General features: G+C 36.4%; 1 protein-coding gene and 1 long non-coding RNA gene across 2 annotated transcripts; both read left to right on the top strand.

Moving 5' to 3' along the window:
• Positions 1–21,982: 21,982 nt before the first annotated feature.
• On the top strand, positions 21,983–42,586 carry LOC129742432 (cytochrome b5-related protein-like). The gene is made up of 6 exons (XM_055734331.1): positions 21,983–22,174; positions 22,241–22,632; positions 30,103–30,297; positions 30,356–30,583; positions 30,655–30,913; positions 42,494–42,586. The coding sequence occupies exons 1-6, from the start codon at positions 21,983–21,985 to the stop codon at positions 42,584–42,586; spliced, it is 1,359 nt and encodes a 452-aa protein (XP_055590306.1).
• A 16,614-nt stretch (positions 42,587–59,200) lies between these two features.
• LOC129750033 (uncharacterized) lies at positions 59,201–59,835 on the top strand. Its single transcript, XR_008738261.1, has 2 exons — positions 59,201–59,495; positions 59,574–59,835. It is a non-coding gene; the product is annotated as an uncharacterized LOC129750033 (long non-coding RNA).
• The last annotated feature ends 9,149 nt before the right edge of the window (positions 59,836–68,984 follow it).

Below are 68,984 nucleotides of genomic sequence, written 5' to 3'. Positions count from 1 at the left end.
AAAAATGCCCGGAATTGCTAGGCCCGGATGGGAGTGGAAAAAATTCTGGCAACCTTAATCTATATATATAAAAATGAATTTCTGTCTGTCTGTCTGTCTGTCTGTCTGTCTGTCTGTTCCCTATAGACTCGGAAACTACGGAACCGATTTGCGTGAAACTTGGCAGATGGGTGTATTGGAGGCAGGGGAAGGTTCCTATTGTGGTTTGAGACCCCTCCCTCTCTCATGAAGGGGGGGGAGGGGCCTCCCAAACAAAATACAATTTTTTGCATAACTCGAGAACCTATCAAGCAAATGGTATCATATTTGGCATGGGGTGGTATTTGGGAACGAGGGAAAGTTCATCAAAAATTTATCTGCTGTCACCGAGCCTCTAAGAAAATTATTGATTAAGGATACTGAATGGTTATGGGAATCGGAACAGGAACAAGCTTTTAGGAATATAAAACGAATGATGGTATCCACTCCTGTTTTAGCTTTTTATGACGTGAATTCAAAAGTGGTCTTGTCAGTCGATGCTAGCTCCAAAGCATTCGGCGCTGTATTGCTACAAAATGGAAAACCCGTAGCCTACGCTTCAAAATCGTTAACAAAGGCACAAGAAAATTATCCACAAATAGAGAAGGAAGCAGCTGCAATAAGGTTTGCTTGTAATAGGTTTCACGACTACGTTTATGGTCAAGAGCTAGAAATTGAAACGGATCATAAACCATTAGAGGCAATTTTTAAGAAAAGTCTTGACCGTGCACCTCCACGTCTAAAAAGAATTATGCTAGACGTATTACAGTATAATCCAAAAATTAAATACGTGAAAGGAGTTGATATCCCTATACCGGATATCCTCAGCAGAGATGTGGACAATACAGAACCAATAAAAACTTCCGAGGAACTCGAAGTGCATATTGTCCTGCAAATGTCCAAAACTGCTAGAGAAGAACTAGAACAAGAAACAACCAATGACCCAGAACTGCAAGAATTATCGAATGTCATTATGAAAGGCTGGCCTGAACGGAAACAACTGACAAGAAATTGTCTTCATAAATATTGGCCTTTTAGAGATGAACTGGCAGTCTATGAGGGTTTGATTTTTCGATCACAGCAGATAGTTGTTCCTCTTAAACTTAGAAAGAAAATGCTTTCATACATACACCTTGGTCACACTGGAATTCAGGGATGTATACAGCGCGCAAAGCAGATGTTATTTTGGGTTGGTATGAGTTCAGATATAACCAACATGGTATCAAATTGTTCGACTTGTGAAAAATACCAAAGGTCCAATCAGACACATAAACTGGTTACCAATGAGATACCAACTCTGCCCTTTGAAATAGTAGGCTCTGATCTTTTCCAATTTCAAGGTGACGACTATTTGTTGATAGCAGATAGTTACTCAGGATTCTTTGACATAGCGAAATTACCCGAAATTACCTCCTATTCAGTCATCAACCAGCTCAAACGTTGGTTTTCATGCTTCGGAATACCAAGGATAGTGTACACTGATAATGGATCTCAGTATTCTTCGTTTGAATTTTCCAAATTTTGCCGAGAATGGTCGTTTGATCATGTAACATCCAGCCCACTTTTCCCTAGAAGTAATGGCCTTGCGGAAAGATTCGTGCAAACTGCTAAAAAAATTCTGAAACGTTGCTCTAATGATGGTACTGATGTTCAATTGGCATTGCTTCATCAAAGAAACACACCTCGAGACGTGTCACTGCTATCAGCAAACCAGAGATTAATGGGAAGATTACTCCGAACTCCTCTCCCGACTACCGATAAAGTCCTACAGCCGAAGATCATAGAAAATGTGTCTGCCAATTTAACGAAATGTAGAGAAAAACAAAAACTATATTTCGATAAAGGTTGTGTTGATGCGCCGGAGTTTGAAGAAGACCAAATGATCACCATGCAAAACCCGAAAACCAGAGCTTGGGAAAAAGGAAAGGTGGTAGAAATATGTGAACAACCAAGATCATACGTGGTACAATTGTCGAATGGCCCGAAGTACCGCAGAAACGCTCGTGACTTAAGACCATCTAAAACACCCGAAGATTCATCTTGTACTGGTATTCCAGATGAATCGAGCGAACTGTTCTACGAACCAACAACGACACTCCTCAACGCAACCCACACCGATATCCCCCGCCGAGAAATCGACACCCGTAATGCTGACGTTCCAATCAACGTCGAAGATGCGAGAACGACCGGACAACGGACCAGAAGCGGGCGAGAGGTTCGAGCCAGAAGAGATAGCGACTACGAGTACTATTAGCAACGTATTTGAAGGGGAGATGTGACGAGAGTAACTCGTCTGTACTTCAAATTATCTGTGTCATACTTCTACCTGTACCACTACAATCATAACATATCCATCCTTTGTACTTATCGTTGAATAAACCTCAGTTCTAACTCAACCTTTGACTCGTCATCATTTCCAATGTCACATCTTGGATTTAACTTTATTTTAAAGTGCCGGCAAATGTTAATGAATACTCCAATAAGTCCACACGTCCCTCAAACACTTTTTTTTCCTACGGAATCATCATTAATGTGGTACCAATCGGGGGTCTACCGGAAAACCTACACGACAATCCGGATTCCCTTCGTCTGATCTCAGCGCGGCAGAAACGCACAACCTGTCTGGTGCACGACAGACGACAGACGAACTGGTCGGGCCTGTGTCTGAGCCCGTTGGAGGGAAAGAGAGGATTGGTGTGAGAAAGACATCATTCGTGACATATCTAACAATGCTGGCAAATAGTGATGCCAGTTGCATTGTTTGACTTAATTCGATATTTGACACGATTCCTTTTCTCATATCCCACATCTTTCCTCTTCTCCATAAAAAAAAATAAACAAAATAATTATTTTGTTTTACGACAAAAATATTCCATTTATAGTTATGTTTCGAAAAACCAGAAAATCTAACATATCACAAAGAATTGCGATGCTAGAACTTCAAACACTAGAACAAAGAAAGAAGAAAAAGTAAATTCAAATTGAGTTTTTATTGCCTTATATGTCATCTATTCCTGTTATTATACCTTTTGATTCGGCTATCGTTGTCTTCGAAAGACTTTCGTGATATCTCTTTTTCATTATTCTTAATATTAACTTTTTATTCACTTCTTTAAGTTCGCCTTCTGTCAAAGCAGTGTTTTTTTTCTTCTTCAGACCAGTTTATGCTTTTTCAAACATCTCTGAATCGTTTAGGTAACAGAACACCCACGCTTTGAAAATTTCAAATTTGATTTTAATCCTTTCATCTTTCAGGTTTACAGGACAGATCTAGCTATCAAATTGTGAAAACTTTTTTGATAATTTTCAGAATGATTTGATTTTTTAATAAGAAGCTCAGATGTGCATTATTATATATTTGAACTTATACGACGCTTTTCATCCCCGCTGGTTGACAAGGTTGCAGTCCATCAGCGCGAAAACTTCCAATTTCAACAGTGTATCTACATATCAAATAAGCTTTAGAATTCAGACTTAATGATATGATTACAGATTTAAGACATTTCATGAGTAAATAATACTGAAATATCTTATTTGAATGTCTGGTTTCTATCTCAAACTAAATTTTACTCAGTCTCAGAGTTAATGCAATTCTAAATGCAGACCTCAGACATCAGGTGCAAATCTCAGGTTCAATTTCAAAATTCAGATTGTAGCTTGCAGACTTAAACTCCATTTTACGTCATACTTGTTATTTTTTTCAATGGTCTGCTGATGTTAACTCGCTTCATTTATCATTTGATAGAATTTTCCATTTCTCAATACATTTTACATTATTTCACAGCCTAAAAATCTATGTCTGACAAATGGTGTTTTGTTCGGATGAGGATTTTCTTCCATGATTCTTTAACATACAAATGTCCCGAGACAAATAAGAAGATTTTCAATTCATCAGTGTTTCACTTTGGAATCAATTCCATTGAAAAGGTTTTTCATCCAACAATTCATCATCATCTTTCAACCATTCCGATGTGAAATAATCCTCTCTTTTTACCCGCCTTGGTTTTAGCAACTTTCAGCAACTTTAATCGCTGTTTCGAAGCTCATCGATAAATAAAACAATACAGCTTTATGCAGTCTCATCTTACTGAAGATTTTACGCCCAAATTATTTGACCAGATTGGTTATACAAGTCAGAACATTATTCATCCAGTATCCGCCGGAATTCAAAATCTGTTGTTCTAGGTCGCCTTTTCAATAACCCGACGTACGTGAAATTTCCAAATCAATATCACAATCGTTGGGACGCAATGTTATCAAATATATCTATCTGCCATTTTGGATAAGACTGAATGTTTTTCAATTGATCCACCATCATTCAAAATAGTTTTTTTTCGTTCAATAATATCGAATCACAAGACTTGTCATTTGATTTCCATTTTTTTCACTTTTCCTAGAGTTTAAATAATCGTGAGCCGGAATCCACCGAATTATCAAAACTCAATATCTGGAGTTCACCGGATTTTTCAATCCTAAGTCGGTAGCAGCCAAACAATTGAAACAGACTTCAATGCCTCCGTCATTTCTTCTGTCTTCAATACGAAGTCGGTATCTGCCGAACTTTTAGAACTCATTCAACGGTATCCACCGATTTTTTTCTCGTTCAAAGTTGGTATCCACCGAACTATTGAGCCTCATTCACCGGTACCATTCGGTTTTTCTCACAATCTATAGTCGGTATCCGCCAACAACAGAAATTTGTATACCGGTATCCGCCGGATTTCCTTATTTATCCGGTATCCACACGGTTTTGCATCCACAGTCGGTATCCGCCGATCTGTGATAATTTATATACCGGTATCCGCCGGTTTTTCTAGCCAAAGTCGGTATCCGCCGAACTTTGACACAAAACTTCAAATATTTCAGCAATCTGGTATTGTCTCGATTGTCTCACCACTTGCACTGTTTTCGTTCACTTCACCGCCGCCATTTTTGAAAAACACAATTTGTTGGCGTAGAGAAGTATACTTCATTTACACTTTCCTTACTTCAAGGATAAGGGGAATATCAACATTGTGATATTCCGTCCTGTCACGGTCGCCAAAATGTGGGGCCAATCGGGGGTCTACCGGAAAACCTACACGACAATCCGGATTCCCTTCGTCTGATCTCAGCGCGGCAGAAACGCACAACCTGTCTGGTGCACGACAGACGAACCGACCGACGAACTAGTCGGGCCTGTGTCTGAGCCCGTTGGAGGGAAAGAGAGGATTGGTGTGAGAAAGACATCATTCGTGACATATCTAACAATGCTGGCAAATAGTGATGCCAGTTGCATTGTTTGACTTAATTCGACATTTGACACGATTCCTTTTCTCATATCCCACAATTAATATCAAAAGTAATTAACTGATTTCCGAAAACTAAGCAGATTCATTCAGTTTATTTCTTTTTTTCAATATTCTCTTAACTCTTTTTCAACAGCTTGTTGTGAGATGATCGAAAGGCAAACAAACCAAAACTTGGCAAACGCTATAGAGCAAGTTATGGAGCTTTACGGCATCCATCGGGAACAATAGAGTTGTTTTTGACATTTCTTACGCACACTAGCTGAGCGTGTACAGATGAGACGGGACAATTAACCTCAAAAACTCTCGGTACAAAAAAACGGGCAGCCAGTCGACGCACATGGTCGTTTTTGAGGTTAATTGTCCCAAAACTGAAAAGTGTTGGTGAAACAACCAGCATAATTTTACGAACACTACCAGCGGCAAATAGGTCTATTGTCTACAATTACAAGTGACAACGGAGCCAATATGTTGGCCTCCGTTAAATGGTTGAACCGTATTATGAGTGTGCCGGATGCACCGGTTTCGCTAGACACATTGTTTATAGAACAAGCACAGGTGGAAAACGAAGGAGACGACGAAGTAGACGAGGAGGAAGAAGAAGAAGATGGAGACGAGTCAAGCAATAGTAGCAATTTTTTAGTATCGGACGATTATGTAAACAATAATCCAGTAGGGAATGTAGAAGATCCTGATCTGAACTATATAGAACATGAAGACGAAATTCAGTTCTTTTCCGTTGACAGCATAAGATGTGCCGCACATACTGCTCAACTTTGCGTATGGGATGTTTTGAAGTATTACCGCGGTCGACTACACAGCATCAATAACATCTGTAAAAAAATGCGTAGTAAGATCTTCAGAAAACTCTTTGAGTTTCGCAAAGTTCCCCTGCCTCCTAAAGTAACAGAAACTAGGTGGAATATCTGGTTTCTGTTGCTTAAATATTTAAAAGATCTAAAAGAGCGAACTTTTCTCGATATCCTGAAGAGTCAAGACAGATCATTTGGTAAAATTTTAATTACTTTCTTTACTTTGAATTAAATATTTAAAACTGTGCTTAACGAATATGACAATTACAGATCTTTCTCGCCACTGGAAGTTTGTATTGAACTTTATCGAAGCCTTCGAACCCATCTATTTATTGACATTGAACCTTCAAAAAGAACTCGTCCCATTATCGGATTTTTACGCGTATTGGCTGACGTGCCAAGCGGAGCTATACAAAGTTAAAAACCAGAACCAATTGGCCAGGCACCTTTATATGGCATTGGGAAATCGATTAAAAAATCTGACCAAAAATGCAATTTTTAAAGCGTGCTTGTTCTTGGACCCAAGGTTCAATTTTGCTGGGTCCGGAAGACTGAGCGTCGAGGAAAAAATTGAAGCAAAAGTAAAAAATTATCATTTTACTATTTTCATTGTTCACAATTTTAAACTCTATTTCAGAACTATTTCAAGGATCTTAGCCAACGGCTGGACGACCTTTCTAGGTCTGAAACCGCAGAAGAAACCGAAAGAAGACCGTATGCATCAATTGTTGATGTAGACAGTTTTCTTTCGGTTTTCTTCTGTGAAGAAGGAGCCAATTTGACTCCAAGAGAAGATAGTTTGATTACGGAGCTCTCGAAGTTAGAAAGTAGAAGAAAAATTCAAATAGGACCCTCGCAATCAGAGCAAATTAAAAGCAGATCACTCACGTTCGATATAATTAAGTATTGGAACGAGCAACGTTACAGTTACCCAAAATTATATCGTTTGGCCAAGGTTGTGCTCTCTGCTCCAGCGACACAGATATCAGTAGAGAGGCTGTTTAGCCGTTTGAAAGACGCACTTTCGGATAAAAGAATGCGGCTGGATAAAAATACCATAAAATGGACATAATGGTTGTTAAAATGAATAAGGATCTTCTCGATGAAATTATCAAGGCCCTGGACATAGATCTTAATTTAAATTAATTTGAATAAAACATTTATCATTACCATGAAATTCAGAGAGTAAATAAATTATAAATGAGAAAACATATCCGAATGAAGAAGCACGAAACTATAGAGAAATGATTTTCATCAAATTTTTCAATGTTTTGCTAAATAATCTATATCAGGGACGAGCAACCTTTAAAAGCCACGGGCAATTTGAAATTATTTTAGTGGGCCGCATTAAAAATAATATTTAGGTAATAAAAGTTTTCAGAGTTTCACGTTATTTTTTTAATCGACAAATTTTTAACAGAAACAAAACTGAAAAAGGATAGACTAACACTAAACGTACCGGAGGCGGTCAAATGACGGTTTTTGAACTTTAAACGATGATTACGCCTAATATAATTGTTTTTTCGCAAATTTAACGACAGAACTATTTTTATTTTTAAAATGCAAGTATTTTTGCGTTTTTTCAATTTTTTTTAAGTGTTGCGGTTTTCAATACGTATACCTATTCATACCACGAGCGGTTAAATGACGGCAAACACCGTTTTCGCTAAAACTCCCTTGTTTCTCAACCGATTTCTACAAAAGTTATAGTTCAGAAAAGCTTATAAGGCCGGAACAAATTTCAAATCCTTCTTTTGTCACTCGGAGTATGAACACCGAAAGGGGGGGGGGAGAATAAAAAATAATGCAAAAAACAAATAAATTGGAATAAATTGCACGAAATCTTGTATGCAATCAAATTGCATACAATACCATTGCACAAAATCTATAGATCAAGCAATTTTTTATCGAAAAATTCAATGAAATCATGAATAGAAAAGCTAAAATACCTCCCATCTTCCAAAATTTGTTTTTTGGTCTTTTAATCTTTCGGATATTTGAATTTTGTTTTCGAAATTTACATAAAAAACTTCAAAATTTATTTTTTTCCCCCTTCGGGTTTTTGAAAATTTCGAAGGGGGGGGGGGGGGGGTGACAAAAGAAGAAATTGAAATTTGTTCCAGCCTAATTCGACTCAAATATGTTTCTCAGACAACTTCTAGCTTAAGGTTGCCAGATTTTTTTCCACTCCCACCCGGGCCTAGCAATTCCGGGCATTTTTTCAAAAAAACCTGGCAATATCCGGGCATGGATTTCAATTTTTCAAATCCAAAAACCGGGCAAATACCGGACAAAATTTTGGTGTTATTATATATAAAAGCAAAGAAAAAAGGCAAAAAAAAAATGAAATTAATATTTAATTAATGTAATTGCAGACTTCCAAAAACTTTTTAGAACACTTTAATATTTAAAGGTTTACAAAAGTAAATCAGCGAAATTATTTGAAACAACCGTTGAAAATTTCCATACCGATCATCGGTTTTGCTGAAACTGAATCAAAAACTTTGATTTTTTTTTTTTGGTTTCTTTGTAAAAATTGTGAAAAAATCCGGGCAATATCCGGACATTTTTCACGATATCCGGGCAACCGGGCCGGACCGGACTTTCTCGAAATTTTGCATCAAATATCCGGGCAAACCCGGATAAAACCGGGCAATCTGGCAAGCTTATTCTAGCTACAATCAATAACTTTAAAGTTATGTAAAGTCCAAAAATTTTGTATATGAAAAAACATGCTTCGGGAAAAAGGCTGTAAATCAGTTATTAAGTGCTCGAAAAAAAATTCACTTAGAGCCTGAAAAAGTTGAAGTTAGAAGCTATCTGTTGCACATATTAAACAATTTTTTTTAAATTTTTCTAAGATCATGGCCACAAAAAATGTAAAAAAGTTGTGTAAAACCCGTACTTTTCAATCAATCAACCGCCAAACCTGTTCCTGTTACAGTAGAAAATTTTGATAAAGTGAATTGAAAAGTGGACGTAATTTGACACATTTTGGCATTTTTAGATTTTTGAAATACGAAATACATAATTTATGATGGCTTCTCAAATGTAGCTGTTTTTTGAAACTTTTTATCAATTTGGATTTTCTGAGTCAATCCCTACACCTAAATTCAGCTTTGCACTGGATTTTGAGTGTGTTAACGTAAGGTATAGGCAATAAAACTAAATGCAAAAAAAAGCAAGTTTCATGCGGATTCTAGTGATGTTACTGCATTGGCGGTACAATGCTTAACAAAAATATGAATCTGAATCTTAAATCTGAAATCTGAATCTAAAATCTGAATCTGAAATCTGAGTCTGAAATCTGAATCTGAAATCTGAATCTGAAATCTGAATCTGAAATCTGAAATCTGAATCTGAAATCTGAATCTGAATCTGAATCTGAAATCTGAAATCTGAATCTGAAATCTGAATCTGAAATCTGAATCTAAAATTTGAATCTGAAATCTGAATCTGAAATCTGAATCTGAAATCTGAATCTGAAATCTGAATCTGAAATCTGAATCTGAAATCTGAATCTGAAATCTGAATCTGAAATCTGAATCTGAAATCTGAATCTGAAATCTGAATCTGAAATCTGAATCTGAAATCTGAATCTGAAATCTGAATCTGAAATCTGAATCTGAAATCTGAATCTGAAATCTGAATCTGAAATCTGAATCTGAAATCTGAATCTGAAATCTGAATCTGAAATCTGAATCTGAAATCTGAATCTGAAATCTGAATCTGAAATCTGAATCTGAAATCTGAATCTGAAATCTGAATCTGAAATCTGAATCTGAAATCTGAATCTGAAATCTGAATCTGAAATCTGAATCTGAAATCTGAATCTGAAATCTGAATCTGAAATCTGAATCTGAAATCTGAATCTGAAATCTGGATCTGAAATCTGAATCTGAATCTGAAATCTGAATCTGAAATCTGAATCTGAATCTGAAATCTAAATCTGAAATCTGAATCTGAATCTGAAATCTGAAATCTGAAATCTGCAATCTGAAATCTGCAATCCGAATCTTAAATCATGGACGTAAACTTTGGAAATGTTGCCCATCCATTAAAATATTTATAATAAAATATATCAAAAATAATAACAAAAAGAATAATAAAGTTAACGAAAAAAAAAACTAAAATTTGAATTTAGAGAATCGGTTATCTGTTAAACGAGATACAGCAATGTAAAGCCAATATTGTGTGACTTTTTTTAAGTAAGATTTTTTTCTACCGGAAGTTCCGAGACAGCGGCCAAAACTTCCCTCGGACCACCAAAAACTTATACATCCATGGATATATTTATTCTTGACAATTCCAAATATTATAAAATCAGCGCAATATTTGTATCCTGTCACAAGTTATAAGCATTCTAAAAAGAGCTCTTTTTCGGGACTTTTTTCATTCGGAATCAGCTACTGGTGATCTCGTAGAATATTTCAACTATTTTTTCGATATTGAGAAACAAGAATAAATTACCTATACAATGAATTAAAATTCATCGAAATCGGTCGATATTTGCGGCCATAAGAACGTACGTAAATTACAGGTCAAATTTATCTAAAATAGATTTGTACAGAAATTTTGCGAACAGCTTTGGAAGGTTATACTAGTCCAATTTCATTTATGGTAAGTTCAGATTTGTTTTACTTCCATTTTTAAAACGTCGTCGGAAGTTTTAAGGCGGCCTCACAATAGCCTGTCGTGCGTCGCGTCGTGTCAGCGTCGCGTTGACATTTGATTTTGAGGATGCCATTATCCATTTGAGCCAACACAATAGTGCGTCGCGTCAGTAAAAACATTGTACTAAAACGCAAAACTTGTTCTAAACAGCAGCGTTCTTCAGCGTCGACGTTTTGGTTTTGAAAAAAACCAAAATTCTTGCGCGTCAGCAGGATTTTAACAGTTCCTTTTTAACTTTTTTTTTGTCAAAGTTTGACACAAATAGACTAAATAATGAAATATTCGTCAATTTTTTTTTTCAAATTATTTTCAAACCATTTAAATTCACATTCATATGATTAATCATAATGATATGAATCCGTCACATGAAAATATTAGTGTTGTACAAATGGATTTTCGGATTTGTAGTTTATCTTTCAACAATCATTTAAAGCCAATACATTTATAACTATATTTACATTTAAAATTACATTAATCTAACATTTATGCCAATATGACCGCTACTTCCTTTTTTAGTTAACACCGTGCAGTAGTTGAACTGATCTGGGCCACAGCTTCACCTGTCGACCGATTCAGATCGTTTCCGCAATCAATTGGCTTCTGAAGGCAAATTAACTGGAGGTCAATTCCTACGATGTAGCATACCCTGAAACAGAAATGAAATCATTATTAATATTTCTGTTTAAATATTTCTGTATTATTTTAAATCTCCTACCTGTTGTATCGTTTGATGTTGTTTAAATTTTGCACAGCGAATTTTGCTTCTGTGAGGCCGCAACCGTCCTCCAAGCAGCGTATATTCCGTGGAAAATTGAACTGGGATTTCTTTCGTGACAACAAGTGAAATACACAAAACAACGGAACGAAATAAACAAACCAAAACATACTTTTGGTTGCTATGATTCTCGACGCAGCTGTAGGGATTCGATGTCAAGAAATAATACAAAATCAATTTCACAATTATAATCCGTTTATTCACCGTCTTCTGTGTCACTCCACGTGTGTACGCCTCAACTCTCTTTTTTTTTCTCTCCGTTTTTCCACGGCCGCCTTAGTTTTTCCGAATCTTCACATCGGTTCAAATATTTCACATTTCTCGCCGAGGGGCGACCCTACAACCCCCCCTTACTTTTTTTTTTAACTATTTAATAAGTAACAAAATCTTCGAAATGTCGTGGTTCCTTCCTTAACCGTTTAATTCCGGGTTGAACGGCTTCTGATGTCGAAGGTTCCTGATGATCTACCCTGATCTCCGTTGTGGGTGTTGAGTTTTCCACAGCATGATCTTCGGTCTCACCTTGATCTTCTTCGTCTACCAATTTCTTCAAATGCGCTACATTGCGCCTGCATTCTTTTCCAGTGCTTATGGATTTCAATGTTACATCCGCTCCAGATCTCCGTATTATTTCGAACACTTCTGGTGCGTAGTCAGTACTGAGCTTGTTTTCTTTGCGAAATCTCCTGACTATCACACGATCTCCAACGTCCAGTGAAATTATTCGAGCTTTACGTTGAGCATCAACATACTCTTTCCCCTTTTGTTTTTGAACGCGATCTCTATCTCTGACTTCTTCATCAACGTGTACTAATTGTGGCACCTGAGGTAGTCTGTTCCTTATGCGTCTTTCGAACATGAGCTCTGATGGTGAACGACCGGTAGTTGTATGCGGAGTAGAGTGGTAAGTAAGCAGATACTGGTAGAGAACCTTTCTCCAATCTTGACCCAATTCCTGAGCTATTCTCATTCTCTTCAACAATGATCTGTTTTGTCTTTCCACTTCACCGTTTTGTTGAGGCCAATACGGAATAGTATTGACCAACCGAACTCCAAACTCAGCACAAAATTGTCTGAACTCTTCACAGTCAGATTTTAACTGAGGACCGTTGTCTGCTCTCATGCTATTTGGTACACCAAATATTGCAAACACTTTCGAAAGCTCGTGAATAGTATCCGTTGCAGTAGTACGTTTCATTTCTCGTACTTCAACGTAACAGCTAAAATAGTCTACGACGACCAATAAAGTTTCACCATTTGGTAATGAACCTAAAAAATCTATGGCGATATCTTCCCATGGTGCGTTTGGAAGATCTTTTCGGATCATCGGTTCAGGAGGATCTGGTTTTGATACAAGAATGCATCCTCGACACTTTTTCACAAATGATTCTACATTTGCATCCATTTTAGGCCACCATACGGAAGTGCGAAGATGTTGCTTCATCATGCGAATACCTATATGACCTTCATGGGCAATTCTCAGCACTCGTTCTCGAAGGGCAGCTGGTATAACAATTTTATCTGACCGTAACAACAGTTTATTTAATCTGCATAGTTCATTAGCAATAACTTTGAATGAAATAGGTAACAATTCGTAACGTCCTTGATCAAGATATTCCAATATTTCAAGGATTTCGGGATCTTCTTGAGAAACTTTTTCGATTTCGTCCCATTTTAAAGCTACCGATGTTGCTGCAGAAAGTGCGATTTGATTCATGAATAGTTCTTCTGCAGGGTCAAATGGTATTGGCTTCATTGTAGCTAAACGTGATAAAACATCTGCTACGTTTTTCTCACCGGGAATATGAATTACTTGGTAATCAAAAGCTTGCAAACGGAGAACCCAACGTTCTATCCTGGCACAAGGTCGTGACCTAACAGTAAATATGTACTTTAAAGCTTTGCAATCTGTTAGTATATCAAAGCTTATGCCTAGCAGATAAATTTGAAATTTTTCGACAGCCCATACAATAGCTAATGCTTCCTTCTCAGTTTGACAATAACGTTTTTCGGTGTCCGTGAGGGATTTACTTGCACAGGTAACAATTCGACTTTGACCATCTTTGTCAATCTGTATCAATATTGCCCCTAACCCAATTGGGCTAGCATCTGCCATAACAGCGGTACGATCCGATTTGTTGAAAAATCCAAGCTTTTGAGTCTTTGCCATAGCTGCCTTAATTTGATCAAACGATTGTTGATGTGAAGTAGACCAGCTGAACTTTATGTTTTTCTTGATCAATTCACGAAGAGGTTCACCCATGGTTGCCAAATTAGGGATAAATTTATTGAGATAATTGGCTAAGCCAAGAAAACTGCGAACTTCACTTTCGTTTTGTGGCTGCCTAAACGATAAAATACTTTCAACTTTAGAAAGAGACGGAGAAATCCCTTGAGGAGTAATGTGATGTCCAAGGAAATCAATTTCAGATACGCCAAAAATACATTTATCCCAATTTAATTCGACATTCCGCTGTTTGAAACGACCTAGAACCTAATGATGAGAAGGGAACCCGTTGCAAGAAAACGAAATTTTATTATTTATTTATAAACTCACCTTATTTATTCGTTCATCATGTTGTTTTTGATTTTCACCTTCAACGATGACGTCGTCAAGATACCAGAAAGCTCCTTCGCACCCTGCCAAAATTTGATCCATACATTTCTGAAAAATTTCTGGAGCCAACACAAGGCCAAACGAAAGCCGTTTGAACCGAAATAACCCTTTATTTGTTATGAATGTAGTTACATCGCGGGATTTCGGTGCTAACTCCACCTGAAGAAAAGCTTCTTTCACATCCAATTTGGACCACAACTTCCCTTCTCCTAATCTTGCCAAGTATTCTTCTACAACTGGCATAGGGTGTCTCTCGCGTAAAACGGCTTCGTTGACTCGACGTAGATCTAGACATATTCTCGGTTCTCCATTAGCCTTTCCAACTACCACCAAAGGAGAAACCCATGTAGCTGGACCATGTTTTTCTTCGATTATATCTCTAGCCAAAAGTTGCTCAAGCTTATTATTCACAGCCGTTTCTAAAGGAATAGGAACACGTCTCAATGGCTGATAAACAGGTTTGAATTCTGGGTCCAAATGAATTTGAGCCTGAATATCCTTGATTTTGGAAAACGGTTTGCTTGCATCATCAGTATTAAAGACATCTACGCCTACTTTAAGAACACCGAGTTCTTTGGATGTTCTATCTCCAAGAATGCAGCGTTGACCATCTTTGACAACGAAAAATTCTGCAGATATAGATCGCTTTCCAACTTCTACAGTCGATGTGAATGTTCCGAGAATCACAAGTGGATTATTATTTGCATATCCTTTCAAGATCTTTGAACTGCCTTTTGTACATGCCGAAATTTGTATTTTGCGCTTCTTCAAATCCTCCCAAACATTATCAGGAATCAAATTAACGTCGGAGCCAGAATCTATCAACATATCTATTTCGATTTTCCCAACAATACAATGTATGACATTAGTTTCATTTCCGGAAAAGAAAGCATAATAACTTTTTGCCATATCCTTGTCACTTAGTTTTTCAGATATTTAATTATCCTTAGGTTCTTTAGGTTGTTCCTCTTCAATATTCTTCACCTTTCTATAAGGATTGAGCCTATTGGATTTTCTATTCGGGCAGCAGAATTCAAAATGACCTCTTCCTTTGCATAAACGACAGATTTTTCCAATGGCTGGACAAAAAGAAGCTGAAGCATAATGATCGGAATATCCACAGTTGAAACATTTTTTAATTCGTTGTTGAAAGTTAGTGTATGGCTTAAAACCACGAGATGATTTATTATCCATTATCTTTGAATGCTGATTATTCCAAGACTTTGAAGTGATCTTGTTTACTTCACGATCAACGGCAGGAAATTTTGTGAACGACCCTCTTGTCCTATTCTCAAAACCTTCCAGAGTAGATCCAAGGTTTTCAATTTCACTTAAACTCAAATCTTTCTGGGAACATAATTTTCGTAGTTCATCCGAGGAACAACCTTCTACGATAGCATCAGTTAAGAAAATATTGATCAGGACTTCTCGAGTTTCATATGAAAATTTGTCAAAACCGCATTCTGATACTTATTGCCTCAAACGCAATACAAATTCCGCGAAGCGTTCTCCATCATTCTGTCTAAAATGTCGAATTTTCCTTCTTTCAACTCCATCTAAGCGACAAGGCTCGAAATAACTATCCAAAACATCTATTGCAACATCGTACCATTTCCGTTCCAGAGCTACTAAAGGGAAATTCTCTCGATCAGGGAGATTTTGGAATACACGTTGGAGCTGAGCTCCGCCAAAATGCAAAAGCTTCGCCCGCCTATCTTTTAGATCGGTAATGTTGTACGCATCAAAATAACACTCGAGCATGCCTTTCCAAGAGCGCCATTCCCGATACAATTTCGGCTTTTCAATTTGCTCGCATCGAAACTGAGGAACCGGTCGACTATCTTCCATCTGTAAAACCATACCATACACATTAGTCACGAAATTTAAACAATTTCATTGAATATAACAAACAAATCTTTTTTTTTTAAACAGTGCGAGAATCCCATTGTACAATTCAAATAATTGGAAAATGATTGAAAAATTGTTTTTTTTTTAAATTCTTAACAGAGAAAAAAACAGATTGACCAACTTTGTGTTATACTCTTTTGAATAAGATAACTTAAAATAAATAAAACTTCAGATTTTACATTTTATAATTGTTTTTTTTTTTATTATTATTATTATCATTTTATGTGCTCACACATATCTCATTTGCGCTCACGCAAATCTCATGCTTAAAAGAACTATCTGCGCTCACGCAGTATTCTTAAACAGGATTTCACTTACGGTCAGGTGGATACATTTTATAACGGAACTTCGTATGCGCTCACGCAAACGTTTTCAGACATCGTAGTCTGTCTGCGCTCACGCAAACATCTCACAACATAACAGACCTTGTTCGCGCTCACGCAAACGTCTCACGTGATTTTCGCACTGTACACACTTTCCCTTTTTGCCAACCAGCAGTAAGCTGCGGCAAAGGTGAAAGAAAAAAAAACATTTTTTCCTGCATTGCTGATGCAGTTCCCACGTGGGGAGAGAAAATAAAAATCTAGAATACCACCATTTCTGGCACATTTTCACCAATTAGGGGAAAACTGTACAAGACGCACCAGCGGGGTAAGATGGCCCATGCCATTATTTCTCAAATATACACTAACCTACGGCTTCGAATGATATTTTTCTTCATTTTTATTGTAGCAAACAAGCTTTTTCATCATTCAATAGATGAAAAGTTCACTAAATCTACTTTAGTTCTTAGAAACAGAGGAATTAATGAAATCAGCGTGAAACTTGTAATTTATCATAAGTAACATATAAGGTTTTATGGTAAAACAGCCTGCGCAATCTGATCAAACTACAGCTTATCGTTTAACCACTCATGTGCACTTTCGAAAGACTATAAACATTTTGTTGCATTATATTAACTTTCTACAAATTTTTATCAAAAATCAATCATATGAAAATTGGGGCAGAATGCCAACAAGACCACGTGTTTTACGCTGAAATTTTGAATGCTGTTAACTTTTGAGAAAACTCGAATATCAAAACAAAATGCCATTCTATTTATTTGCTGACTCCCAAATTACGACAACAATGCTTAGTTATAACATATTTTGTCCTTGTTCGAGTTAAAACGGTGCACCAATATTCGACTCGAAAAAATTATCGGCCGCCATGTTTGCCGCGATATCACTATATCAGTCAAAAAAATTGAATTTCGTTGCCTACTTGAAGGCGTTTTATCTATAAGGATTTAAAAAAGTATATTTTGAAAAGCAAAATTTTCGATGAGTTTAGCAATACTAAATGATTTTTAGCCAAAAAATGGTAGTATACAAAAATACGATGACCATGTAATTAAACATTTGATGTTTCAATAATTACATTCCGTATAATCATTGTTCTATTTCTTACCACCCTTCCTGGTTGGTGCGTTCTGTCCACTAGTTTTGGCGTTCTACCCCGTGGTTTGTTTTCTGGCTGTTTTAGTTTTTTACAAAAATATAGTCAAAAACGTGTTTTTATCATATTTTTTCTTTTTGATAATACGTAAATTTCATCCTTGAATCGTCGTCAACTTTCAATTTGGTTCTTAAATGATTGGTATCGCTGTAAATAGCAATAATGCTTAGCTGGTGCGTCTTGTACAGTTTTACCCTATGTATTACTTTTATGCTTTACAAACCTTATTTCAATCCTCGTCGCCAAGTTTGTAGGGATTCGATGTCAAGAAATAATACAAAATCAATTTCACAATTATAATCCGTTTATTCACCGTCTTCTGTGTCACTCCACGTGTGTACGCCTCAACTCTCTTTCTTTTTCTCTCCGTTTTTCCACGGCCGCCTTAGTTTTTCCGAATCTTCACATCGGTTCAAATATTTCACATTTCTCGCCGAGGGGCGACCCTACAGCAGCATTGTGATGTAAAAATCGTCAGCGTCAGCGTTTTAGTACACAACGACGGCGTTGACAGCTGACGCGACGCGACGTCTGACGCGGTATTGTGTGGTTGCCTTTACTTACCAACCAAAAACAAAAAAGTATTTCCAACATGGTTGAAAATTCTCAGTTTCTTTTAAACTCTAAAAAGATTTTGACAAGAATTTTAACGGATGTAGAATTGCTTTTAATACCTTTAAGATTCTTCCATAGTTCTGGCATTTGGAACCTGAAAAATTGTTCGAATGAACCTGCAAATCCGATAGAAACGCATTCAATTTTATCCGCACGGGTGTCCAGCAGAAAGAATTAATATTAGATTAAACGACTGGCAAAGTTGGCAAGCTAAAAAACAACTGAATGTAGTTGTCATGAATCGCTCAGCAAACAAACAAATCACTGGTGACTCTGGAATGTTGTGAAACATGGAAGGCGTCTCTGATTGTTGAGATATTTTAATGCTGAATGTATAAATCTGTTTCTGCCATGAAGCAACGGCGTTGTGTATTGGGTATCAACACGATGCTATCTTAGTGACGGACGGTTATATTGAACTAGCAACGAACGACGCAACATGACTGCTTTGCTTTCATCATTAAGTTCTATTTTGCAGGAATAATTGAAAATGAGCGATTTTCGGAACACTGGGCCTGAGGCCTGAGGAATTTTTTATTGCTACTCGCATGGAAATCAGTTTAGAAATTTTTCAACCGCAAGCTTAGTTTTCAGTTAGATTCAATTAACGTTTATATTTTGTAATTATTGTCTGTTTTCGAGGCAGTTGCATACCGAAAATTTAAACATCTAAATTTAAATCTAATGTAAATTTGATTTTGAATAGATTATTGCAGTAATGGGTATAAATTATCACAAATTTGTTTTGATTTTTGTTACTTTTGAAATTTTATTCCCAAATGGATTTGGGGCGGAATTGTGGTCCTATAACAAGTGTTTGTAGAAAATCTTAAATATTCACTCTTTTATTAACACCATTCTTCATCCTGAATCCTCCTATATAACTAACTTTGATTCACTTGTTTAGATCTTTAGAACGATCGACCAAACTTAATTCGATTTTTCGGTTTTAAATTCTTCTTGATCAAAACAAAGAACCTTCTAATTTCGAAGTTTTTAATTTAAAGCAATTATTCCTTGGCATTAAAAATATTTTTTCCTTGGTCGAAAGAAAATTTACTTTGTATCAAACAAAATATGCAATTGAACAAATTTCTTTTGAATCAAAGAATTTGTTATAAATTAAAGTCAAGAATTATTCAATTCAACAAAAATAATGCTTTCAAAAATTATTCATTTGAATCAAAACCATTATTCATTGATTTAAGAAAAACAGGAGTTTGATTCCATAAAATTAATATTTTAATCAAAGTCAGTTTTGTTTTGTTAAAAAATCCAATTTTTCTCTGCGTGTGGCAGTTGCCGGCCTATTTACTCGAATTCAAAAGCTGGAACACGTTCGAGTTCATTTGGGTGCAAAGCGTGTTTTTTTTTTCAACATTCTCATCCTGCAGATGCTGGTTAGCAATTACGATGTGACTAACAATTATAAAATCGATTGAAGTGAAGCTATTATTTATTTCACTTGCTACTTGATAGCATCATCAGAGGGAAATCATAGTTTCATTCAGCCAAAAAGTTCTTAAACCTTCTTTTAGAATATAAGTGTCTTAATTGCGTTTTTGCAGGGATACGGTTTCATTACGTTCGAAGCAGTAGACGTCGAAAACTGTTCCGAAATCCAGGAAACTGTTGAACCGTTTGTTGAAAACTGCCAAGAAACATCCATCGAGCAAGGTCAAAAAGAACATGAAACATGTATCCCACAACATCAAAGGAAGCAGGAAGCATTGACTGATAACGACGAGCCTTCATCTTCATTCAAAGTTTCGTTCAATTCGTTCTCGCATCGATCACCATTTACTCCGGAGGTTCTTCTGGACTTGCTAAAAAAAACGGAAGGTGGGCAATGCATCATTAAGCGCAGCACCTATGGTTTGCTCTCTGTAGAAAGCCGAAAAGCTCCTCTGCTTCATTGCCAAATTTCATCTCGATCATGGTTTCCGAACTGACGAGAGTATTCTTAAAGAATACATAGCTTCAATATTCACGGCATTTCCCTTCGAAAAATCTATTGCCAACAAATATTTCATTCCAAGAGGTGGTTCGAAAAAGAATCTGGGAGGCCAATTATATAATTTAATAGTAAATACGAAGCAAAAACGAGCTAAAAGAGCAAAGCTAGAAGAACTTCATCAAAAAAAATTTGCTCCTGTGAGCAACGATTCCGTAGAAGAGGTAGACGTTCTCGTCAATGATGCAGTTTTGTGGTTGAAACAATATTCCAAGCCGTGCACCCAAAATAATCTGCACGTACCGGCTACGTGAAAAACTACATAATTTTTATCCAATTGATTTTCACGTAGATGCTACGGAATAAATAAGTAAACGCTCTCCTATAGGAATTGGTGCCTCATTAAAGTCATTTACAATTTACGTGAATTTCTAGTGAATTCAACACGATGTGCTTATGAAAGGTACCGGAAATGTTTCTGGTATCGAAATGAATTTTAGATCGATTTTGTTATTTGTTTTCCTTTTTATTTTTGTTGATATTCATTAACAAAGATAAAAATGACCAAAATTAATTGTGAATAACCTTTATTTCCAAAATTTTCACAATCATAAATTGAACCGTTAGTCAAATTCGCAGCAAATTCAACATCATTAGCAGGGTACGTTAGGACCGAAAACTGAACGGGTTCCGAGAATTTACTTGCAGCTGAAGCATTTTTGAATTATTGTGCCGCTCTCCTAGAAAGAAAAAATACAAAGACTTAGATTCACCCTCTTTAATTTGAGACAATTATATTTACCGGGGTATGCGACGAAGACGCCATATCCGATTTTTTCCGTTGACTTGATAACTTTGAGAATCGGCGGAATTTCTAGGAGCTTTCTCCGAAACTGGAAACAACACAATTCACAGCTTAAGTGAAATGAAATTTTGAGGGGGAAATAGGTACACTTACCTCCATGCTCTCGACGTTCGGATTTGTGTTTCTTGCGCTTGGGTCCCGTGGACTTTTGCTCATCCTCCGACGCTGGATGTTATTGAACTGCAGCATCCATCACCGCATTTTCACAGCATAAAAAAAAAAACAAAGTAAGCTTATTGACATCAATTCCGTTTTCCAACAAGAATTTACTACTACACGCTTGAGAAAACGGGAAAAAAAGAATTCTAATCCATCCACTTGGACTTTACGTGAAATTCATGTGTCAGTTATGTAAAGTAAAGTAGCTTTTACCAGAGCATACTTGATACTCTGTGGTTACACAAAACTCACGTAGAATCGATATGATGCAACAAAATCTAAATTTATGGAAAAATCCCGTAGAAAAAATTTCAAAATTATTTTGGGTGTGGACAACCACACTGGACAAATGGAACATTTCTTTTCCAAAGAGACGAACCAAACTTTTGAAATCTATATAGCTGTACTTGATAGAAATGTTACGAAAATAGCAAAAGCATTAATAAGAAGCCAACATTAAAAATAGACAATAAAGAACTAGGAACCTCAGAATTTTACTTTTTTTATTCAGTTTATTCTACAGTTAAAGTTCAATTGCTTTTATTTACATTCAATGAATCACTCACTACGGCAATTATCGTGGAGCTCCAGCGCCAAAGCAAACGCAAGCATTTTATTGAAAGCGTTTTTTTTTGTTATTGTTCAAATCAACCCCAAACAGAACTCCAAAAAGTCGTTGATCATTCTGTAACCAGATTCAGTTGTACCGGTTTCAGCGAAAGAGTTTGGACGTTAGTTGTTTTGTTGGGGACCGTGAAATCAGTCAGTGGTGTCGTAAAGTTTATTGAATAACTATCGAAATGATAACTTCAATTGCCCGAAGGTATCCTTCGTTTCGGGATGAACCGATAAAAAGTGTCTACAGATGGCTGGAGGGCAAACGTCTGGACGATGGGGCCGACGGTTTCTGGAGAATCCACGACACGCTGTATGATTTGAGTGAATTTATTGATCGACATCCTGGAGGGCCAGATTGGCTCCGATTGACAAAGGTACAAAGTATTTAAATAAACACATGCATTGTAATTGATCTAAATCTAACCATTCTCATCCGTTAGGGAACAGATATCACGGAAGCTTTCGAAACTCACCACATTAGAATGCGAGCTGAAGATCTTCTTCCGAAATTCAAAGTTGGCCCAGCCAAAGGGCCACGGAATGTGCGGTTGACCTTCAGGGAGGACGGGTTTTATCTAACGCTGAAACGGCGAGTTCGAGAAGAGCTGCCCAAGCTTGATCTGAAACCCACAGAATTATCTCGGCTGATAATAGACTCACTTCTGGTGGTCGTCTTCGCGCTTGCCTTTGCGTCAGTCCACTTCAGCAGCTATCTGGTGGCCACGATTTGTGGACTCTTCATCAGCTGGGTTGTGATCAGTGCGCACAATTTCGTCCATCAACGCGATAATTGGCGAATGAAACTGCTCAATTTGACTTTTTTCTGCTATCGGTAAGTTTGTTGCACTCGAATTAGTAACCAAAGTCTTAAACAAAAAACTGGATCTTAGCTCGCACATTTGGGGGAACAGAAAATTAAGATTTTGCGACTTCGTGAATGCCATTCATGAAAGTTTGACCATTCACCATCAATCCTTGTCCATTTTTATGATATGATGGTATCGAAGACTTGATTTAAGGCTGGGTTATAGTTAAACTTGCCCAAAGTTTGCATAATAAATTTTTATTTTTTGTTGATATTGTTTAGAACTGATTTCAAAGTCTTAATCCTAATGTTATGAAAAAAAGTTTTGTATTTATGTACCCAACCCGATAAAAATAATGGCATCTTTTAAAATTTTTCAGAATGCCGTGGTTGACGTAGTCAGAAAAACGATTGTTTCACTGGCTATTTTTAAATTTAGAAAAGCAAGCCATTTTCTCTCCACTAAGAAAAATGTTTTTGATAAATAAAAACGTTTGAAAATTCATATTTTTAGATAAACGCAGAAAGCACCGATTTCAGTAATGTTTGGTTTTGTTCGAATGTTATTTTGGTTTTTTTTTTCTCAAAAATGTTTTAAAGAAAAAGCACAAGGATGTTGCATACATTTAGGGGTAAAAAAAACTACGAAAAATTCTACAAGCTGAAATCATAAATATAATGTTTGGATGGATTAAATTTTGAAATACATGCATGTGTGATGCAAACAATCATATTCTAGCACATGGAAACGAGGTTTAAAAGGTGAATCTTTGATTTGCATTTTTATGCATTTTAGCCCAAATTGGTAACTGAATTATAAAAATGTTTATTTAAAAAAATGGGGATTTTTCGAAAAATATTTTTTACACCAACCAGTCAGTGTTGGATAATAAAAGCAACATAGATTTTAAAGGTGATATAATTTTGCAAATCCGTCATACTGGGTAAAGTTCTTACGGCATCACAAAATGGAAAAATTTGTACATCTATTGCTCTATTGCCATTGAAAATTTTTGCATGATACCCCAGTTGACGGTACCTGTCTCAACATCTTCTAACTAATTGTTTTGATGCTTTTCAGCAAAAATCAATTACGGTAATTTTTGTGTTGAGAACAAACTGGTATTTTACGTTTTGTTTTGAATTTGAAACTAACCATTTTAACTCCTAAATTCATGCATCGAATACGTATTTTATACAAGGTTTTTTTTGCGAGGTGACTCTTAAAAGTCAAAAACTCTTAAAAGTCAATAAAAATAGCAAAACAATATCTAAAACCTAGTATCCATTATTTTACTATCTTTTGATTATAAAAAAAATCGTGGATGGCATTGCAAATTTTATGCTAGTATTTTCTTCAAGAAACAAATTTTTGCCTCAATTAATTTTTTTTGTTCTTCTCAATGTTCAATTTCACATTCAAAAGGGTTTTGATAAATTAAACAAGGCCACAACATTCACATTTTTCAATGTGCAAAGAATTTAGGAACTTATTATGATTAATTTGGGCGCCTTGAATAAAATATGCAATGATTTTTTTTTCTATCAGCTACTATTTTTAAATAAAGAAAGTCTTAAAATAAAGGAATTAAATCAATTATCAAGACCGCAAGTACATTCAACTTCTGCGAGAAAAGTTATAAAATATTTCTATTTGTTCCCTTTACCCCATTTTGTAAAATACAACATTTTAAATGATTTATTTATAAAGTTAAAAAAAATTCAAATAAAGATAGATTTTTCAAAGTAAACAGAAAATTGGTTGCAGGATTTAACAACAGTTTAATGAAATATAACTTTTTTTTTAAACTTTCTTCAGTAATGTCAGTAATACTGACAAGTTAAAAAAAACTGTAGAATTGAACTTTTATAGATCATTTTTATTAACTCATCTCAACTTCATTTTAAAACTCTTAATCATCACATCATCAAATCTAGAGGTGACAGACGAAACCTGGCAAAAAGTTAGAGTTCAGGACTCCAAAATCTTCCAATTTTTTGTTACATTGGCTCGAAAATGATGTTTCCTTGAAAAATGATTTAAAGTCATTAAATGAGTTTTTGAAATGGCAAAGTGTTTTATTGAAAACAATCCCTTTTTTATTTTTATTTTCAAATAAATTTACCGAATTATATAGAAACGTTTTTATTTAGTTTTACCGAATTTTAAGTCAAATATTTTAAATTCCTTGTTATATTTTTAGTTTGTGATGTTTTTAAAAAGGGATACCATACGTACTCTTTTAAGAGTACATGTTCTCTTTTTCGATCGGGAAAGGAATTAAATAAAATTTTCTCTTATCAATTAACTTATTTCTTCCGATACATGAAGATTGTATTCTTATAAATACAAGAGATCCAACTTTTTATGCATTCGATGCACTACATTTCACATTTGTTTTTTTTCGGTGAATATTTTAAAGGATGGAAACCTACGGAAGGGATCACGATTACATTAACGATTTCAATCGGGATTTTTCTTTCTAAATTTAGAGATGAATCATCCTTCAGGATGGAAATCCCGAGAATAAAAGTTCATAACTAGCGCCTTTGAGTATGCAATGAACTCCTGGACAGTAGGCAATATGCAAACAACAACTGGCTTAAAAGCATTGTGCACAAATCGAAAGCGCACGAATCAGCAATGATCTTTTTAAAGAATGAAAAAAAAATACGCCTCTAGAGAAAAAATCTTTTGAAAATGCAGTTTTTATCAACTTTGGTGTGCTTTCGCAGCATAAAATCGAAAACTTTGAATAATCCAACTTAAAATACTGAGTATTTGTCATGTAAGTCGCGTATCTTGCAACAATTTGGCGTTATTGAATTGACTTAAAATATCATGGTTTTTTAATAAATGGCGTTCGTCTTTGCAATTTTGAAATTATTTCTCAATGTACTCTTTTTGCCATTGCAGGATATGGTAACCCTATTTTGAAACCTATTTTATTGCAGATTCTTTATTGTCCTCATAAATTAAACGATAATTGAGATATTTTTGGAGAATCAGGTCAAGCGTTTTTGAAAAAAATAGCGGTGGACACGAAATCATTTCTCCTGTGTTCGGCAGGATTTCGTTCTGAAATTACAACAGCTGAAATTACAGGACGAATCTCGGGACAGAAATAAACTGTTGACTGTTGAAATAAACTTTACACAACAATCAGCATTTGAAAAAAGCCATTCGAGGAAACCTACAAATGTTCGATTAAAATATTTATAGGTTTGAATCACTGTTTTCCTGTAATTTGCAAGACTTTTGATTTTTCTTCTGTGAGTTCGATGCGCGTTTCTCCTGAGATTTGTAATAAATTTAAGTATCCTTTCTCTGGCTTCTAAACTAGGGATACCATACGTACTCTTTTAAGAGTAGGGGAGAATGAGGATACTTGATCCTTGGGGATACTTGATTCCTTAGTTATATCTCGAAACTGGAATGTTTTACAAAGATCATATGTTCTAGAAAAATGTGCCAAAATGAGCAAAATAACAATGCTTGTAGTTTAACAAATTTTAACAAAATAATTGTTTGAGTAATTGAACTTTGTTTGAAAAATTTCACAAAATGTAACTTGAAGATCTTTTTTCATCACTTTAAAATGTTCCTTACATGGGAAAATTATGAAAAAAAAAATTTGTTCCAATGTATCAATCGTTCGAGCGTAAAATGAACTTTATAATGCCATATTTTCAAAGCAATGGAAAATACTCAACTTTTTTTCAGAAATTTTTTTCTAAAATGTTGATTATGGGTACAATTGATCCCCTAGAGTTGGGTACAATTGATCCCCCCTTCCAAACGGCATATTCTTCTTCTGAATTGGTCGTTATGATTACTGATTACGAAATTACTAATATTTATACAAAAACTAATATTTATCAAACAATTGTCTGAAGAAAAGAGCAAAAATAATTAATTTTCTCTAAAATATAAAAAAATAGCGCCTTTAAGTATGCAATGTTTTTAGCGTTGAGACAAAGTTATAGAATTTTCTTCTTATGTCTGCTATAAATTGTGAAATGAGAACAAACATGACCAAAATAGTCAATTAACATCTATAATGCTTTTTGAAGAGTGAAAAACTACGCCTCTAAAAAACTTTTTTGAAAATTCAGTTTTTTTTATCAACTTCGGTGTGCTTTCTCAGTATAAAATCGAAACTTAGAATAATCCAACTTAAAATTTTGAGCATTTGTCAATTAAGTCACACATCTTGCAACAAATTGGCGCTATTTGAATGACTCAAAACATCATAGCTTAGAATAAATGATGTTTATTTTTACAATTTTGGAAATATTTCTCAATGTACTCTTTTTGACGTAGCAGGATATGGTAACCCTATTCTAAACTATTGTTATTATTAAAATGAATTCCAATGCTGCAAAAAACACATTTGTTCAACCAAACACTTTTATTTTCTCGGAAAATAAATTTTCCGGGTGAGTTTCCATCCCAACATTGCAACGTGCAATTTATGGGATTTCCTTGTGGTTTAAGAGCCATTATCCGGAGTAGAATTATTGCAATCTTAGTGTATACGGTCCCTCGAAAATCAGTAATAATCCTGAAAAATTAGGACACCTGCCAACTCTGTATGCGAGCCTCTGGGTTCATTCATAGCAGAGTTCAAAATCGAGACACCGTGATGAAAAGAAGTAGGATTTCTTAGGACACGACTAGATAGATGAAAGAAAATGCATTTTTTCTTAGCCGAAATACAGGTATTGAAGACTCCTATATTTATGCAACTGTAGCGATCAGAATCTGTACTTGACTGTTTACATCGAAAAACACCGTTAAAATATCAGCTGTGCCGAAGAACATAAAGGGTGATACGGGCAAAATTTTGTCAATATCAACTTGACGTATTTCTTTCAATTTTGCATTTTAACAACCTGAACACCCCTCATTTTGAAGGTGTGTGTGTAGAATGTTGCTCCTATTTTGATTTTAGAATTCACTCTTCAGTTGTCAAAATGCCGTCCAAGGAAGAAGAGCAGCGTATTAAAATTTTGCTCGCGCATAGCGAAAATCCGAGCTACTCGCACGCAAAGCTGGCAAAATCGCTAAAAGTTGCCAAATCAACCGTTACAAATGTAATTAAAGTGTTTGGGGAACGTTTGTTGATAGCCAGGAAGTTTGGATCGGGGGGAAATCGAAAACCGGAAGCCGCTGAGACGACAGAGAGAGTTGCCGGTAGTTTCAAGCGAAACCCTAACCTCTCTCTCCGAGATGCCGCAAATAAGCTGGGTGTATCGTCTACAACTGTGCATTAGGGTGTCCCAAAATTGCATAACTTCTGGGAATCTGGGGGCTCACCCTCCAAATGGTAGATTAGGATGTGCAGAACAAACTTTTGTATAGGGCCGACTGAAAAAAATTATGTTTGGAGGTTCCGCAAACGCGATCTTTGAAAAAAGTCCACTTTCAAAAGATTAGATTTTAAATAAATTCTGAGCCCAAAAATTTTCTTAAAATTTATATATTTTATATTTTTTAATTTTGTTCGAGTTAAATACTACACGTAAAAAATAAAAAATGAACCAAGTTTGTATCAAAATGTAAAACAAGCAAGCTATTTCCAAGAAAAAAAATTTTTTTGGTCCAAAAATTTTGAAATCAATTGACCAAAATGTGTACCAAGCGTAAAATATTTTTGATACCAATGCCATCAAAAGATGCGAATTTTTGTGCACTTAAACTTTGTTGAACAAAACCTGTAGTTTGTATCATCATGTGAAGAGATATTTACGGTTCAATGCTTAATAAAAATCACAATTTAGGATATTTTTTATTTAATTTATCAAATTTGTCTTAGTAAATACCTACTTAAAAATCAAAATACTTGCAAAAAAAGACTTGGATGGTTTAAGGAAGTCATCAGTAGGCCGTATGCCAAATTTGAGCGGAATCGGACAACAGGAAGGGGTTGCACTGAATCTCAAGTGTGAAAGGGATTCTGAGACATAGTGTTCTAAAGAAGCATAAAAAACTGGTTTTTCATCATACATTTTTGTCTTTACCAATCGATTGCTTTATTATGTAGATTTTATTAAAATTTCAATTAAGACTAACATTTCACCTGAAGACAGCAACTCGATTGGACTTAAAACAAAAAAGTTATGACTGTTCTAAGATTGTATTTTTGTGGCAAATTGACGTTTAACACACAATGAGTACTTTTTACTCATTGCGTTTTACAGGGCAATTTGTAACCAAAATACAATCTTTGAACAGCCATAACTTTTTTGTTTTAAGTCCAATTGAGTTGCAGTCTTCAAGTGAAATGTTAGTCTTAATTGAAATTTAAATATAAAATATATAAGTTTTATGAAAATTTTTGGACCCAGAGTTTATTTAAAATCTAATCTTTTGAAAGTGGACTTTTTTCAAAGATCGCGTTTGCGGAACCTCTAAACATATTTTTTTTCAGTCGGCCCCATACAAAAGTTTGTTTTGCACATCCTAATCTACCATTTGGAGGGTGAGCCCCCAGATTCCCAGAAGTTATGCAATTTTGGGACACCCTACTGTGCATCGAGCCAAAAAACGAGCCGGACTATCGACTTACAAGAAGGTAGTGACTCCAAATCGCGATGATAAACAAAATATGACGGCCAAAGCGCGATCCCGGAGGCTGTACACGACGATGCTGACGAAGTTTGACTGCGTGGTAATGGACGACGAAACCTACGTCAAAGCCGACTACGAGCAGCTTCCGGGACAGGAGTTTTATACGGCAAAAGGAAGGGGAAAGGTAGCAGATATTGTCAAGCACATGAAACTGTCAAAGTTCGCGAAGAAATATCTGGTTTGGCAAGTCATCTGTACATGTGGCTTGAAAAGCAGCATTTTCATAGCTTCCGAGACTGTCAACCAAGAAATTTACGTGAAAGAGTGTTTGAATAAACGTCTGCTGCCTTTCCTGAAGAACACGGTTGTTCCGTACTGTTTTGGCCGGATTTGGCATCTTGCCATTACGGTAAAAAGGCCATGGAGTGGTACGCCGCCAACAACGTGCAGGTGGTTCCAAAGGACAAGAATCCTCCCAACACGCCAGAGCTCCGCCCAATTGAGAAACACGGGGCTATTGTCAAGCGGAACCTAAAGAAGACCAAAAAAACTGCTAAGGACGAGCAGCAGTTCAAGGCAAGCTGGCTTTCTGCGGCGAAGAAGGTGGACAAAGTGGCTGTACAAAATCTGATGGCAGGGGTTAAGCGTAAGGCCCGGCAATTCGGATTTAGTAATTAATTTGATTTTTTAAATAAACGTTTTCACCGATTTACACGCGGTTTCCCTTGACCAAATTTTGACCGTATCACCCTTTATGTACTACTTTTTAGAGATTTTGATCATTAATCACGTTTGGCACTAATATAATCTAAAAAAACACGAATTTAAGCCAGAAGCATTGGTTTTCAAAAGTTTCATCCTACTATGAAAGCTTAATCTGTCAATATCAAGATCAAGAATATTTCTTTTTTTTTCATTTGCAGAGAATGGCGCGTTACCCACATCCTATCGCATCATTTTTATTCCAACTCGATCTTGGATCTTGAAGTGTCGGCCTTCGAACCGATCCTCTGTTGGCTACCGAATCCTGCCATAAAAGGTCGACTGCAGCGATTTGGTTCCTGGATTTACGGTCCCCTCATATTCTCGGCCATGTTTATGCTGGATTATTTCAAAAGGTTAATATTATTTTCTGGTTTTAAAATATTATTTCAAAAATCTTGTTTTGCTTTTCAGAATAATAGAAACACTAGCGACAAGCAAGAGCAACTTTTACGCCGATGATTTGGTCCCGTTTATTCTTCCATGTTTCATGATGCTGGTTAAACCACCGACGGCCACAATCGGCGATATAATGTCGTTATATTTTTGCGTAGCTTTGACGGGAAGTTTCTTCTTCGGATTTATCGCTTTGAACGCATCACATCATCAACCAGAATGTTTTCATTCCGGCGATCAACTTCCGTGAGTATATTAGACTCAAGTATCAATCGATTCAAGAAGTTAGATGTGTTTTCTTTAAATCTCTTCAACAGGGAAGATATCGACTTTGGAATCTTTCAACTGGCTACAATCATCGATCGGGTTGATGTGAAGCAGAATCATTTCACGTCACTGACCGGCTTTGGGCACCACTGTCTGCACCACATGTTTCCTACTTTGGATCATGGAATTTTGCCACAATTGTATCCAATATTTTTGAAAACTTGTCAGGACTTCGGAACGCTTTACCGGGAGAGCTCCTGGATGCGGTTGATCATCGGGCAACATCTTCAGTTGGCACGCATCTCGACCGTTAGTTGCGAACCTTTGTATTGTGACTCTTTGGATAAAAATAATGTTAAAACTGTTCTTTAATAAAATGTTCCTAGTTAAATGATATAAAATAAGTTTGTGATTCTTTCTCGAAAGAAAATTCTAAGGGATTGTCTAACTCGAGTTTTAAAAACTATTTTCTAACTCAAAATATGCGAGCAATACTTTACTAGTCTCTCGACACATTAATTGCATACCTTTCGGGCGCATTAAAACGCGGGTCACTTTTTATCGGTTAGTGGTGGATGTTGACCAGCCGATCTAATAATAAACGAAAAATGTTATTTGTTTCTAGTGTAAATGATTTTTTGAATGTTTAGGGTGGAGGAACAACTAGTACTTTTGAAATTATTTCACATTCATCTTTTGTTACTTGTTAAGACAACAACTGTCGTTGCCGGATATACATCGACTTAAAATGAAGCACAACGGTTTTGTTTCCAATGTTGGTCTTAATAGCTAGTCGTAGGTAGCTTATCTAATCATCTTGCTGAACTATTTCGAATCGATACGATCGATACAATACGATAATGACGCGTTGATATACAAAAGCAAGGTAATAAACCTCTTTATGATCAACTAGCTGACCCGTTGTGCTTTGCTACACCTTCCGGAAATAGATGTAATTTGTAAAAATTTATTAAAATTTAGATTTTAGAGTTTAGAGTGCAGTTCTGAATAGCAATTCAAAGATGGTATATATTATTTACTAATCTCTAAACTCTTTTTTCAAGATCTGAAATTTGTACTCTGTACCCAAAAAAACCTTTTTAAATATAATCCAATCCCTTCTTTGAAAAGCTCTTTATCTTAAATTTACATGGGAGCTCTCCCATCTTTTTCAATTTTGTCCTCCACTGCTTGAAGAAGGTAGGCAAATTTAACCGGCTCGATACCCAAACAGCACTTATCATGGTAATGAAAAATATATTAAACTAGCTGACCCGGTGTGCTTTGCTACACCTTTCAAAATCAAATGATATTTTCATAAATTATTCAAATTTTTATTGTTTTATTGGCATTATTTTAAATCAAATTATAACATATCCGCAGCTGGAGCTGGAGTTTCGAATTGCAACAAACAGATAACTTGAACTAATATTCTGAATCTTGCTCTATAAATTTGTGTTAATGATCTGATAATTTTAATCTGTCTGAAGGGTCTCAAATTGATCGTACGCAAACAATCTAACTTTTATAATATGGTTGTTTTTTTATATGTTCTGAATTTATGCTAAAAAAGTGATAAGAGAGCCCCCTCCCCTGTCCTTTCCTTCACCCCCTGCCGAATTGAGGTCCTGATCTTTAATAATCATACCCATTTTTTCGTTCCCAAAAATTCTCTTATATCAAATATAGTTCCATTGGTTGATAAGTTTTTAAGTTTTACAACAAAATGTATATGGAGCCTCCTTCTTTCTTCCCCTCTCTACATTGTAAAGCGTAATGGTCTATAACAATCGTAGAAACATATAATTTTCCATATGAAATTTTGTCTATTTCTCGGATTTTATTAAAAAAAAAAGTTAAATGTAAGCTTCCTCTTCGCTTCCTATATTCTCAATTCCATCATTGTTTCCAGGAATCCAGGAATTGTTTCACAAACAAAAAGTAGTTTTGTACTCAAATACTTGTACTCAAATACTTTTTGATGCCAAATTTGGTATCATTATCTCGATCAATTCTCGAGCTATGCAAAAAAATTGTATGGAATCCCCGCTTTCCCCCTTAATATCTTTCCACTGAAAAAGATGGGACTTCAATTTATGATAGAAACATTTCTCGTATCCAAATACCATCATATGCCAAATATGGTTCAATTTGCTCGATCGACTCTCCAGTCATACTGAAAATTGTAAGGGAGACCTCTCCTCCCCCTTTTCATCCGCCTCTTTCAAGGAGTGAGGGATATCAAATATTCATAGAAGCATTTCTCGTACCCAATAGACTGCTCCAAATTTGTATGGGAAATTCAAAACCTATAAAATGTTATGCGCTGCAGGCTAAAATTGATCCTTGGCCTAGTACAAGATCTCATGCCAAATTTGGGCGAGATCGGATCACGGGAAGGGGTCGCTCAACGAGCCTGAAGTTTGTATGGGATTTTGAGACATTTTGTTCGGGAGAAACATGAAAAACCAGTTTTTCATCAATAACTTTGGTTTCCGTCGGCCGATTTCTTTCAAAAATGATTTTTCTTGAAGCCTAAATTTTGAAAAATATTTCATCCGAAGACTGAATTTCAATTAGAGTTAAGATAAGAAAGTTATTAGGCTCCCAAAATGGGCTAACTTTTTTAAGGATGGTATTCATCACTGTCAATGAGTCGAGGCGGTCGAACATATTGACGCCTCATTAACAGCGCTGAATACCACCGTTAAAAAAGTTAGCCCATTTTTGAAGCCTAATAACTTTTTTATCTTAACTCCTATCGAAATGCAGTCTTCGGATGAAATATTTTTCATAGTTTAGGCTTTAAGAAAACCCGTTTTTGAAAGAAATCGGCCGACGGACCAAACCAAAGTTATTGATGAAAAACTGGTTTTTCATGTTTCTCCCGAACAAAATGTCTCAAAATCCCATACAAACTTCAGGCTCGTTGAGCGACCCCTTCCCGTGATCCGATCTCGCCCAAATTTGGCATGAGATCTTGTACTAGGCCAAGGATCAATTTTAGCCTGCAGCGCATAACTTTTTCAAAAGTCGGGTCATTTGGGGCACTCTAGTACCCAAGTATCGTTCCATGCCAAATTTGGTTCCATTTGCTGTTTTAGTTCTTGAGTTATGCAGTGAAATTGTATGAAACTCCCCTCCCTCTTTCCCTTCCCCCCGCTGGAAGAAGGAAGGGGTCTCAAACAATCATTAGAACATGTCACGTTCCCAAATACCCGCCCATGCCTAATTTGGTTCCATTTGCTTAATTAGTTTTCGAGTTATGTGAAAAATTATAAAAGAGACCCCCTCCCCCCTTCATATCTTCCTACTGGAAAGAGGGATGGGTCTCAAAAAATCATAGAAATATTTTTCGTATCCAAATTCCTTCCCATGCCAAATTTGGTTCCATTTGCTTTATTAGTTTTTGAGTTATGTAAAAAAATATGAAAGAGGCCCCCTTCCTCCTTTGTATCTCCCTACTGCAAAGAGGGAGAAGGAAGGAGGAAGGGTCTCAAATGATCATTGAAATATTTTTCGTATCCAAATACCTTCCCGTGCCAAATTTGGTTCCAATATCTTGATTAGTTTTCGAGTTATATGAAAAATTGTAAGGTTGCCCTCCTCTCCCCTTCCTATCACCGAACTGAAAGGAGGGAGGGGTACCTTATATTCATAGAAATATTCCTCGTTCCCAAATACCACCCCATGCCCAATTTGGTACCATTTGCTTGATGGGTTTTCGAGTTATGCTAAAAATTTACTTTTGATTGCGAGGCCCCTCCCTCCCTTCATGAGAGAGGGAGGGGTCTCAAACCATAATAGGAACCTTCCCCGGCCTCCAATACCCCCACCTGCCAAGTTTCACACAAATCGGTTCAGTAGTTTCCGAGTCTATAGGGAACAGACAGACAGACAGACAGACAGACAGACAGACAGACAGACAGACAGACAGAAATTCATTTTTATATATATAGATTAGTTATGTATTAAATACAGTGCAAATTTCTTTTTTTTTAAATAAATTTACTACGGTAAACATATAAATATTTAAAAAAAATATCAGTTGCATCACTAAATATGTTCTCAGCGTTTTTTTTTATTTTCTCTTTGAAAGTCAAATATTCAAAAATGTAGGCAAAAACAAATTTCTAAGTTTACATTTGTCCCGTATATTGGGGCAAGTGTCAATGCAAAGCTTATTTACAGATGCCTCAGAGTAATGGCTTTAAAATGGATTTTATACAAATTCCGGTTTTTTGTTCTATCAAGTTTCACTGATATATCTGCAGTATTCCTGCAATATAAATTTATGTTTGTTACTCCACTTTTAACGAATGCTGTTTAAAGGGAATGACCTTCATTTACAAAGACATTTAAGAATTTTCAATATCCGCTGCAGTTTCAACATTCGGAATACCCTTTCTGGTCTTTCCAACATATTGAATCATTTTGAAGATGAATTTCTTAAAAGTTCGACGTTTGCCCTTGCCCCACCGTGTAAGTTGACAGAAGGGAATATTGTTTTTAACACTTTAAGGGTAATCTAAAAATTTCTCATAAAAATTTTGCGTCCAGTTGAATATCAGTTCTAAAGTCTCGCTTTTCAAAAACGAAGCGGATCAAAAGTCTCTTTTATGCAGCCATGTAACACAAAAACACTTTTCATGTTAAGTACGTACTTGAATTGGTATGTAAGCAAAAAGTACGATGGTTTTTTCTGAATTATTTAAAATAAAAAGCACCCATTTTCATTTCTAAATTGGTTTAAGTTGTGTATTTGGGCCGAAGTAACAATTTCTAGAAGAAAACATAATTTTTAATTTTTTTTAACAGAAAAAGTTGAACGTTTGAACATGTTCTAATGTTCTTTGAATGAAAAGTCGAATGCTACCTACATAAACACGAACTAAATATGGAAGTATTTTTGCAAATCTTTCAATTGGTTTTGATTCGATTGATAAAATACCAATCCGTGTCACATATAGGCGTCATTTATTACCACGTGCTGTGTACAAATCAAATAAGCAAGAAAAAAACCCATCTAGGTTGCATATCGCCCCACGTGTTTGAGAAACAGGCGTCTTATTGTTAAATTTTCCAGCAATCAATGAACAGTGTGCTTTGGTTACTATCCTCTTGCGTCGACGTTTGCTCGCCCATGGAGACGAAAAACAAACCCCAGGTTGAGAAATACGCGCCAAAATATTCCTACTGATCAGTATGCTATGCCTGGGTTACTTTCCTTTTGCGACGCCTCGACCATACAGACGAAAAACAAACCGCCCAAAGGAAAAAAAAAATCTCAAGAAAATGGATGTCATGACTTTAATTTGTTCCGAAAAACTACAAATTTTGTATGGAAGCCTCTCCTTCCTTAAGTCGAATAGAGTTTTGACTATTACAGAAACCATCCCCGGCCTCAAAAACCCTCAGATGCCAGTTTTGACGATGATCGGTTCAGTAGTTTCCGAGTCTATAGGGAACAGACAGACAGACAAACATTCATTTTTATATATATAGATAACTTGATGTTGAATTAACTTCAGAGATTACCCAAGGTAAAGGGTTAGCCTTGAACATATGTAAATTGAATCAACAACAATAGAACGAAAAATAAAAATTTGAACTGGAAATATCCTTTATTTTCTGGTTTGAGGCACGTGTTAGAAATAAAAGTTCTGATCTGTTAATTAATGGCCCATTCTACGCCCTGTCCACCACAAAGGCCTTTTCTTATTTTTCATATTCATTTAAAATTCATATACACCATCCGAAAGATGAATTCTTCAGCTTTGTTTTGAATTTGAAAAATAAAATTTTCATTAGATTTATTAAAAAAACACAATTCAATAAGTTCGTTTTTAATTACAAAAATGTACTTTTAGATGAATGCTAATAAATTTTCTCAGTACACGGGTTAAACTAGTAGTAGCTGCACCCGTAGATATCGGACATATTTTGTCGTCGGTAAATTTGTAGCAAATTTTCAGAGAAGTTCCCATAAGATTTCACAAACTTTTGGTTCGTCTCTGGAAAATTTACGAAGCAAACTCAATCTTCTGGAAGAACTTTCATTATTGTACGATGTACGAAGCTATTCCGGAACGCTGTAAGAGAGGAAGTAAGTGCGTTTGGAAAAGAAAGGATTCCACAGCGAGGGATGCCTGAATTTTGGTATTGGGTGTGTGGAAATGCTGTGTCGAAATCGAAATGGGCAGAATGGCGTTGAGTGACAAACCGACATTCGTGGTGATATGGCAACTCAATAAAGAGGAAAGAGGCAGCAAAGGGCCAAAAAGGAAAAATTCTGGTGATTTTCAGAACTTCAGAAAAGTTTCGAATTCGAGCCGGCATAAAGATCCGAATTTCAAGGACTAAAGCAAACTAAAGCTAAGTACATATAGTCAATATCAGTCGAATTTGATACTGTTTGAGTGTTTATGTCTATGTCTATGCCTACGAGCTTACAATGTCACGACCAAGTTGAATGAAAAATAATTGTCGATGGGGAATAGTTAAAAGTAGAATTTTGAACTAGTCTCAGAGTTTGAAACCTCCTAAAATGTTTCAATTTCGATTCCCCCGATTTTCACCGCGGAAATGTTACCACATTGAAGGAAAAGAAATGAAAGATTTCAAACAACACTGAGACCGGCTCAAAATTCAACTTATCACTTTTCCCCATCGATTCCACCATGTTAGAAAGCTCAAATGTGTAGTTTTTGTGAGTTATTGACAAAATACGATTTTTCATTATCATTTCTTCTGAAGTGTACCGCGTCCTTAAATTGCGAAAAGCTTAGCCGCGAAAGAGTTTCTCAAATAAATGTTCTTAAATTATAAATTTCTTTATAACTTTTTTTTATTATCAACATAAAAACATTGTGAACGTTTAAGTTTCCATTGTTATGTAAACTGATTAAGTTTCAGTTTTTTTTTACAATCGATGAATTTGATTGCGGTTAGCTCAATGTTATTGAGTCAGTTGCATTTGTTTCTGCAAAATTTAATCAAATTACATCAGAGAACAACAACGAACAACAAATTTCGGATAGAAATTGGCAAAGACCCACGCGACGAAAAGGGACTAGCGATTGGAAACTTGGAACATGGAACTGACGATCTCTAAATTTTGTGGGCAGTACCCACGCGCTCTCCAACGAATTGCCATCTACCAGAGCTGCGGCAACACACACGAGCTTGGAACAGCTTTTATAGTGATGGGAAAGATGCTAAAGCGGGTGATCGGGTGGTGGCCGATCAACTCACGAATGTGCCGGTTGAGAATCAAGGGCCGGTTCTTTAACATCAGCATCATCAACGTGCACAGCCCTCACCTCGGAAGTACCGGTGACGTCAAAGACGAATTTTACGCGCAGCTGGAGCGTGAATACGACCGTTGCCCAAAACATGATATCAAGATCGTCATCGGGGATTTTAATACTCAGGTCGGCCAGGATGAGGAATTCAAACCGACAATTGGAAGGTTCAGTGCGCAGCAGCTGACCAACGAAAACGGCCTCAGACTTATTGATTTCGCCGCCTCCAAACGAATGGCCGTACGTAGTACCTTTTTCCAGCACCGCCTCCTACACAAGTACACCTGGAGATCACCGTACCAAACGCAATCACAGATCGACCACGTTTTGATTGACAGCCGACACTTCTCGGACATCATCGACGTCAGATCCTGCCGAGGCGTCAACATCGAGGCAGATCACTATCTGGTGATGGTGAAGATGCGCCCAAAACTCTCCGTAGTGAACAACACACGACGCCGGCGCCCGCCTCGGTTAAATATCGCACGACTGAAGCAACCTGAGGTCGCGGCAGACTACGCGCAATCTGTCAAAGTAGCGCTGCCGGCAGAGGGCGAGCTTGACGAAGCTCTCGAGGACTGTTGGGATACCATCAAGACAGCCATCAACAGTGCTGCGGAGAACGTCATCGGTTATGTGGAGCGAACTCGACGGAACGACTGGTTCGACGAGGAGTGTAGGAGGGTGATGGAAGAAGCGAATGCCGCGCGGGCGGCAGTAGTGCAAAGAGGCATCCGTCGAAATGTGGAAAATCACCGACAGCGGAAGAGGCAGCGAGTCCGACTTTTCCAGGAGAAAAAGCGCCGCCTGGAGGAGGAGGAGCTCGAGGAGCTGGAGCAGCTGCATAGTTCCCAAGAAACACGAAAGTTCTATCAGAAACTCAACGCAACCCGCAAAGTCTTCGCCCGTACAAAGTCCCGCAAGGTACATCGCCGGCGTAGCCAACGACGTAGAGGAGCCACTCTCAACGATGAGTGAAGTTAAGGAAGCCATTCGCCAGCTGAATAGAAACAAGTCGGCTGGGAAGGATGGCATCGCAGCTGAACTCGTCAAAATGGGCCCGCACAAGTTGGCTGATTGCCTACACCGGTTGATAGTCCGGATCTGGGACATAGAACAGCTACCGGAGGAGTGGAAGGAAGGGGTAATATGCCCCATCTACAAGAAGGGCGACAAATTGGACTGTGAGAACTACCGAGCGATCACTGTCCTCAATGCCGCCTACAAAGTGTTGTCCCGAGTCCTACTTCGCCGCCTAACACCACAAGCAAACATATTCGTGGGAAGTCATCAGGCTGGCTTTATGGAGGGACGGTCTACGACGGACTAGATATTCACATTACGGCAAATCCTCCAAAAATGCCGTGAACACCAAGTCCCTACGCACCATCTATTAATCGACTTCAAAGCCGCATACGATACGATCGACCGTAACGAGCTATGGAAAATCATGGACGAGAACGGCTTTTCCGGGAAGCTGATCAGACTGATCAAGGCGACGATGGATGGAACGCACAGCACTGCGTGCGGATTTCGGGTGAATTGTCGAGTTCATTCGAATCGCGCAGGGGGCTTTGACAAGGTGATGGTCTATCCTGCATGATGTTCAACGTGGCGCTAGAGGGTGTTATTCGACGAGCGGTGGGCGAAATGCGGGGCACGATTGTCAACAGATCCAGTCAACTTATCTGCTTAGCCGATGACATTGATATAGTCGGCAGATCATCTGCGGCGGTGGAGGAGATCTGCCGCAAACTGAAAGGCGAAGCAGAAAGGATTGGGTTGATGATTAATACGTCCAACACGAAGTACATGCTAGCCTGCGGATCCGAGACCGACCGAACCCGCTTGTCCAGTAATAACAAGGTCACGATCGACGGTGACGAGCTGAAGATAGTCAAAGACTTTGTCTGCCTCGGCTCACTGGTGACCATAGACAATGACACCAGCCGTGAGATCCGAAGGCGAATTATCAGCGGAAGTCGTGCCTACTATGGACTCCACAAGCAACTGCGGTCTAGAAGACTTAGCCCTCGCACGAAGTGTAACCTGTATATGACGCTCATTAGACCGGTTGTTCTCTACGGGCACGAGACATGAGTATTGCTCGAGGAGGACCTGCGTACACTCGGACTATTCGAGCGACGAGTGTTAAGAACCATCTTTGGCGGCGTGCAGGAGAACGGAGTGTGGAGGCGAAGGATGAACCACGAGCTCGCGCGACTCTACGGTGAACCCAGTACCCAGAAGGTGGTGAAGGCCGGCCGGATACGCTGGGCGGGACATGTTGCGAGAATGCCGGACGACTGTCCTGCAAAACACGTGTTCTCTACGATTCCGATAGGAACAAGACGAGCGGGGCGCAACGAGCGAGGTGGTTAGACCAAGTGGAGCGTGATCTGGCAAACGTGGGGTGCCCGAGAAATTGGAGAACGGTTGCCATGGACCGAGTGAATTTTAGGAATTATGTTCGTCAAGTTATGTCGTGAGACAGAATCTATATATATAAAAATGAATTTCTGTCTGTCTGTCTGTCTGTCTGTCTGTCTGTCTGTTCCCTATAGACTCGGAAACTACTGAACCGATTTGCGTGAAACTTGGCAGGTGGAGGTATTGGAGGTAGGGGAAGGTTACTATTATGGTTTGAGATCCCTCCCTCTCTCATGAAGGGGGGAGGGGCCTCCCAAACAAAAGACAATTTTTTGCACTCGAGAACCCATCAAGCAAATGGTATCAAATTTGGCATGGGGTGGTATTTGGGAACGAGGAATATTTCTATGAATATCAGGTAGCCCTTCCTCCTCTCAGTGGGGTGATAGGAAGGGGGGAGGGGGGCTATCTTACATTTTTTCATACAACTCGAAAACTAATCAAGATATTGGAACCAAATTTGGCACGGGAAGGTATTTGGATACGAAAAATACTTCAATGATTATTTGAGACCCCTCCCTCTTTCCAGTATAAAGGAGGAGGGTCCTCTTTCATATTTTTTTTACATAACTCAAAAACTATCAAAGCAAATGGAACCAAATTTGGCATGGGAGGGTATTTGGATACGAAAAATATTTTTATGATTATTTGAGACTCCTCCCTCTTTTCAGTAGGGAGATATAAAGGGGGAAGGGGGCCTTTTTTATAATTTTTTACATAATTCAAAAACTAATTAAGCAAATTGAACCAAATTTGGCATGGGCGGGTATTTGGGAACGTGACATGTTCTAATGATTGTTTGAGACCCTTTCCTTCTTCCAGAGGGGATAAAGGAGAGAAGGAGGGGAGTTTCATACAATTTTTACTGCATAACTCAAGAACTGCAACAGCAAATGGAACCAAATTTGGCATGGAACGAAATTTGGGTACGAGAAATGCTTCTATGAATATTTGGAATCCCTCACTCCTTCAAAGATGTGGATGAAAAGGGGGAGAAGAGGTCTCCCTTACAATTTTCAGTATAACTGGAGAGTTGATCGAGCAAATTGAACCATATTTGACATGTGAGGGTTTTTGGATACGAAAAATGTTTCTATTATAAATTTAAGCCCCAACTTTTTTTCAGCGGAAAGATATATAGGGGGGCTTCCATACAATTTTTTTGCATAATTCGAGAATTAATTGTGCAAATGAAACTAAATTTGGCATCAAAAAGAATTTGAGTACGAGAAATACTTTTTCTTTGTGAAGCAATACCTTTCTTGCAGTAGGATGATAAAATTGGGAATATAGGAAGGGAAGAGAAGGCTTACATTAACTTTTAACTTTTTTTTTTAAATCCTAGAAATGGACAAAACATAACATGGAAAATCATTTTGCTATGATTCTATAAATATCTGACACACCATCCTCCTTTCAGTGAGTAGGTACCTAGAAGGAGGGAGTTTAGGCCAATACACTTTTGTTAGCATAAGTTCTCAATTTATGCAAACAAAACCAACACATGGAAATAAATATGGCATGGAAAGGTACTTGGTTACGAGATATGTTTCTACGAATGTTATAGACCCTTACGCTTTACAGTGTAGAGAGGGGAAGAAAGAAGGCTTCTTTTAAATTATGTTGTAAAGCTCAAAACTTATCAACCAATAAAGTTATAATTTGATATAAGAGGATTTTTGGACACGAAAAAATTGGTATGATTATTAAAGACCACGACCTCCATTCAGCAGGGGGTGAAGGGAAGGAGAGGGGAGGCTCTCTTATCAGTTTTTAGCATAAATCCAGAGAATATCAAGTAAAAACAATCATATTTTATAAGTTAGATTGTTTGGGTACGATTAATTTGAGACCCTCCAGACAGATCAAAATTATCAGATCTTTTACACAAATTTATAGAGCAAGATTCAGAATATTAGTTTAAGTTATCTTTGTGTTGCAATTCGAAACTCCAGCTGCAGCTCCCATTTTATAGCGGTTGCTTATGAATTATGTTATAATGCCAATAAAACAATAAAAATTTGAATAATTTTTGAAAAAATCATTTGATTTTGGAAGGTGTAGCAAAGCACACCGGGTCAGCTAGTATATATAAGTTAGCAACCAAGCCATAGCCGAGGACCCAACATCAACAATTATGTTCCCACCGTTCCAGCATAACACGATACCGAGCGACGTGACAATTTCAACAACATCTCTATTCCCAGCAGATCGGACTTCCCGGAATCCCAGTAATAGTGCGCATTAGATTGAGGTTCTAAACTCTGTAGAGAATAGGAATAAAGTTAGTTCTAGTTTAATCTCCAAGTCGTGCAGTCGAGTTCTCCTTTTTTAAAAAGAATTCCCTGATCCATGAATTCTTAGCTGGCGCAGTCGTCCGGATATTTTTCTAAGTGTTTTTAACCGCAATCGAGCATCCGCGAGCGCATATCGTGGACTTGTGTTTTAAACCGAGAAAAATTCCGTTGAACCATAAATCGTTTCCGTGAACGTAATTCGCGAAATTAGTTAAGAGTGATAATCGTTTGTTAGGGAAATTAGGAAAACCGAGTGGACATCGGCAGTTTCAACAAGCTAGGACGTAACGTAAGTAATTTTATCTTTAACCCTAATTAACTAACAATTTTGATGACAAAGAGTAAAAAATACTAACAAGTGAGTTTTTGTTTAAATAAGTGATAGTAATAATAAAAAAATAGAGATGGAACAGTTCCAACAGCAACTTGCGTACCTGAAGCAAGAATTAGCCTCTAAAAATGAGCAAATTCATCAGCTCAAAGTCGAAGCGCAAGGTGCCGCTGAAGCTGTGCAAAACGCACGAGCCGAGTTAGCCCAAATTACGGCAGAGCAACAGGCACGCGAAAATGCCGCTGTTCAAGCAGCAGTTGCGGAAGCCCAAGCAGCAGCCGCCGAGGCTGCAGTCGCAGCCCAGGCAGCAGCTGATCAGGCTGCATCTGAACAAGCAGCAACCGCTAGTAATAACAATCATTTTGGATCAGTAAATCCCGCAGAATCTATCCTCAAAACATTACAAACCCCGCAAATTATTCGAGATTTGCCCTGTTTTGACGGAAACAAAATCAAATTGAATTCCTTCATTCGATCAATCGATAATGTAATGCCAATGATTGACAAAGTGCGTGGTACCCCAATTCATACAGTCTGGATCCAAGCCATTAGGACTAAAATCATAGGTGACGCTGATAATGTTCTCGAACTCAATGGCACGTCCTTGAGTTGGTATGAAATTAAATCCAATTTGATTACCCATTATAGTGACCGCAGGGATGAATGTTCTTTGCTTAGGGATCTGTTCGCAACCAAACAAACATCTGATGTAGAAACATTCTACAGTGATATTTCCTACATCATTTCGTCTCTGGTAAACCTCCTTAACATAACAGAGCAAAATGCCCAGGTAAAAACAGCAAAGAATTTGTTATTTCAGCAAATGGGACTCAAAGTATTTTTATCTAAACTAAAGGAACCTTTAGGACACATAATAAGAGCGCAAACTCCGAGCACCTTAAAGGAAGCCTTGAGAATGTGCATAGAAGAATCCAATTATCATTATGTGAAACCCACAGACAAATCCGATCCACCACCAATCCCGCATAAATCCCCACGAAATTTCCCAACACTTCCAATTCATAGCCCCAAATCTTTTCCAACATTTCCACCCATTCAAAACCGAAACGCTTTTCCACAGCGTCTACACTTTCCTCAAAACCCTCCAAGACAAAATTTTAACTATTTCCAAAACTTTGCACCCAAACCACAACCGTACCAGTTTAAACCATTCCAATTCAAACCAACATCCAATTCATTCAATTTCCAAAAACCTCAAAATACATTCCAATCAACCGGTAACCAATTCGGAAATAAAAACGTTTTTGCTCCAAAGTTTACTCCCCAACCTAAGCCAACACCTATGGACATTGATCCATCGTTGAGATCGCGCGCAATAAATTACATAAACAGGCCGCATTATCAAATAGAAGAATGTGAAGAAATGTACTACCCTCAGCAATTTTACCCTGATTATTGTTACGGCTATCCTACATTGGACGATTATACACAAACAAATCAACAACCACAACAATCTGATCAAATTACCAAACAACCTACAGAAGAAGCCTCACATGCATCAGCCTCAGCCACTACTAACAGTGACGAGATTGAAGATTTAAATTTTCAGACGGTCGCGTTTGCATCGCAACAAACGTAAACAACTTTGTTCCTTACGTTCTAATTGAGACAACCAAAGGCCCTCTCCGATTTTTAATCGACACGGGAGCCAACAAAAATTACATAGATCCAAAACACGTGAATTACGATAATTGCAAAGTTACAACCCCATTAAATGTTCGGAACATCAGTGGAAAACACAAAATAGACAGATATGTGAAATTTAACCCGTTTCCTCAACTTGATCAAATTGAAAAATCTACATTCTATGTATTCAATTTCCATCCGTTTTTTGATGGCTTAATTGGATACGAAACATTAAAAACTTATCAAGCTAACATTTTAACGGAATCAAATGAATTAGAAATTTTCAATACAAGGATTAAGATGTATCGAAAGTATCCAGATATAAAAAATGTTATTTTAAATTCCCATGAAACTAAAATTATTGGTCTTTCTATAGAAACAAATGATGGCGATTTTTATCTTGAAAATGATTTATTTGTGCAGCAGAACGTCATTATTCATTCTGGACTGTACAATGCTAAAGACAACCAAGCTCGTGTAGTAATTACTAATTACTCTGATGAGTGTTGTAAAATAAATTTAGATCAACAACTAGTGATACCTGAAATTAATAATTTTGAAACAAGTACACCTGGTGATAAAAAATCACGATTACCAAAATCTCTTTATGAGCAAATTCGAATATCACATTTGAATAGTGATGAACGAAACAAGCTCTTAAAACTGATTCATCAGCATGAAGATGTTTTCTTCTTGGAAGGCGATAAATTGACCTTCACAAGTGCGATTAAACATAACATCATAACAAAAGATGAGTTGCCGATTCATACGAAATCGTACCGCTACCCCTTTTGTCACCGAGAAGAGGTGCAGCGTCAGATTTCGAAAATGCTCGAGCAAGGCATCATACAACATTCTAGTAGCCCATGGACGTCCCCTGTGTGGATTGTTCCTAAGAAATTGGATGCTTCTGGAATTAAAAAGTGGCGTTTGGTGATCGACTACCGTAAATTGAATGAGAAGACGGTAGACGATCGATATCCAATTCCCAATATCACCGATATTCTGGATAAGCTAGGAAGGTGTATGTATTTTACTACACTGGACTTAGCCTCTGGCTTTCATCAGGTGGAAATTGAGAAAAAGGACATTCCAAAAACCGCATTCAGTGTCGAGAATGGACACTATGAATTTCTTAGAATGCCTTTTGGGTTAAAAAATGCCCCTTCCACTTTCCAACGCGTTATGGACAATGTGCTAAGGGAGCATATTGGTGTCATCTGCTTGGTGTACATGGATGACATCATCATCTTTTCAACCAGTCTAACTGAACACATAGACAACTTAGGAAAAATCTTTGCTACACTTGAAAAATATAATTTGAAAATTCAATTAGATAAAAGCGAATTCCTTAAAAGGGAAGTTGCGTTTTTAGGGCACATCGTCACCTCCGACGGTGTTAAGCCAAACCCGGATAAAATTCAAATAATCAAAGAGTGGCCATTGCCCTCAAATGAAAAGCAATTACGTGGTTTCCTAGGCATACTAGGATACTATCGTAAATTTATAAGAGATTTCGCCAAGATAGCGAAGCCTCTTACTAACGCTCTAAGGAAAGGCGAGGAAATCAAACATTCAAAAGATTTCGTTGACGCCTTCGAGCGATGCAAAAATATTCTTTCAGGCAGCAACATTCTGCAATACCCCGACTTCACTAGGCAATTTATCCTGACCACAGACGCTTCCAATTTTGCAATTGGCGCTGTGCTCTCTCAAGGGACCATTGGCAACGATAAACCCATCGCTTTTGCTTCAAGGACCTTAAACAAAAGTGAAGAAAAATACTCAGCCATAGAGAAAGAACTACTGGCTGTTGTATGGGCATGCAAATACTTTCGCCCGTATTTGTACGGCCGTAAATTTATTTTGTATACAGATCATAAGCCACTTACATACGGGCTTAATCTGAAAGATACAAACAACCGGCTAGTTCATTGGCGACTTGCTCTAGGCGAATTTGACTATGAAATCCGCTATCGACCTGGTAAACAAAACGTCGTTGCAGATAGTCTGTCGCGAGTAAACCACGAACTTAATGCCAATGAGGAAATATCATCTGACGATGCAACTGTACACTCAGCAGATACTGATGATTCGGAATTTATTCCCTGTACAGAGCGGGCAGTAAACACTTTCAATAACCAAATCGTGTTGAAGATAGGCCCAGATGCACCAGATGACTATGAGGAAATTTTTCCCCGGGTCTACAGAAGGACAATTACCAGACTTGTCTTTGGTGTTCCCGTAATTTTCTCTATGTTTAAAAACCATATGGATCTAAGAAAGACTAATTGTATTTATTGCCCTGAGAAACTATTAGGCCTTATTCAGATAGTTTACAAAAATCATTTCAATAGGGCTAAAGCATTCAAAATTTACATTTCACAAAAAATGTTAATCGACTTACAAACCGCCGAAGAACAAAACACAATAATTGAACAAACACACGAATCTTCTCATAGAGGGATTTGGGAGAATAATAAACAAATTTCTAATAGATTCTTTTTCCCAAGAATGAAATTTAGAATTAGACAATTTATAAAACTTTGTGAAGTTTGCAATAAAAATAAATATGACCGCCATCCTTACAAAATTTATTTCGGAACGACACCAAATACTAAAAAGCCGTTCGAAATAATTCATATCGACATCTTTTTGAGTCAACCTTTGATATTTCTAACAGCAATAGATAAATTTTCAAGATTTGGCATAATAATTCCTATCAAATCCAGAACTATTACTGATATAAGAAAAGGGTTACTTAAACTTTTCTCGATATATGGAACACCCGGATTAATCGTTTGTGACAATGAACCCGCTTTACGCTCAGTTGAAATAAGAGGTCTAGCAAATAATATGAATGTCGAGATGCATTTCGTGCCTGCAAACCATAGTGAAAGCAATGGTATGGTCGAAAGATTTCATTCAACACTGGCTGAAATTTTTCGATGCATAAAACCCCAATATGCGGATCTAACTAACAAAGAAATTTTCCGGATAGCTTCTACGCTATACAACAATACGATTCATTCAGCAACTGGACTGAAACCCCGCGAAATCTTTTATGGAATCAAAGATGGGCACGAACGGCCTCTTAACATTAATGAAATGCTAGAGGAACGACACAAATTCTATGACGAGGTAATTTTGGCAAATGAAAAAACACAAAAGAAAAATTTAGACTATCATAACAAGGGTAGAGAAGGGAAACCTCACATAGATATTGATGACATAGTCTTTAAAAAGATTCAAGGAATCAAGCAAAAGACTAAAGAAAAGTATCAACCGACCAAAGCTATTGAAGATAAAGGAAGAGCAATCCTCGATAGGTCTGGACGGGAGATCCATAAAGAAAATATTAAAAGACTATAAACTAATAGATTTTTATTTTCAGGATGGAACTACTCATCATCATCATTATGATTTTCCTGCCCTTATCCTTTCCCAAATTCATACAACTACACGATATAACTAACAACCCAGGAGCACTGACTCTCAGTGCAGGAGAAGGTAGAATTCTGGAAGGATATAACCGACTATTTCATACAGTCGATCTTAAAGAGTTAGGAGCTACCATTGACATTTTGGATCAAGTTATACTCAAAATTAATAGTTCGACAGGAGATTTTTCTCAAATCATTCATATTAGACTTAAGGAAGTTAAAAATGTTTATAAAACCCTTCTCCCGGATGCATACAGAAATAAACGATCAATTGAAACACTAGGCAGTGCTATAAAATTCCTCACAGGTAATTTAGACGCAGATGACTTGCGACAAATCGATTATAATATTGATGCTATTAAACGATCTGAAACCAAATTAATGAGTGAAAACAATAAACAGATCATAATTAACTTAGAGTTTCAAAATTCTCTGAAAAAATTAAGTGATGAAGTTAAAAAACATCAGAATCTTATCCACAAGATCAACACGCAAAAAGGCTATCTAGTAACAGAAAATGCTAAAATTTCGATTCTTTTCCAGTTAGATCTTGTATTGCAAACTTTAAGAACTATAGAAAATGGAATAGCACTTGCCAAACTTAATATTGTTAACCGACAACTTTTATCAATTAATGAATTAAAAATTATTGCAGATCAATTAAAACAGGTAGATGTTAGATTGGATAGTTTAGAAGATGCGTACAATTACCTCTCCGTGACAGCATTCTACCATGGACATCATCTTATCATCAGTATTGACATCCCCAGAGTATCTCCCATCATATACGAGCGAATGATTATCGAACAATTGCCTATTCAGAACAAAACTGTTAACATCGGATACCATACAGTTCTCATTAATGCAAATATTACATTTGCTATACTGACTGAACTCGAACCAATAGCCAAAGTCTATATTTACAAAAGAAATGAACTTTCGAATATTACTAACGATTTGTGCATTGCACCTTTAGTTCGCGGACGAAGTGGAAAATGTCCCTTCAAAGAAACGCCGCCTGCTACAGAATTAAAACTCTTGACTTACGGAACACTAGTAGTCAAAGCCACACTACAAAATGTGGTTATGAGTAGCACTTGCGGTATAAACCATAAAGAACTAAAAGGAAACTATTTGATAATCTTTCACAATTGTTCAGTGATTATTCAAGACAGGCTGTTCGAAAACCTTGAACTAACCTTCAAGCATCCAGTCATTTCACCACTCGAAACATATCAAATAGATGAAACTCACCTGGAGCGATATTACAACACTTCATATTTACATGAAATGCACATCCAAAACCGACAACACCTGGAATCACTAAAATTACAGCATTTCTCATCAACTGCAGCATTCATCATTTTTGTCTCGATAATCATAACTGTTTTAGTCTATCGACAGCGTAACGCGATAACAGCATTCATTAAAGGACGCACGGGCCGTGCTTCTTTAGGGGATGGAGTAGTTAGCAACCAAGCCATAGCCGAGGACCCAACATCAACAATTATGTTCCCACCGTTCCAGCATAACACGATACCGAGCGACGTGACAATTTCAACAACATCTCTATTCCCAGCAGATCGGACTTCCCGGAATCCCAGTAATAGTGCGCATTAGATTGAGGTTCTAAACTCTGTAGAGAATAGGAATAAAGTTAGTTCTAGTTTAATCTCCAAGTCGTGCAGTCGAGTTCTCCTTTTTTAAAAAGAATTCCCTGATCCATGAATTCTTAGCTTATATAAAAATGAATTTCTGTCTGTCTGTCTGTCTGTCTGTCTGTCTGTCTGTCTGTCTGTCTGTCTGTCTGTCTGTCTGTTCCTTATAGACTCAGAAACTACTGAACCGATTTGCGTGAAACTTGGCAGTTGGGGGTATTGGAGGCCGGGGAAGATTCCTATTATGGTTTTAGACCCCTCCCCCTAACAGGAAGGGGTGGAGGGGCCTCCCAAACAAAAGACAATTTTTGCATAACTCGAGAACCAATCAAGCAAATGGTATCAAACTTGGCATGGGGTGGTATTTGGGAACGGGGAATATTTCAATGAATATTAGATACCCCTTCCTCCTCTCAGTGGGGTGATAGAAAGGGGGGAAGGGGGCTACCTTACAATTTTTCATATAACTCGAAAACTAATCAAGATATTGGAACCAAATTTGGCATGGGAAGGTATTTTGATACGAAAAATATGTCAATGATTATTTGAGACCCCTCCCTTTTTGCAGTTAAAAGGGGGAGGAGCCTCTTTCATATTTATTACATAACTCAAAAACTTATAAAGCAAATGGAACCAAATTTGGCATGGGTGGATATTTGGGAACGTGATATGCTCTAATGATTGTTTGAGACCCCTTCCTTCTTCCAGCGGAGAGAAAGGAGGGAGGGAGGGAGGGAAGCTCCATACATTTTTTATTGCATAACTCAAGAACTACAACAGCAAATGGAACCAAATTTGGCATGGAACGATATTTGGGCACGAGAAATACTTCTTTGAATATTTGGTATCCCTCAATCCTTCAAAAAGGTGGATGAAAAGGGGGAGAAGAGATTTCCCTTACAATTTTCAGTATAACTGGAGATCTGATCGAGCAAATTTGAGCCATATTTGGCATGTGAGGGTATTTGGATACGAGAAATGTTTCTGTTATAAATTGAAGTCCCACCCTTTTTTCAGCGAAAAAATATAAAGGGGAAAGGGGGGCTACCATACATTTTTTTGCATAACTTGAGGATTAATCGAGTGTATGAAATATAATTTGGTATCAAAAATTTTTTGAGTACGAAAAATACTTTTATGAATATTAAGTTCTCACCCCTCCATTCAATGGGGCGAATGGAAGGGGGTTGGTACTTCCTTTCAAGTTTTGGCTTGGGATGGTATTTCAATACGAGAATTTTTTTTATGTCAAACAATTCCTTTCTTGCAGTGGGATGATAGATTTGGAAATAAAGGAAGGGAAGAGGAAAGCTTACATTTAACTTTTTTTACAAAATCCGAGAAATGGACAAAACTTTACATGGAAAATCATTTTGGTATGATTCTATGATTATCTGACACACCATCCTCCTTTCAGTGAGTTGGTACATAGGAGGAGGGAGGTGAACTCAATACAATTTTGTTAGCATTAATTCTCAATTTATGCTAACGAAGCCAACAAATGGAAATAAATATGGGGCATAGGAAGGTACTTGGTTACGAGATATGTTTCTACAATTGTTATAGACCCTTACGCTTCACAGTGTAGAGAGGAGATGATAGGAGGGGGTTCCATATAAATTTTGTTGTAAAGCTTAAAAAATTATCAACCATTGGAACAATATTTGATACAAGAATATTTTTGAGACCAAAAAAATGTTCATGATTATTAAAAATCACGATCTCCATTCTCCATGTGCTCTGTTATCAGTTTTTAGCATAAATCCAGAACATGTTAAGCAAAACCAACCAGATTTTATCAGTTGGATTGTTTGCGTACGATTTATTTGGAACCCTTCTTTTTTAAGGGCGGAGCTTAAAGAAACAGATTTAAATTATCATATCTTTAACACAAATCAAGATTTAGCGGTTGCTTATGAATTATGTTATATTTTGATTTAAAATACTGCCAACAAAACAATAAAAATTTGAATAAATTCTGAAAATATCATTCGATTTTGAAAGGTGTAGCAAAGCACACCGGGTCAGCTAGTACTATATAATAAAATACGTCAGAGTACATTTAGCATAGTTTTAAATTTAAATCAACTGAAAACGTAGTAGAGTGCATCTTGAGTTCGACGTCATTTTTTATACATGCTACGATTATTAAACAAAATTTGTGAAAAATGTTGACCTTTTCCGTCAGTAGAATGTCTGTTGGAATTTATATGAAAAATGTTAAGAGTTGGGTATCTTTATATCTACTATCTTTGCACAGACTGTATTTTGAACTCAAATATATTAGTCGAAGTAAAGTTTCCGACAGGGTGTTTCTTTCTGGCAACAAAGTTCATATTTATTGATTTAACTATACCACTATTCGAACCCGAGCCTTTAAAAGTTTACAGAAATTTTAGGCTCAACTCAGCATACGGAAACGTCAAAAAGTGGTTTCAAGTTTTTTTTTTCGCGACAAAAAAAAGAAATGTCGTTCAAACAAACTAAGTATTTTCAATTATTCCATTTTTGATCGAGATCGATGATACATGAAATGTTGACGTAAACAAATGCTTCGAGAAACTTCCAAAAACTTAAGCACTAACAAATATGCGCGAAATAATGTTTGCTTATTTCAATGGTACATTGACTACTTGCCAAAGCATGGGATAGCGACTTTTAATCGTCGATTAGGAAAGCTCAAAAATGTTTTATGAACATTTTATTCCAGTTTGTTTCTTGTTTTTTTTTGTCAAACAAATTTAAGTTGAAAAAGTTACAGTTTTTAGTTTTAATTTATTGAATCAATCATCAACATCTAAGATATGATGAGCTAAGTCAATGGTTTAAACTGTGTACCAGTTGTCTTCCGCCTCTCGCTTTTAGTGTGAAATATTTTGTTGTTATCATGAAAATTGATTATTAGTTTCCATATTAGACTAACTGGAAAGAAGCTCTGTTCCAGTTTCATTTTATCTGCCAAAAATTGACCACCGTTCTAACGATACCGTATCAGAAAAAAAACCATGAAGTCGCTTAGTGTTCACTTCGGGGTACGTCATTAAAAATGAAACTAGAAATTGGTATAAAAAGCACACAAAGAATCCAGTTACGTTGAGGAGCCGCCCAGAGCTCAGAGTCGAGAGTAAGTTGCGTCTCCACGTGCAAACGAACCCACTCGAGTGTTGATTATCGTGTCAATCAATGCCGGACTACAACAGTCGTGACATTGAAATCGACCAGTTGGATCGCAGTCATTCATCTCTTAAGCGCGTCAAAAAGTAGAGGGAATTCCCGGGCTGCATAAAGCGACGAGCGCATGTTTTCAAGCATTTTGGACCAGCAAAGCAACGCAAAAACGGCTTGTTTCTTTCTTGTGTTAAAAACATGGCCAAAACGAGGAAAGGTTGAAGAAAAATCGAAACGAAAAGTGCATTTCTGCTGCCACGCCGCATGGTTGAGTTGAAATGAGACTGCAAAAATAATCTGTGCCAATTCGGGGGTCGTCCATTGTATAGACAGCATATCAGATATTTTTAAGGACTGTCATTGACTAAGACCTTAAATACCAGTATCCTTCAGGTCATTTAACAACCATGACGTAGTTCAAGGGAGGACCGTTTCATTATTTTACGGTGTATTAACGTGTGCGAAAAAACTATCACTTTGGATCGAAGAGATGAATGAAAGCCTCCAACATGCGAATGGAGTCACTCCACTCTTCTCGTTATGTAACTTAGCCCAACAAGCTGGCAAGGTGAAAGATGTGTACATTTTTAAGGGCTTGAATCGTCGTATAGCAATTATCTAACAACCCCGTGAGGTAAAATGCAAAAGATGCTCGTCTTGAGGTGACATTTATGTAGTTGTAATTCCTCTTTTCGTGAAGACTGAGCTTTAATAGTCAACTAAAATCCAATATTCATTCGAACAACGATGTAATTAAAACTGATGATTAATAAAAAAAAAACAATATTTATTGTTCCTTTATGAGTAATTCCAATTTGCGGCATATTTTTTTTCCAAACGAAAATGTTCGAAGTTACCCATCGCCTTTTTTTTCTAAGGTTGGATGATTCATGGTCGAACACTTCAATGCGGATAAGGTCATAGACCGACGACGATTTTACACCCTTCGTAGAACCTTCCTTTGCATTCGCAATTTCATTGATGGAAGGATCTTCCGTCAGGAAACAGACATGAGTAACCAAGGTACTTGAGGGTTTCAAAGGTTTGATGCTTTTTGCATAAACGATCATTTATCACAATCAGAATCAATTTAAAAAATCTAAATTAAGGCCCCCACACAATAGTACGTCCGACGTCGCAGCACGAGTCGTAAATTTATCCAACAATGTGGATAAGTATTACCACTACTTTTCAGCTGGCTTTTCAGCAATGAGTTGCATAAAGAGATTTAAGAAAATTTTGGCGTCTTGAATTCAGATTATTTGTCAGATTTTGTTTATTACTTCTAATTTTGATGACATGGTGTGTGAAATTTTTTAAATTGATCGATTGTTAATAAAATCGATTTTTTAATATTAATATGAATGCCAAAAATAAATCCACTGGTGAATAGTTAAAGTGGTTAAAGCTATATGGATAGGGGAGAGTGGGGATACTTGACCCCCTTTTCTTATTTTCACCATATCTTTTTGGAAAAATTTGGCAACTCGCACTCTTTTACATTTTCTGACAGCGTGTAACTTCAAGTTTCTATGCTCCTAAAATTAGAACGATACTTGAACCCGTAGATGAACTAGAAGGATTTTCGTGAGAGTAAAAAAATTGCGATATTTTTGAAGTTAAGGGAGACTTGATCCTTTATTCAGGGAGCCCTAATCCATGGAAAAAATCAAACAAAACCCAAACATATTATAATCAACCTTGGTAACTCTCAGCATGCTTCATATACTTCAGCAAGGACATTTTTTTTTTTTTTTTTTTTTAATTGAGCAGGGAAAAGCCCCCGGGAGTTGGCCTCTCTTGCAGCACCATTCTCCCGAAGGCATAAAACCTCCTCACATTTATTGATCATGTTTGATATCTTTTCAAAACTAACATTATTTACAATCTTTAGAATTCACATTTTCTTTTCAACACTATTTCATTAAATTAGCGGTTCTGCAGTTGCGGCATGTGGTGGGCGGTTTTGTGGTGTGGTGGGCGGTTTTGTGGTGTGGTGGGCGGCTTTGGTGGGTGGCGGTGGCTAGCAGAGAGGGGATATAAACAAAGTCGTATTGTGGCTATTAGTGGCAGGTTAGATAATTTTGGGTGAGGAAATTGATTTTTCCAAGGCCCCCAGTGAGATTACTCTCTGTTAAGGGGGTCTTAACGAACTAGTTAGCTGCTTAGTTCACAATTCAGTTGTTTTTTCTCACATCATGCTAGGTAGTTTTCTAGGTTGGTTTTGAGGTATGTTTTAACTGAACGTTTGAAGCTGGCTTTGTTGGTTGTGATTTTCAGATATCCTGGAAGAGCGTTGTACTTCATCTTGCTGAAGTATTCAGGGGACTTTTTCATTTTCTCTGTATTTACTCTTCTGAGCATCAGGTTTCCTCTCGACCTCGTAGGAAATCTGTGATTCTGCTGCTGAATTTGTTGATTGTGGTGGAAGACTGGGTTGTGTAGCTGGTGGTGTACTTGAGTAACGCTTTGGAGTTCCCTTAGTGCAGCTATTGGTAATACAGATAGTGGAGCTTCGTGGAAAAGATTGTAGGTGGAGAAAAGTCTGGGCCGTTTATAAACAGCTTTTAGGCATCGGTTCTGCATTGTTTGGAGCGGTTTAATATCCTTCTTCCTAGCTGCGCCCCAGATCGAGACCATGTACTGCAGCTTGGATTGCACAAATGCATGATACAGGCACGCTAGTTGTTTGGTCAGTACAAACCTCGAAAGCTTCCACATTATACTGTGAATAGCACTTAGATCTCTTCTAAGATAATCTATGTGTGCGTCCCATCTTAGACGTTCATCGAAGTTCAGACCCAGGTATCTAAAAGTTTTGACCTGCTCTATGATAGTCGTATCAACTAGTAGCTGACCATAGTTGCTAGAAAGCCGATGGTTTGCACTAAAGATTACATACTTGGTCTTATCCAGGTTCAGTGAAAGAAGGTTTTTGTCAAAATATGATTTCAGTTCTATTAAATCATTTGACATCTGGGAAATAATAGTCCCGACGTCATTATGTTCGTATGACAACGATGTATCGTCCGCAAACAGCCTGGGTTTACCTTGTAATTGTAGCTTGTGCAAATCATTCACATATAAGACGAAGAGGAGAGGCCCTAGGTTGCTACCCTGTGGGACTCCAACAGGCAGGTCTCCAAGGTCACTAGAAACCTGATTTATCTGGACGTACTGCTTTCTGTTGGCTAGGTAGCTGGCAAGAAGAAGGTTTGCATTACCCCTGATTCCATGGGCATCCAATTTTTGGAGAAGTATCTTGTGGTCAATCGTGTCGAAAGCTTTCTTTAGGTCTAAGAATAACACTCCCATAAACTTTCGATTATCAAGAGCACTGTGTATGGCATCTACCAGTTCAATTGCTGCTGTTTGGGTACTGGATCCTTCGCGAAAACCGTATTGATAGCTGTATAGCAGGTTATGGTGCTTCAGGAATTGCGAGATACGATCTGCTATTAACTGCTCCAGGATCTTACTGAACACCGATAGTATGGAGATTGGGCGATAATTGCAGCAATCCGTCCTTTTTCCCGCTTTATAGATGGGTAGAACTCTAGCTATTTTGAGGAACTCGGGGAATTCACCATTCTGCACGCAGTTGTTAAAAACATCTTTTATCAGGGAGGCTAATATGACATGGTTGGCTTTGATAAATTGTACTGGGATCCCATCTGGACCCGGACTTTTTGAAGCATCTAGCTTGTTTATTTTGATGATAACTTCTTGGTCTGTTGCTGGTGTAAGGTATATACTGTCACCGTTTTCGATATCTCTTCGTGCACTTCCTCGAACATTTCTGGGAATTGTGGCTGCTAGCTGAGTTCCGATATTACAAAAATAATGATTGAATGCGTTGGCAACTGTCTTTTCATCATCCGTAACTGCTCCGTTCAGTTCTATTTTGATCCTTTCGCTTTGAGATTCGTTTGCTCCAATCAACTTGTTTAATTTTTTCCACATTTCTTTCTGGGTGGATTTCTGAAACAGTTTTTGGTAATAGTTTTTTTTTGCCTCAGTCTTAGCACTGTTGAGTTTTTTCGACACTTGTATCAAAAGATCCTTATAGTCACTGTTGGTAGGATACTTCTTGCAACGCGCAAGTGCCTTTTCTTTCATTCGCATTAACTTCCACACATCCAGCGACATCCACGGGCAATGTCCCTTAACTTTAACTTTGACAGATACTGTTTTTGAAAATCTAGCTTTCAGTTGACTATATAATAAGCATAGTTTCTCTAATTTTTCTGTAGGACTGCTAGCGTGTATGTTTTCAAACTCAACTCTGAAAGCCTCATTGATCTGCTCATGTTGCACGATAACTTTTTCAAGCTTTCGGTACGCTATTGGTTTCTTTAAACTGATTGTAGGACATTGGAGGACATATATATCAGCACCACCTCCTGGAGAAAGTTCTTACTAGAAGGAAATTTCAAGCATTGAGGTACTGAGGAAACTGAACATTCTTTCCATCAACCGTGGGTTCGCGACTTAACTACAAAAGTTCGTGTTTGAACTTGCATTTCTATGACCACGCAGAACATTTTGTTTATGTTTTATTTTCAACATAGGAATTTCAGCCTACTCCAACTTTTCTTCGTGTAGCAAAGTATGTTGCTATGGTTCCAATTTGTGTTGTTTTCTGCCGAATGATAAAAAGGTCCCGACTGACGGAGTATGCTAATAAATCTACAATTTGAGATTCTAATGTCATTTGAACTGGAACAATCATTGATGGAAATTTCACTTTTTGGACAATACTGTATATTTAATAAAAGAAATCATAAGAAGGCAGCAATTTACTAAGTAAATTGATCTTAAAATCTACTCTTCAATATGATTTGAGATTTATTGATGACCACATCATTATTATTATTATTATCTGGAGCACGTTTGGTAAATGGAAATCAGCATTTCTCTAAAAATGTATAAATTGGTAAAGGAACGAATTCTTCGTGTAGAATTAGTTCTTTTTAATACTTTTCATTTAGGCACATCTGATTTTTTTAAAACTCCAAAACATGTTGAACCGATAAATCAAAATCATATTTTGAGTATAAAAATTATAAACGAACTAAACTTACTTATCATGAAAGATATTATGAAAAAAATAATAGTACACTGCAAAAAATCGACATTTAGAATATATGTTTCGCCACACATACGTCTCAGAAATTTTGCATTTATTTGAATCACATGAAAATCATCTTCTTTACACATAAATTCAATGTGGAAAGAAGATATGATCACTGATAACTGATGTACAAGCTCGAACAAAAAATCTTCAGAAACGTGTGTAAAATTTCCAGTGCTCTCTTTTAAAGAAGCCGTTAAAAAGTGACGAAAAACAGTGCCATCTATTGCTTGATTTGTAACTTTTGAACGGCGCAATAGATGGCACTGTTTCTAGATAGCTCTTTTGAAAGTAAGAATTTTTCGAAAGGGCGCAATGGTATTTAAACTCATTAATAAATAAATTTGAATACATGAATTGCTCTACATAATTAGATGAACTACGAATCAATTTCAGCTTAGAAAAATAGCATCATTATAATGTTGTTACTAGAGAGACTGACGAAATGACAAATATACAAGCTGTAATTATTAAATTCCAGATACGTATTCTAAATTTCAAATGCTATCATTCAAACAAGCCGAACCAACTTTCGAAGTACCTTATTCTTGGAAGCGCACAACTGTATATGATCTCAAAAATTTATAAACTAACGTCGTAAACAAATTTTACCTTGATTCTTTTTACTAAAAAGGACTAACTAACAACTTTGAACAAGCCAGACGAATCAGTTATTTTATTAAGTTGAGCTTAAAATTAACAATCCAACGAAGAAATGCAGATTCTAAGCTACTCTGAGCGGGCATTTTCACGCATCATATCTGTTTATATTAAGTGCTTCATGCTAGTTTGAAGCAATTCGGAAAACAGCTTTAAGCGTAAAACTTTGATAACGCAAATCATAAATGTGTAATAAATCTTCAAAATCAATTTGCTCGAAACTCGTTAAATAGATACGACCTTTTCATAATTGACTAAAAATTTGTTATTTTGTTTTGTTTACATTTAATTTTCTTCTTGACAGTTCTCTCTGGTGTCCTTGGAGACATCTGGTGGCTCAACCAAAAAACATAAATTGATTCAAAACAGTCGTTGGGACTTTACACACTTTTCAAGGCTTAGCTTGTACATCAGTTCATCAGTGATATGATATTGACTTTTTTAAATGAGCGTGTGAAAACCGTCAAAAAATCATCGAACTCGTCTTTCGATGTTTTTTTGAACAGTTCTCAAAATGGCGCGAACTGAAAAAGTTTTGATCAGTCGCCCGAGTATCGGAATGGAGCTGAAAAAAAATTGCAACAAAATTCGACCGGATAGAAACGATTCATCTTTCCACTTTCGGATTCAAATTGTGACCATGTTCAGCAATTCGAGTAGCTGTGTGTATCGCTACAATGGAGAAATTTTGAACGCGACTGCCGCTGCTTGGGAAGACTATTGGTTTCAGAAGAAAATGTCCTCGTAAAACGTTACGGTCTCATATGAACCGTTCGACGAAGAGCTGAAGCTACTTTCCCATTAAACTATTGCTGTGATGTGAGTAGAAAATTTGTGAGCATTTATTTTAAATAATTTAGAAACTGAACCGAAATTTTAAATCTTTTACTCTAACAGGATTCAGTAATTTGTGGTCTTCCGAATCATCCGGAACTGAACTAAGCGATTGCCTTCTCAACGGTCCAGGTGCGGTGACGATCAACTACCATTCCGATACAACAAGCAATGGTTCCCGAGTGAAAATTCGAGAGCTGGTATGGTCATTTTTCTTATCATCCGGAAGAACCTGATGCGGGAGCTGAGGCTCGGACAGATTGCCACAATGTGTGAAGAATGGAAAAAAATAAATAAAATTATCTTTTCAAATGTTCAGAGTTGCTCAAGTGTCATTTTCTTTCATAAAAAAATCAATTTTAAGATAAAAATATTAACATTGGAACAGCAGAAAATTATTTTGAGTAAATGTGCTTACAAATGCTCTCTATTTGAAATTTTTCATTGATTTGATTTGTAAAACAAATGTGTTTTATGTGTCGCCAAATATAACCATTCTATGTTTTTTGCTATATGTGTGGCACATACTCTCCATATGGGAAACAAATTGCAAAAATCTATATAGGCTCACACATAGCCCCAATGTGTCGATTTCGTTGAGTGTAGATATACTTGTGTTGTATTTAGTATAATTGTCAGATCGGGACACAAAGTTTTGGTGATAATGAGCTTAACAGTTTTCGCCAGAAGCTTTCGAAATTTAGTCTAAGGTAACTTAGGTTTTCTCGATAGCATTTATTCATGTTCGTAAGAACTTTCCTCACATGGAGGCGCGTTTCATGTGTCCTTCAAGTTTCTGGGGAGTGGGGAATATTCCTACTATTATTATATTTGCAAAACCCCTAAATAGAATGTTAATTTACTATTTTGGCCATGTTTGTTTTCCTTTCACAATCTATAATTGTCAGAAAATTAATTCTATAGCTTATTCTCAACCCTAATGACATTGCATACTTACGGGCGCATTTTTTTATAAACAAGAGAAAATCAATTATTTTAGCCCTTAATTGATGGATGAATACTAGCTATTGGATAAATATTAGTAATCCCGTAATCAGCAATGACCACGATCCATTGAGAAGAAGAATATACCGGGATCATTTGTACCCATATATTAGGGATCAATTGTACCCAAAATCAACATTTTAGAAAACTTTTTCTGAAAAAATTGGGAGTTTTCCATCGCTTTGAAAATATTGTATTTTGAAGTTTATTTTCTACTCGAAAGATTGATGTATAGGAATAAATTTTTTGTTATAATATTTCCATGTTAGGAACATTTTAAAATGATGAAAAAAGATCTTCAAGTCACATTTTGTGAAATTTTTCAAACAAAGTTCAATAACCCAAAAACTTATTTTGTTAAAATTTTTTGAGTTTCAACCATTGCTGTTTTGTTCCATTTGGCACATTTTTCTAGAACATTTGATCTTTGATCTCATTCCAGTTTTGAGATATAACTAAAGAATCAAGTATCCTCATTCTCCCCTACTAAAAACAGATTTTTTATTTTCATTCAATGAAAGATTAAAATCTTGCCTAGATATTCTAGTTTCAGAGATTCAATGCATTATAAAATAAAATTCTACAAATTTAGAAATTGCTACTAGGGTAAGTGTTCCTAATGTGGCATGTGTACCTAATGTTAACATACTGTTCGATTTTGCCTATTTTTGTTGTTATTTTTCACTTATCACAATTATCAAAAAAATGATAATGTAATGGATCATTTGAACTTTCATTTTACAAACAAATTAGCTTTCTAATTCACAAGATTTTTCGTAAAATCCGGATTGTTTTCAAGTATGTCCAAATTGAATGGAATTGTTAGCAAATTTCTTAAAAAACACCTGTTTAGAAATAGAAGATTAAAGCTGAATTTGTCAACCGATTTTTTTGAAATTTTTTGTCGTATTGTTTTTTATCATGATTTAAGTAATAAGTATGTTAGAACGATGTTTTGTACGTGTAAAAACTAAAAAAAAGCATATGTCCACAATTAGGAACACTATTTTTAATGTGTTCCTAATTATGGACATAGTCAAAGTTTTGCAAACTATATCAAAGTCATAGAATGTATTTGAAATAATTTGATTGAAAGAATTGTGTTTTAACGTACTTTTCAACGATCTGTTAAAATAAACTGTTTTGAGCTAATAAAACATGATTTTTTTTTACTTCAGTATATCTCAAAGCTTAAAATGTTGAAAAAATATTTTCGCCAGGTTGTAAGGAACGCACATTTCGCGACAGAGAAGGAAACCATAGAGTTACAGAGAGCTTCTTAACGAGAACAGAATCGAAAGGAAAAATTAAAAAAAAAATCTCAATAAAATACGTTGTATACCGTCTTTTGGGGCATCATGCAACACTTTTCAACTTCAATTGCTTCTTAAACCCTAATGTCCACTGATAATCCTACCGTTTGTACATCAAAAGTTTTAAGGTTAATGGGACATCAAATTAACGTAGTCAGAAAAATAATTGATTTCACCATTTATTTTTAAATTTACATAACATGCGATTTTCACCCTAAGAAAAAGGGGTATCTAAGTTGCAAAAACCTTTGTTCTTAATGAAAAATCAAACAAAAAATTTCGAAAAGTTTCTGACATATTTGTGATGTCGTTACGCAAAAAGCACGTTCTGCAGTTATTTAAGATTTTGCTAGAATTAAAGTTTATATTTTATCTTTTAAAAGAAAGCAGAAGGGTGCTGATGCATTTAAGGATAAATAATACTACCAAAATTTTACATCATATTCTAGCATATGGAAACAAGATTTAAACTGTGAATCATTGATTTGCATGTCGATGCATTTTAGCCCGGACTGGTACCGGAATTTTAAAAATATTTATTTTAAAAAATTAAATGATTGTTCGAAAAAGATTCATACACCAACAGTGTTGATGTAGGATAAAAAGTTCCATATAAAGTTTGTAGGTCACTAAGTCTCATTGTGTAAAGTTTTTATGGCATCAAAAATGTAAAAATTTCAATGTTTCGAATTTTCTATGAGATTCAAAAACTTCATTCATGATGCTCTGTTTAACTGAACTTATTTGTATCCATTACAATGAATTTTCTACTTTTTGAAATATAATAAATGTATCCATTGGAAAAAATAAAGTTTGAATTTAAATGAGCTCAATATTCACTATTTTCTTCAAAACTAGCGTAAAGGAATATTATGTAGGATTTAAATAGTTCTTATTTCCCTATTCATATTCCAAAAACGTTGTTATATTTATAAAAAGGTGAGTTTTAAGATTAATTTAAAAAAAAAAACAGACCCATATGCAAAATCAGGAACAAAAAGTGTAATATTTGAGTACGCGGATACATTTTTCCTAATATGTTAACATTAGGAACACCCATATGTTAACATGGGTTCAATTAAGGCTTGAAATGATTATTTCAAACCATAACAGAGTTCAGAAAAAAAATTGGAATTTAGTTACCAAAAAATTGTTTATCTAAGTATTAAAGATTCGGCGCAATAATATCAAATCTAAAAACCTCTGACAAAATATAGCGAAGTTAGGCTCATTTACCCTATTTCTGAAATCGTTAAAGAAATTCTTTAGAAATTTGATATCAAAGATATAATTTCATTAAACAATGTTCAGGAGCGCTTGACGATTTGGCTTATGTTTTTAAAAGAAGGTAGGTTCCTTTTGGATTAAATCTTCTTTGAATTTCTATAAAATTTTCGTTTTTAGCAGAAATGTGAAAAATTAACAGAAGGAAAAGTTCTACACCTTTTCAAAATTACTTACGATCTTCTGAAAAGTTGATAATTTTACTTCAAACCTTAATAATGTTCTATATTTTTTAAAATTATATCGAAAATATAAGCGGCTACATATACCACAATACTTATTCATTTCTTTATTTTAATAAAATGTAATGAAGTAATCATTTAATGATAAAAAAATGATAATGATTTTCTCGTCGTAAGATGGTGTTTTAAAGTTGAAAAAAAATCGAGCAAAAGTTTTCCTTTTTTTCCATTTTTCGATGCCGTAAAATACTTAACCCAGTATAAAGGATTGGCTCAATAATATTTCCTACAAACTTTATATTGCTATTTTTATCTCACACCAACATTGTTGGTGTAAGCATATTTTTCGGAAAATCACCAAATTTATAAATAGATATTTTTATAATTCAGCTAACAATCTGGGCTAAAATGCATAAAACTGCAAATCGAAGAATTACCATTTGAATCTCGTTTCCATATGTTGGAATATGATTGTTTTGCATTTCACGTTTGTTAATTTAATAATTTCACCCATCCAAACATTAATTTTTATGATTTCAGCTAGTAGAATTTTTTGTAGTATTTTTTACCCCTAAATGTATACATCACCTTTATGCTTTTTCTTTAAAACATTTTTAACAGCAAACCTGTAAAATTTAATTCGAACAAAAACAAAAATTACTGCAATTGATACTTTATGCGTTATGGCATCACAAATATATAAAAATCACACAAAAAATCTAAAGTTTCAAACGTTTTCATTTGATTCTGCATCAAAAACAATGTTTGTTGCAACTTACCCTTTTTTCTTAGTAGGGTGAAAATCGCATGTTTTTGTAAATTAAAAAATGGCTGGTGAGACCAATAATTTTTCAAACCAAAACCTTTTACGGATCGTAAGAATTGTAACAATCTCGAAAGGAAATTTATACAATCCCTTGTACTGTTCAATACTGGATCATCACTTATGTTTTTCTTTTAATGTGGTGATTGATTAATCTGAATGCCAGAAGAACTCAAAAGATCCGTGTGGCTCTTAGTAGCGTTAGTCATCAGAATCTTTCAACTTTATTGTCAAATACCTACTCAAATTCTGTTTTATTATGTAAAATAATGAATAAAAAATCTATGCGAGAATAATGCTTTTCTGACAGGTGCACGATGCTTTCTCATTATTTATTCTTCATTGTAACCAGCATTAACCCTCTAGAACCCAAACTTTTTTTGTCGCGGAAAAAATCACAGCAGCTTAGTTTTATGATTACAAAAAACAATTCTACGATAAAATTCATAGGAAGGATAGAATTTTGACTAAAGGTTCGAAAATTGCATAACCACAGGGGCGAACGAACTTGAATTTTTCGATTGTAGTTTTTAAGATAAGTTAACCATCGTTAGTTGATTTTTGTAAATTTTTATTTTCGGCATATCAGTGAAATTTAAATTCTTGGAGAAAGAATATCAGAATAGAAAATTGATAAAGATGGATAGAAAAGTAAGCAGAAAATTTACAGATGTTAAAAAGAGCGAAAGAGCATTTTTTGCGAGAAAAATCTTATTAACGTACACCATACTGAGTACTTCACTCCGCAACATTTCATTATTTAGGAGAAGAAACCGGGATAGAGGTGGCACTACCTTAACCTATACAATGAAATCTGGTTGGCCCGAAGTTTACATGTGGTGAACACGTATACTCCGGACGGTTACGGTTTTTACGAATTTCAACCATTTTTTTTAAATATATAATAAAACCAATATACCTCACAAGGCGACACATTAAGCACGCCATAATGTGAAGAAAGTTCTTACTATCGTGTAGGTATAAACTTCAACGATCTCAACTACTTCTGGCGAATTTCTGACATTTAGGTGGTGCTGTTGCCGTTGGTGTTGGTACTATCAGTGACTTTAGTAGAAACTTTCGTCAGTGTGTCTCGATGAGATGTATGGAGAAGGCTGACAGTGAGGTACATATATTTGTTTTTTTGTGTTGAGATAAAAATCTCAAACCAACTGTCGTCGTCATCGCTTTGCGTGAGCATATAATTATGAGACCGAGTCTCCGAGGATGTTTTTAAAAAAGTTTTATTTTCACATTCCTCTTGCTTATTCACTAATCACTATCACTAAACTAACTGCTAACTGCACTTCCTGCTGCTGAACCACTTACTGCTGCCGGGTCGGGAACCAAAGAGAGCGAGCATGCCTTCGCTATCGGTATTTAAGTGATCATATTTGCTTACGATGCAATTATGATCACCGCGTGGTTGCGCGTGGCTTGGGAGCGCCACGTTTATACATCCTGTCTCGGGTTCTGGGAGAGGGATGTATGTAACTCCTCCGGGGGGTGAAAAAGTGTCGTCCTCGACACTTAGCCGTCTGTTGATTTCTTGGTTTCTGCTGCTTCCCGTGGTTTATTCCTTATTTTGATAGTTACTCTTTTCTTAAAGATACAAAGAAAGGTTAGAGTTATCAAAATGATTATGCTAGTGGATATTCCACCGAAAGCTGTAAGCGAAAATTTTCGGAATCCAGAGTGTTCAAGTTTGATCAAGTCTAACTTAAGTCTATTCTGGATCGTCTCGTTGTGGATTAATGAGATGTTGTGATCCTGAATAGTATTCCACTTCATCGTAAGATTTGGAAAGGCTCCTTGTATTTCTTCGGTATTACTAACACGTTCTTCTGAAGAAAATTTCTGCCCGTCTATGGTAATGCTACAGTTAGAAATTTTAAGCATGAAATTGCCATGCAACTCACGATTATTTGGCCCACAATCTGTTTCTAATCTGGAGCCTCTTGCGTTATTGATCAGAATCTTGTTATTGTCGACTAATGAGATTCTTGTGGCATCTTCTAAAACAGATTGGCATTGTCCTTCTATTCCAAATATAATTGAATTAGTACAGCTATCTTTCAGGGGATTGAGAAAGACATCGCGTTGAATCAATTTTTCTGGGTATTCGGTTTGGAATAGTTGTTTTTTGTATTTCACTATGTGATTTGGAATGTTGGTAATCACATGATTGTTGACTGTTAATGGGATGAGTTGGATTATGTCACAGTCTCCTTTGATTTTAGGGACTTCGAGTATGTAAAGCATTGTATCGTGTTTTGATGCTATTTTTGGCTTAGCATAATTTAGAGCTTCCTCGGGAAATTTCGTTTCGATACCTTGTTCGTTGAGAATAGCTTCGATTGTGAGGATTTCTTGGAGAGATAGTAGCTTACTGTTTGGCAGTTCAATTTTTGTCTTCAGGATTGTGTTTTCTAGTTGCTCTAGAATCTGATTCGTTGTGTCCATGTATAGGAGAAGAGTTACTGCGTCCATTTCTTCCATTATTAACTTGTTTTCCATGGATTCATGTTCCAATAGCTTGTTGATCGTCCCTGTTATTTCCGAAATTCGGGAATCGATGAGAGAATTGATCCTGACTTGCTGGTTGTTCTGTTCTATGAGTTCGTTCATAGTTTTGTTGATGATGTCCAAATCGTGTGCATCCGGGGTTCCGGCTATCCATTTCCAGGCGGTTCCAATCTGGTCCCATCGTTTGCTTCTTCTTGGTTTCAGTGGTTTCAACAGGTGTAAGTTATTTACTAGCTGTCTGCTTTTCTGAATAACTAAACTTGTTATCGGATGGTTTGTATCTAGTTTCCTTGATATTTTTACAAAATTGTATACGTTTGATTCCAAATTGGTTATGTTAATCGGATGTATAATTTTGACAATCCCTGATTGGATTTTACAGTTTCCGGTTTTTAACAAAAGCATCGGGTCGTTTGATAGGTTTCTAATTCCTAAATAGTTACATTTTGTTGACCCGGTGATTGAAGAGATAAATAGTAGGATCGCAAGTGATTTCATCTGAAAAATAAAAGATATTAGAAAAGGTTGGCTAATCTTTTATAATCTAGAAAACATGATTTTCATGTCATGTAAGTCTTTTTATGTTTTTCTTGTGCCTTTTAACGCGCCTATTATTTTTGAACGTTTTATCTGTAATTTCTTGAGCGTTTGTCGGTTTTGCCCTTGGATCTAATTTTTTCCTAATGTAAGGAATGACGAATACTTCTTTGCCTTCCTCTATGATTGGTGGTTCAATTCTGTTCTTATTCTGTTTATCTTGTTTGTTTTTAGCTTTTTCTAAATTAATTTTTATTTTATTGAAAATTTGAGTAGATTCTTCGTTAATTTGTTGAGGGTTTTGAATATTATTTTGTCTAAAAATGACCTCGTTAGGCGAGTATTGTGTCGCTGAATGTATTGGATTGTTGTAAAGTGCTGTAGCTAATAGAACCATTGATGTTATGTTCAAGTGTTGGTGCTTGTGTTTATTAGTGTTAATGATCTCGATCATTGTCGAATGTGTTTTTTCTACTTGTCCATTCGATTCTGAACACGATGCATATTTGAGGTCAACGTTTAAATTGTCGAGATAGTTTTTCAAGTGAATTGAACAAAATGTAGTTTCGTGATCAGTTATGATTTGTCTTGGGGTTCCGAAAGTCATAAAATATTGTGCTAAGGCATTTTTGACGTCTGTTAAATTTTTAGTATCCATAGGGATCAATTGCGCATGCTTTGAAAATGCGTCAACTAAAGATAAAAAATTTTGTTTGTTAATTTGGAAAATATCCATGTGAACTCTTTCAAAAGGTCTGTCTGTCGTGGGTCTTGATGAAATTTTTATGTTGTAAGGTTTACGTTCATATTTATGCATATTGCAAATCTTACACAATTTTGTAACCATTTTAATTTTTTCAATCATTTTGGGCCAAAAATAACTTCTTCTAATTTGACTTTCTACTTCTGTGACTCCTCTGTGGGCTCTGTCATGTTCTTTGCTCACAATGGCGTCTTGACGGGCGTCCGAGTTAACGTCTTCTACCAAGTTTTGAGTCATTACAAAGTGTCCGTGTTCATTAAAGTGTTCTTTGTATACATCTTGGATAAGTTGGGTAATATTTTCTGGTGCTAATATAGCCGTTTGCTTGTAATCATGAAATTTCTTTATGCCGTCACGTATTATGTCGTGATTAAATTCTGTTCTAGCTATAGTCACTCTTCGAAATTTTGGAAAGGGGTTAAAAATTAAGTCGCTCGTAAAGCTTGCTTTTTTAAATATGATTTGGTTTCTATAAAAGTTTATTGGTCTTTCTGTGAAATGAATAAAGTGATCGTCGGAAGTTTGCGCTGAATGAATCGTTTCAGTGTCATCGTCATCTTCGTCATTGTCGTCTAAAATGTTATCCGTTGATGCAGGAAAAACATTGTTAGATTGTGATGGATTTTCTTCTGGTTGGCCATCATCGGTGTGATTGTGTTCCTCTTCTGGTGGGTTGCTAGTTGATGCCTCTCCTTGACTCGACCAATTTTCTGAAAATGTATCTTGGGAGACTTCTGAAATTGGAGAATTTGTGTTATTAAAGTTTAACTCGACTTCGTTTTCTATTTTTCTACTCAACGCATCTGCGACTACGTTGGTTTTACCCGGTTTGTAAATAGGGGTATAGTCATAGCTTTCTAGCTCCATCCTCCATTTTAGGATTTTCTGATTTTTATTGCAATTTTTGATAAATTGAAGGGGTTTGTGATCTGTTAGTAACGTAAATTTGTTACCAAAAAGGTATGGTTTGAACTTATTGACCGCCCAAATGATAGCCAGTGCCTCTTTTTCAATTGTGCTATAATTTGTTTCGCATTTATT

Source organism: Uranotaenia lowii, chromosome 2, assembly GCF_029784155.1.
Source record: "Uranotaenia lowii strain MFRU-FL chromosome 2, ASM2978415v1, whole genome shotgun sequence".
NCBI classification, from domain to species: Eukaryota; Metazoa; Arthropoda; class Insecta; order Diptera; family Culicidae; genus Uranotaenia; species Uranotaenia lowii.
The sequence above is the reverse complement of the archived record's forward strand: the minus strand, read 5'-3'. Positions and strand labels throughout refer to the sequence as shown.

Coding starts and splice junctions, on each gene's coding strand:
- LOC129742432 (XM_055734331.1), top strand. CDS start 21,983: ATGATAACTTCAATTGCCCGAAGGTATCCTTCGTTTCGGGATGAACCG. Junction 22,175..22,240: donor ATTGGCTCCGATTGACAAAG/GTACAAAGTATT, acceptor CTCATCCGTTAG/GGAACAGATATCACGGAAGC. Junction 30,298..30,355: donor ATGCTGGATTATTTCAAAAG/GTTAATATTATT, acceptor TTTGCTTTTCAG/AATAATAGAAACACTAGCGA.